This window comes from Diaphorina citri, unplaced genomic scaffold (genome assembly GCF_000475195.1).
Source record: "Diaphorina citri unplaced genomic scaffold, Diaci psyllid genome assembly version 1.1 scaffold55, whole genome shotgun sequence".
In the NCBI taxonomy this organism is placed as follows: domain Eukaryota; kingdom Metazoa; phylum Arthropoda; class Insecta; order Hemiptera; family Psyllidae; genus Diaphorina; species Diaphorina citri.
Window position 1 is genome coordinate 2,014 of NW_007377492.1, and position 72,089 is coordinate 74,102.

Below are 72,089 nucleotides of genomic sequence, written 5' to 3' on the forward strand. Positions count from 1 at the left end.
TAACGAAATGTTAATGAATACAAATTCAATGGTATAATCAATGTGAATGGTAAGGTGGCCACAAGGTGCGTAGTAACCCTGATTATCAATCACCTGACAGTAATTACTACAGTCGAAATGGGATGATTAGGTACGCTGGTTATGTGAGAATTTGTTTTGGAGTTCTTCATTTTTGTATCAAAAGGTCCTTTTGAAGCGGGTCTGTCTTGGAAGTAGGTCGCGGGTTTGATTATGGCTGGACTTGGACTCGATTCACCAATCTCCAGCTCCGAAATCCATTGAACTATACCAGCCAGCCTAGTTATGTAGCTTGGAGGGTAGTGTGTGTAGTGTGTACCTTGTAAGCGCAAGGTCGCCAATTCAATTTCCGGGGCGGATTTTATCCTAAGCAGCAGCAGATCCTAATGGGATAATTTTTGTTCTCGGATTGACTGGATTTCTCTTATCCTGTCTTCCTTCTCTCTTCGCTTTCGGGACGATAAGACCTTGGCAGTTACAGTTCCCTCTATCAAACGTCTTTAAAAAAGTGGTTTGACAGAGGGAACTCTAATAATTATTGTCCCGAAATCGGAGAGAGAAAGAAGAAGACAGGATAGGAAAAAGCCAGTTGTCCCGAGAACGAACCATGTCTGTTTCGGATAGGAGGAGATAAATAATAATATCAATAATTTCAATGCCATGACGTTCTCCTACCTATTTCTGCCAGAGCTCAAAGCGAATTCTTACAATTTTATCGACGGAACCTCGTAATTCGAAGTTTCCATTTTCAAATGAACACAATGATACAGGGTTCACAAAATGGGCCATAACTTGTCGTAGAAAAGGAATAGAAAGATGATTCTTTCACAGTCGTGTTCAGAAAAAATTTGCCATCCAAAAATGCAGACTCCCGAAAAAGGGCGTAAGTGATGTTACGCCCTTTTTCCAGATCACCCCTCAATTTCAATAATTTCAACGTTCTCCTATTTCTGCCAGAGCTCAAAGCGAATTCTTACATTGTATCGACGGAACCTCGTAAAAAAAATATGAAAAAGAACTTTGATGCTAGTATCGCAATTGCATAGTAAATAATAAGAAGTGCAATGAGCATGGCTGGACTTGGACTCGATTCACCAATCTCCAGCTCTGAAATCCATTGAACTATACCAGCCAGCCTAGTTAGCTTGGAGGTAGTGTGTGTACCTTGTAAGCGCAAGGTCGCCAGTTCATTTTCCGGGGCGGATTTTATCCTGAGGAGATTTTATCCTAAACAGCAGCAGATCCTAATGGGATAATTTTTGTTCTCGGATTGACTGGATTTCTCCTATCCTGTCTTCCTTCTCTCTTCGCTTCCGGGACGATAAGACCTTGGCAGTTACATCTCTCTCTCAAACGTCTTTAAAAAAGTGGTTTGACAGAGGGAACTCTAATACTTATTGTCCCGAAATCGAAGAGAGAAAGAAGAAGACAGGATAGGAAAAAGCCAGTTGTCCCGAGAACGAACCATGTCTGTTTCGCATAGGAGGAGATAAATTGAAGCGTGATCTGGAAGAAGGACATAACTGGAAAAACACAGTTTCGAGATAATCGCGTTCGAAGTTTCCATTTTCAAATGAACACAATGATACAGGGTTCACAAAATGGGCCATACATAACTTGTCGTAGAAAAGGAATAGAAAGATGATTCTTTCACAGTCGTGTTCAGAACAAAATTTGCCATCCAAAAATGCAGACTCCCGAAAAAGGGCGTAAGTGACCTTAGGCCCTTTTTCCAGATCACCCCTCAATTCCAATAATTTCAATGCCATGACGTTCTCCTACCTATTTCTGCCAGAGCTCAAAGCGAATTCTTACAATTTTATCGACGGAACCTCGTAAATTTCCGGGGCGGATTTTATCCTAAGCAGCAGCAGATCCTAATGGGATAATTTTCGTTCTCGGATTGACTGGATTTCTCCTATTCTGTCTTCCTTCTCTCTCCGCTTTCGGGACGATAAGACCTTGGCAGTTACCCTCTATCAAACGTCTTTAAAAAAGTGGTCTGACAGAGGGAACTCTAATAATTAGTGTCCCGAAATCGAATAGAGAAAAAAGAAGACAGGATAGGAAAAGGCCAGTTGTCTCGAGAACGAACCATGTCTGTTTCGGATAGGAGGAGATAAATAAAATTTCAATAATTTCAAAGTTCTCCTATTTCTGCCAGAGCTCAAAGCGAATTCTTACAATTTTATCGACGGAACCTCGTAAAAAAATATGAAAAAGAACTTTGATGCTAGTATCGCAATTGCATAGTAAATAATAAGAAGTGCAATGAGGACGACATAACAAATGATAAAATACCTACATCGAAATACATACAAGTGCGATTTTATGTCAATGATGAAAATTGAACCCGGCACCTCCTGCACGACAAGTAAGCAAAATTGTGAACCTTTGATTTCTTTAAATCGGATAGGACTAGTGCGCATATCAGGCAATCTCTAGATTAGCCTGAACTTTAGTATCCAATAATTCATACAAAGGTCTTCCCTCTAACCTCCCATCCTTGAGGACTGAACAGGTCTAATCATCTACCTGAAAGCCAGCCGTTCCGAGAACGAACCTGATCTGCTTAGGATAAAATCCGTCCCGGGCAGGAATCGAAACCCGCGACCTAGAGCTTACGAGGCAGAGGCGCTACCCTCAAAGCTAAGTAAGCGGGCTTTCCTTTTTGAAACTCGAACGTTCGGCACACTCGATTCGAGTTTATAGCTTCCCCTCTTCAAAATCTCAGCCAAAATAGTAAACAGATAGGTACTAACCTAGGTGCATACAATACATACTTTACTTTGGATAACATAAAGTAGTATCTCCTTCATAGAATGGGTGAAAAGGTATACCAATACCTTCCACTAAGAGTCAACAACACCAGAGCACCAAAAATCAACCCGTTGAAATATCAAATATCGAAATACCCACATCGAAATACATACATGTGCAATTTTATGTATGTCAATGATGAAAATTGAACCCGGTACCTCCTGCACGACAAGTAAGCAAAATTGTGAACCTTTGATTTCTTTAATTCGGGTAGGACTAGTGCGCATATCAGGCAATCTCTAGATCAGCCTGAACTTTAGTATCCAATAATTCATACAAAGGTCTTCCCTCTAACCTCCCATCCTTGAGGACTGAACAGGTCTAATCATCTACCTATGTGATCATGCAATTGTTTAAGTTGTGTTTTACTGCAACATGGACCTCTTAAGTTCTACCTTATCGTCCTTACCCCAGCAAACATAGGAACACCCAAGTCGTGGCTTCAAATCTTCAGAAAGTAGAGGGATCAGAAGATTAAATTTGCAGAAAAAAAACACATTTTAAAACGCAGGAAGAATTCAATAAAAAGCTGATTTGCTTGAAATTCCAAGACAGTAATCAATTGGACATTTGGAACACCCAAGTCGTGGCTTCAAATCTTCTGAAAGTAGAGGGATCAGAAGATTAAATTTGCACTTGCACACAAAAAAACACGTTTTAAAACGCAGGAAGAATTCAATAAAAAGCTGATTTGCTTGAAATTCCAAGACAGTAATCAATCGGACATTTGGGTTTGATCCAAGGCACCAAGGTATTAATTTGTTTAAGCCTAATTTATAATCCAAGGCACAATTTTTATAACGATATATACAAAACGATGCGACGCGGGGTGTTGTATAAAATATGATGATTTAAAAATTACCAACTTCACCAACTTGAATAGAGATTAAAGAGCCTCTCCACCTTTGTGCCGATTCCGGTATAGTGACATACTCACTGTCCAATATAGCCTCACAAGTAACTCTTCATGTTTCCAATCGCTGCTGGCTTTTCCAGCGAAAGCCCATTGAATGCGCCAATTTCCCAATGAATATGAAGAACACCCAAGTCGTGGCTTCAAATCTTCAGAAAGTAGAGGGATCAGAAGATTAAATTTGCAGAAAAAAAAAACACATTTTAAAACGCAGGAAGAATTCAATAAAAAGCTGATTTGCTTGAAATTCCAAGACAGTAATCAATTGGACATTTGGGTTTGATCCAAGGCACAAGGTGTTAATTTGTTTAAGCCTAATTTATAATCCAAGGCACAATATTTATAACGATATACAAAACGATGCGACGCGGGGTGTTGTACAAATGATGATTTAAAAATTACCAACTTCACCAACTTGAATAGAGATTAAAGAGCCTCTCCACCTATGTGCCGATTCCGGGCACAAGGTATTAATTTGTTTAAGCCTAATTTATAATCCAAGGCACAATATTTATAACGATATACAAAACGACGCGACGCGGGGTGTTGTATAAATGATGATTTAAAAATTACCAACTTCACCAACTTGAATAGAGATTAAAGAGCCTCTCCACCTATGTGCCGATTCCGGTATAGTGACATACTCACTGTCCAATATATCCTCACAAGTAACTCTTCATGTTTCCAATGCTGGCTTTTCCAGCGAAAGCCCGTTGAATGCGCCAATTTCCCAATGAATATGAATCACTGAAGTTAAGCTTGTTGTTCCCTTGTAAGCGCTAGGCCGCGGGTTCGATTCCCTAAAACGATGTGACGCGGGGTGTTGTATAAATGATGATTTAAAAATTACCAACTTCACCAACTTGAATAGAGATTAAAGAACCTCTCCACCTTTGTGCCGATTCCGGTATACTGCCACATACTCACTGTCCAATATATCCTCACAAGTAACTCTTCATGTTTCCAATCGCTGCTGGCTTTTCCAGCGAAAGCCCATTGAATGCGCCAATTTCCCAATGAATATGAATAACTGAAATTAAGCTTGTTGTTCCCTTGTAAGCGCTAGGCCGCGGGTTCGATTCCCGCCCGGGGCGGATTTTATCCTGATGGGACAATGTTCGTTCACGGAACGGCTGGCTTTCTCCTATCCTGTCTTCCTTCTCTCTTCCATTTTGGGACGATAAGACCATAACAGTTACAGTTCCCTCTGTCAAACCTCTTAAAAAAAAAGCTTGTTGTAGTTGTTGTTGTAGCGGTGTAGCTGCATCGAAGGGGGTTGATGGTCTCTAGCGAAAATTACTTGGCCCGTCCTGAACCGCAAGTAAAAAAATCCCTCCTCCCTTTAAGGAGAAGGGAGCCAGCCTAGTTAGCTTAGTTGGTAGTGCGTCTGCCTTGTAAACGCTAGGTCGCGGGTTCGATTCCCGCCCGGGGCGGATTTAATTCTGATGGGATAATGTTCGTTCTCGGAACGGCTGGCTTTCTCCTATCCTGTCTTCTTTCTCTCTTCCATTTCGGGACGATAAGACCATAGCAGTTACAGTTCCCTCGGTCAAACCTCTTAAAAAAAAGCTTGTTGTTCTTGTTGTAGTTGTTGTTGTTGTAGCGGTGTAGCTGCATCGAAGGGGGTTGATGGTCTCTAGTGAAAATTACTTGGCCCGTCCTGAACCGCAGTCAACTATCATGAGGACCTGTGCTTTTCCTTTAAAGCACGATAAAGCTTTTGTAACCTCCAGCTAGCCAGACTGTTTAGCATTTGGCTGTTCTAATCCTTATTTATAGTCCCACGGCAAGACACTGGTCTGCTCCCTGTTTGAGGTCCCGTAGTCAGGCTTTTCCCGGCCCCAATCAGGGATTCCGGTCACCTCCAGAGTATTAGACGCACCTTCAAATCTCTGTGTGTGTGAACGACTTGGACTTGATCTGAAGAGGCAGCCCGACAATTAGGTCAGGGTAGGAAAGCAATCCTTTCACATGATCTGGAAAATTAATTGACGAAAAAAAAAAAAAAAAAAAAAAAAAAAAAAAAACAAAAAAAATAAAGTGGGTTAGAGGGAAAGAATAGGGAGGATAGAGGGAAAGAATAAAGTGGGTTAGAGGGAAAGAATAGGGAGGATAGAGGGAAAGAATAAAGTGGGTTAGAGGGAAAGAATAGGGAGGATAGAGGGAAAGAATAAAGTGGGTTAGAGGGAAAGAATAGGGAGGATAGAGGGAAAGAATAAAGTGGGTTAGAGGGAAAGAATAGGGAGGATAGAGGGAAAGAATAAAGTGGGTTAGAGGGAAAGAATAGGGAGGATAGAGGGAAAGAATAAAGTGGGTTAGAGGGAAAGAATAGGGAGGATAGAGGGAAAGAATAAAGTGGGTTAGAGGGAAAGAATAGGGAGGATAGAGGGAAAGAATAAAGTGGGTTAGAGGGAAAGAATAGGGAGGATAGAGGGAAAGAATAAAGTGGGTTAGAGGGAAAGAATAGGGAGGATAGAGGGAAAGAATAAAGTGGGTTAGAGGGAAAGAATAGGGAGGATAGAGGGAAAGAATAAAGTGGGTTAGAGGGAAAGAATAGGGAGGATAGAGGGAAAGAATAAAGTGGGTTAGAGGGAAAGAATAGGGAGGATAGAGGGAAAGAATAAAGTGGGTTAGAGGGAAAGAATAGGGAGGATAGAGGGAAAGAATAAAGTGGGTTAGAGGGAAAGAATAGGGAGGATAGAGGGAAAGAATAAAGTGGGTTAGAGGGAAAGAATAGGGAGGATAGAGGGAAAGAATAAAGTGGGTTAGAGGGAAAGAATAGGGAGGATAGAGGGAAAGAATAAAGTGGGTTAGAGGGAAAGAATAGGGAGGATAGAGGGAAAGAATAAAGTGGGTTAGAGGGAAAGAATAGGGAGGATAGAGGGAAAGAATAAAGTGGGTTAGAGGGAAAGAATAGGGAGGATAGAGGGAAAGAATAAAGTGGGTTAGAGGGAAAGAATAGGGAGGATAGAGGGAAAGAATAAAGTGGGTTAGAGGGAAAGAATAGGGAGGATAGAGGGAAAGAATAAAGTGGGTTAGAGGGAAAGAATAGGGAGGATAGAGGGAAAGAATAAAGTGGGTTAGAGGGAAAGAATAGGGAGGATAGAGGGAAAGAATAAAGTGGGTTAGAGGGAAAGAATAGGGAGGATAGAGGGAAAGAATAAAGTGGGTTAGAGGGAAAGAATAGGGAGGATAGAGGGAAAGAATAAAGTGGGTTAGAGGGAAAGAATAGGGAGGATAGAGGGAAAGAATAAAGTGGGTTAGAGGGAAAGAATAGGGAGGATAGAGGGAAAGAATAAAGTGGGTTAGAGGGAAAGAATAGGGAGGATAGAGGGAAAGAATAAAGTGGGTTAGAGGGAAAGAATAGGGAGGATAGAGGGAAAGAATAAAGTGGGTTAGAGGGAAAGAATAGGGAGGATAGAGGGAAAGAATAAAGTGGGTTAGAGGGAAAGAATAGGGAGGATAGAGGGAAAGAATAAAGTGGGTTAGAGGGAAAGAAAATGGATAAAAAGAAAAGTGGGTTACACGGAGAGAAAAGAGAAAGTCTGGTGTGAAAATCACACGGCTTTCTATCACATACTAGAATAGAATAGACCTTATTTATCCTGCTCGAATGAGACTAAAAAGTCCCTTTACCCCAGGGATCTAAACAAGGTCTCGTTTATTTTATGGGTTTAATAACATACATACATACATACATACATACATACATACATACATACATACATACATACATACATACATACATACATACATACAACCTACTTGATCTTTTTTCCCATGTGATTAATTAACGTCACTCTTGATTAAACAGTTAGGTAAGGTTTTTTTAAGTCTGGATGGGGAACTTTAAACAGGGAGGATACCAGTCTGAAATTTCCCTTGATAAAGAAATAGCAAAGGTTGATTGCGAAGGGCACCCACACCCACCCATTGGTAAAATTTTTGTACCCAAAACTAAATGTCAGTCCAAAAGCAATCACCCTAGGGCTGTTTGTCAGGCTGACGAAAAACACTGACCCCGTCCGAAAACGGGAAATGGTGATTATTCTTATTATATATTTTATTATTGATGGTTGCGTGATGGAAGAGCTCCTGCCGAAAGTAGAAGAGTGTAATGGAAAATAAAAATTTGATAATAAAAAAAATAAAGAAAAATGGGTTACAGAGAGAAAAAAAAGGTCAGAGATTTGCTTTCTTCAAATTCTTCCCTGGCTCTTTTCATGTACAATGTAAATTCTTGAAGCAGGTAGGTAGGTACTAAGCATAAATCCATATGTTTTGCATGTTGGAGAGGAGGAAAAAATGCAAATTGCACTACAGAAATGCAAAACAGTTGGTAGTCGTTTGTTGTTGTTGTTGTTGTTGTTGTTGTTGAAATCTTAAAAAAATAGTGAGCTGCTCTAGAGATGGTGGTTCTCTGAATGTTTTAAAAATATTTCCTCCTTCTTTCTTCTTCTCCATGTTTTTCTCCTTTATCTCCTCCTCCTCCTCCTCCTCCTTATTTTACGTTCTTTTTTTTTTTTTTTTTTTTTTTTTTTTTTTCTTTTTTTCGGGGTTTTAACCCTTTATAAAAAAAAATTCCCTTTTAATTTACCTAATTTACGGGATCTAACCCATTATATAAACAAAATTCCCTATTTGTAATAAACCTACCTAATGAAATTAATCATAACAAATATAACAATAAAACGAACGAGTCATAATGATAAAGAGTTTATTGATTTTATTGATGCAGCGAGTCGAATTCATTAAGTTTTGATTTAAGTTGTTCAACTGACCCTACAAAAAAATCAATATTGTAAGGAGGATTACAAACGATGTTACTGAGATTAAGGATTCTGTTAATGGGACAATTAGCACCAATATTGGTTCGAAAGAATTTGGTTGAGAATAGGTCAGTATTTCTGGTTGTTCTCCCTCTAACTCTAAGGCCTATTTGTGAAACTAGATCGGGGCAATCAATTAAATTATTCAAGAGTTTAAACAGAAACACGGTATCAGCAATGTCCCTTCTATGTTTTAGACTCTTAAGACCACTTGTTCTTATGATTTCAGAATAATCATGATTTTCAATTTTTATTTTATGTTTGAAAGCAAGTAATCTTAAGAATTTTCTTTGAACTTTGTCAAGAAGTTGAATGTGTTCATTACAAAAAGGAGGCCAAAGAGATGAACAGTATTCCAGTGACGGACGAACCATAGAACAGTACAAGGCTTTTATTGTTTGAGGAGATTTGAATTCTCTTGAGTTACGTTGAATGAATCCCAAAGTTTTCATAGCTTTGTTTTTAATATTAGTATAGTGAGTATTAAACTTGAGATCATGATCAATCGTAACACCAAGATCTTTCACATTTTCAATACGGGATAACTGTTCGCCATCAATGGAGTACTGAATCATAAGGGGATTCTTTTTACGAGTGAATGTTATCATATGACATTTTTTAACATTAAGAACCATTCGATTCTCGCTGCACCAATCAGAAAGAAGGGAGAGAGTGTGCTGCAGATCCAAGCCATCCTCAATACTGTTAATACGTTTAGCCAGACGGAAATCATCGGCAAATAAAAGACCACAATTATCAGGTAATCTAAGAATCAAATCATTAATAAAGATATTGAATAGGAGGCCACTTAAATGTCCGCCTTGAGGACAGCCTGAACGAACTGGAATTGGATCGGAAAAACATTCGTTATACTTAACAATTTGGGTTCTGGTGGAAAGATAAGAATAGAACCATGATAACAGAGGATCGTTAATACCTAATGAACGAAGTTTAGAACATAAAATATTGACATTTACCTTATCAAATGCCTTGCTAAAATCAGTATAGCAGCAGTCAACCTGGCCACCATCTTCAATTGCAGATGTTAAAAATTGGTAAAAAGTTGTTAAATTGGTCAACGTTGATCGACCTTTGATGAAACCATGTTGGCTGCTTCGTTGGTTCACGTCCGATAATCATTTTCTATTGACTTTCCACATGTTTGAGCTTAATGCTCTGATAACGGTCCGTTCATGCGAGAACGCGGGAAATAAAATAGAAAAGAAGAAGAAAAACTGTGAAAAATAGACAAGAAGAAGAAAACTAAGGAGAAGAGGAAGAAGAAGACGAAGGAGAAGAAGAAAAAGAGAGAAAAAAAGGACGAAGAAGCAAAAGAAGAAGAAGAAGAAGAAGAAGAAGAAGAAGAAGAAGAAGAAGAAGAAGAAGAAGAAGAAAAGGTAGAAGAAGGAAGAGGAAGAGGAGAAGAAAAACTCTTCCAGCACATTGCACCAAAATTAAATTTTTAATACGCATCGGCCGACCTTTCTTTTTCCCTCCCATAGTTTTATTATTATTATTACCATCATTATTTCCCAAGGTTAATAATATACTTCAAAGGGTTAGGTAGTAGAGAACGCCTCCGGGGCCAACATTTTATTATTATTATTATTACCATCATTATTTCCCAAGGTTAATAATATACTTCAAAGGGTTAGGTAGTAGAGAACGCCTCCGGCGCCAACCTCAACTAATAGTTCCCTTCCCCAAGGTTCGATTCCCGCCCAGAGCCTACATTATCCTGAACAGGTTTTATCCCCAGGCGACCTTTATACTTAATCCTTTTATGGCTTTCTCCTGTCTTTTCCTCTTTTTCCCTTTCGATTTCAGCAAGATACAACCCATGAGAGCCGCGGCTACATTAAAGTCACACCAAACCCTTCTCTCTTTTTCGCCAATATCTCAGTCGCTCCACATCAGAGTGCATCGGGGATTTGTCTATTAGTTGGAAAACAAAATTTCCTACAATCTTCACTATTATATGTATCCTTTTATGGCTTTCTCCTGTCTTTTCCTCCTTCTCCCTTTCGATTTCAGCACGATACAACCCATGAGAACCGAGGCCTACATTAAAGTCACACCAAACTGGACCAAACCCTTCACTCTTTTTCGCCAATATCTCAGTCGCTCCACATCAGAGTGCATCGGGGATTTGTCTATTAGTTAGAAAACAAAATTTCCTACAATCTTCACTATTATATGACTTCAAAGTTCTTGTCACGGAACACCTCTATCCTGAAGCTTGATAATCTATCTCAAACTCTCAAAGTGATGCAGATGTACGTCAATTTGACAACAAAGGAGGAAGGGAGAGGGAAGAAGAAGAAGAAGAAGAAGAAGAAGAAGAAGAAAATGTTTGAGAGTGAGAGGAGGAAACAATTTGACAGAGGGAGGGAAGAGAAAGAGAGAGAGAGAAAGTGAGAGGGGGAGAAAAAAGGACAAAATTTGAGAAAGAGAAAGGAGGGAGAGAGGGAGAGAGAGAGAGAGAGATAGGAAGGGGTTGGAGAGAGGAATGAAGGAGGGAGGGAGATAGAGGGAGTAAGGAAGGAAGAGAAAGGGAGAGGGAAATAGAGAAAGGAGAAGAAGAAAATGATTGAGAGAAAGTGAGAGGGGTAGAGAGAAAGAGAGAGAAAATTTGAAAGAGAGAAAAAGGGATAGAGAGAAGGGGGAGAGAGAGAGAAAGGGGGAGGGGGAGAAGAAGAAAATGTTTGAGAGAAAGTGAGAGGGGTAGAGAGAAAGAGAGAGAAAAGGTAGGAAGGAAGAGAGAGAGAAGATCAGAAAGTTTTGTGAGCGCGTGTATGCGTGTGAGGAAGGGAGAGAAAAGAGAAGGAAGGGAAAGAGAAAAGGAGGGAGAGAGAGAAAGAGGTGAAGGGAGAGAGAAAAGGGAAGAAGGGAGATAGAAAAGGCACCTTCAAAGTAGGTTCAGAGGGTTACCGGGACCAGAAAATAATCCACTATTGTCAATTTTTTTATTTGTCGACTTGAACACCTGAACTAAAGGTGTGTCCACACACAGTCGACTGAACCGTCCACACTGCCTCGATATCTTTGATTCGGCTCGTCGATCGACGGCCTGTCGGCAATGTTTGGACACACCTCAAGAGAGCTTTTTTTTATTATTTGCGTGTGTACCCAAGTGGGATTCAGTCCTTATTCAAAATTAGTGGTTGGGTGGAAGAGCTCTCAATCAGCCCGAGGGTGATCGCTTTTGGACTGACATTGGGTTTTGGCCACAAATTTCAATTTAATAAGTTTCAAATTCCAATTTACCAGATTTTTATTTTATTATTGACTTTTATTGTTCTAGTGTGCCAATAAATATTTAAAAAAAGTAATAAATGCTGTACTTACCAGTCTAACTCACTTACCTGTGACAAAATTAACCCTTCGACCACACTCGGGCACCGAACGTTCACTCACCTGAACATTTTAACCCTTGGTGGGTCAGACCGTGAAGCATGGAACCACAGTGGTCGCAAAAGGTGGGCGTAATGAACGTGTACACCTCGAACTTGTGTTTGGCAGCTTCCGACTAGTGTGCGCATGCGTGGGATTCATGCGCAGAGACATGGTGAGTTGAGCGCATGCGTAGTAACGACCGAAGCGTGCCGTCGGACGAGTGGACGTTACGAGTCGTGTGCGCATGCGTGGGATTCATGCGCAGAGACATGGTGAGTTGAGCGCATGCGTAGTAACGACCGAAGCGTGCCGTCGGACGAGTGGGTTTTCAAAGCACACAGAGACAAGGCAATCCAGACGCGAGTGAGTTGAGCGCATGCGTTGTAACGTGCCGTCAGATGAGTGGTTCAAAGCAAACAGATATTCCAGACGCGGAGGGCATAACACACGGGGCAGGCGATAGAGAGAGGAGGGGGGTTGAAACCAGTGGTGTGGGCACAGGCAAGGTTAGGGGGAGAAGAGGCAGGCAGAAACGAACAAAACAGAAAACAAGAACGAACGATATAGAAAAGAGAAAAAACACAACACGTTGAGTGCACAAGAAGAGAAGAATAAACATTAGTAATGTTAATGAAATTGGGAGATGGGCGGAAGCGACTGTGTTAAGATTAGGCTATTAAGGTGTGTCCAAACATAGGTGTGCGTGGTGTGTGCGATCGATGGACGGCCGGTTGACTATGTGTGGACACACCTTTACCTATTACTCATTACACTCATAATATGGTCAATTACATACAGGGGTCTATAAATGTAAGCATAATCGTAATTAGTAAATTAAAATGGACAGCATTGAGCAGAAAGGAATGGACGGTTCTTTTTTGCTTAATGCTGTCTATGTGATGTCCATATATACATAAGTAATATGTGGTAGAAGTGACGGATAACGGTGCGTAAAGGGCGAGTTCCAAAAATGAGTTAATCGAAGATTTCACTAATGGATAATAGGAGATTTTTCAGTAGCAAAAAATGACGAGTCAAATATGTACTTCTAAGCTGGGTTTCACCAACCTACTTTTTAGCTCCTAATAAGCCTATACTAATCAAAAGGAACTTGACAGCCTGTTGAGGGCTGAAAAAATATTGGTGAAATCCACCCTAAATTTAGTATCTCTTTAATGATTCGTTTTTGGATGAATGAAAAATCTCTCATTAGTGAAATCTCCAATTCTGTGATATAGGTGAAACCCGCCATACATGTTTCATACAAATCATACATGTAACTAGCGTGTGGTGTGTGAAAGAAATGAAAACAATGCGTGGTTTTATGAGGCTCTGTGTCTGTGTTGAATGTTGAATGTAAACAATAGAAAAATAACAAACCACTGAAAATAAATCCATTAAATTACATTATGTAGAATTGTACATATTAGGGACTAAACATTAGAAAGAATTGACCTGGATTCATAACATAGATTCGTTTATAGTCATGGGATCAGATTCAATCATCAGGAGGAAAAAAAAAACAGCAACAAACAAACAATCAGAAAACAAAACAAGGAAAAACTCAGCATAAAGAACAACCGGAGAGAACGAGATTGAGAAAAGCAGAAAATGATGAATAATGCAAAAACCTTTGCTATTGTGTAAAGAAGAAGATAAACAAAGAGACGAAGAGAGGGAGCGAGATGGAGAGAAAGGAAAGGTAGGGAGGGAAAGAGAGAGTGAGAGAGAGAGAAAGAGAGAGAGAGAAAGAGAGAGAGAGAAAGAGAGAGAGAGAGAGAGAGAGAGAGAGAGAGAGAGAATACCAAATCCAGGTCTCTTGGGTCTAAATTGTTTCGTTGAAATAAGCCTGTTAGCACTGAGCAAAATAATGAAATTGAAAGTAAATTAAAGGATTTATTAAGTTAAACTCAAATTTCTTTGGCCTTTGCCAAAGAAATGTTCGTGTTCAAAATAACGTCACACTTTGAGTCTATTTTAAAGGTATTGACGTAATGGATTATGACGGACCATTTGAAAATGTCTTACCCCTATTGAAACTTTGGGTAAAATGCGATCGTTTGCTTGTTCATGGTAAGTGGACTGAGACTGCGGAGGCAAAGGGACTTTTCGTAGGTGATATACATAGTTAATTCATTGACGCAAACATTAGTTTTAAAAACCAAAGCTATATAGTCACAAATGATCTAACCAGATATCAGAGACATATTGCTTAAAATATATCCTAGTTTTACCAAAGTCGGTAATGAACTTTTTATTGATTGTTGTTGTTGGTAGTGGTGGTTGTTGTTGTTGTTGTTGTTGTTGTTGTTGTTGTTAGTGGTGGTGGTTATGGTTGTGTGTTAATCCCTCTCTTTTGTGTAGTTTAGTTGACATGGCTCTCAAGAAAAAGTAAAATATCTACAAAGCTAGGTACTTATTATTTATTAGTTTTTTTTTTTCAGTTTTACAGACGGAATGTTATTTGTGTCCAGACTACAAAACATCTCCCCGTTACAAGAACGCAATGAGGAAACAGACACTGGTCCAATACGAATTTCTTTTCAGTTCTCACCAGAGACGATTCAGCTCATTATAGATTTAGTCAGTGGCGTAGCTCCACGTAGGAAAGAGGGGGAGCTTCGTTTTCACATACTCATTGTGCCCAATTTTACGTCACTACATCAGCAATCCACTAAATCCACCCAACATCCCTTTCACTAAACGACTGACGAAAATGCTGATGATCTACACATGGCCATCTTGCTGAAAATTGTCCGAGGAAAGTCCTCATATATAAAGAACATTTTCCGAGCGGGCCTTCCATTTGTATGCAATCTCTTGGTCAGTGAACGTGTAGTGTCTCAACAGCAACGTCAATTTTCCGGCTTACAATGGTGCGTTCAGTTTGGTTATGTTTTACTACTTTTTCTAGATTCTTTTATTCTTTTAAGTCAAATTCTTTTAATAGTTTTTTTTTAAGTTTTAAAATTATCTAGCAATATCTACTAATAGTGGTTCATTTCATATACTCCCACAATGTGTATTCCTATTTTCAATGGTTTTTTCAATGTTAAAATCTGCTCGTTTAAAAATGTGTTCACCCTTTTACGTGCTTTGATATTTTCATAAAGCTTTTGTGTGATTTTAATCTGTCATTGGATTTGGATGAGTATATTTACATTACTTTTAGTAGAGCTTTTTCTGATTCGTCTTCAATCTTTTAATTCAAATTCTTTTAATAGTTTTTTTAAGTTTTAAAATTATCTAGCAATATCTACTAATAGTGGTTCATTTCATATACTCCCACAATGTGTATTTTTCCTATTTTCAATGGTTTTTCAATGTTAAAATCTGCTCGTTTTAAAATGTGTTCACCCTTTTACGTTCTTTGATATTTTCAAAAAGCTTTTGTGTGATTTTAATCTGTCATTGGATTTGGATGAGTATATTTACATTACTTTTAGTAGAGCTTTTTCTGATTTGTCTTCATTACTTTCTTTCAAAGCCACAACTAATGCTTCTATTTTTTTCTTTCCTCTACAATTTCTTCTTCTTCGTCATATCTTAGTAAATAGATATCTCTATCCTCTTTCTTTAAATTCTCATTATCATAATCTAAATCAGCTCCCAGGTATAACTTGAACATTGAACAGAATCCAGAATGGTTTACGAACTTGCCCTTTCTTGTACTCTTTAAAAGTAGCTTCAATTCTTTTGACTGTTGTCCCAAGCTTCTTCATTTCTTTACACTGTGAACATTCTACCTCATTACTATTCTGGTGATGGTCTCTAGTACGTTAGAAGTGTTAGTACACTTGTCCACTACAAATAGATAACGTCATCGGTCATATTATGAGAAGTGGTAGGGGAATTGGATGGTTCGTGACATAATAGAACCCATTTGTTGAAAGAAATAGAAATACTATCACTACTACTATCACATACAGCTAAATACCTACTTAACTTACTATCCGTGTCCGGCTAAACATGGTGGTTCCAAAAATTTTGCGGCATGAATGGCTTTGTTGTCTCCATGAAAAGGGCAGTTTCAGCATTTATTATTTGGAGTCTGTGTTTGGTTATTTGCTTGACCAGTTATGAAGAATCTACCGTTGAATATTAACTTTTCAAGTGCACCCAAGTGCGATTTTGTAACAATCTAAGGGGATAATTCGTTCACCCTTGGAGAGACATTGGTGAAAAATCACAATAATATCTCTTTGGAATATTTCATAGCTTCTCCAGTGACCTATAATAGGATACCTAAAATGTTAATACTTCGCTTGACCTTCAACAAGTGCTGGAATGTCGGAAAATAATGTGCTATCCAGGATCAAATTCCCTGGTTGGGTGGAAGAGCTCATCCAGCAGAACCCTGTCACTTAAAGCTAAAAGACGCTACAAAGAGTGAGTGAGTTGTAAAAAAGAACGACTATTTTTTTCAGGGAGTATTTACTCATTTAATGTCCTATAGGTCCTATAGGTCCTATAGGTAAAGGGAGTCAAAGAGTCAGCGTACATCTTTTAAAATCTGATTCAAAGAGTCGTTGACTGAAAAGAGTAGTTCATGTTTTTAAACTCACTCTTTATACAGATCTCTACCGATCACAATTTGCCACTTGTTCTTGTTGTTCTTCTTCTGGTTCTTGTTCTTCTTCTTCAACTCCTCCTCTCCCTCTCCTTCATCATTTTCTGTGTGATGTGTTAGTCTTTTTCTTGTCAGCTCAGTTTTGAATTTGCTCTCTGTTTAGTCTCTCCTCAGATCTTGATTTTTCTTCATTACTTTCTTTCAAAGCCACAACTAATGCTTCTATTTTTTTCTGTCCTCTACAATTTCTTCTTCTTCGTCATAAGTAAATAGATATCTCTACCCTTTTCTTTAAATCCTCATTATCATAATCTAAATCAGCTCCCAGGAATAACTTGAACATTGTACAGAATCCAGAATGGTTTACGCATTTGCCCTTTCTTGTACTCTTTAAAAGTAGCTTCAATCCTTTTGACTGTTGTTCCGAGCTTCTTCATTTCTTTGCACTGTGAACGTTCTACCTCATTACTATTCTGGTGATGGTCTTATGAGTGTGTTAGGCCGATATAATAACACACTGAGTTACATAAGTGACATTCCTTCTGGATTGGTTCACAAAGAGAAGAAGTGACCTTGGCCCATATTGGAAAATTCGATGGTAATCCATTCCGTGGAGAATATGATCCCAATTGATCACTGAAGTTAAGCAACGTTGAGCGTGGTTGGTATCCGGATCGGTGACCATCAATTTTTTTCTTTCCTCTACAATTTCTTCTTCTTCGTTATATCTTAGTAAATAGATATCTCTATCCTCTTTCTTTAAATTCTCATTATCGTAATCTAAATCAGCTCCCAGGAATAACTTGAACGTTGTACAGAATCCAGAATGGTTTACGAACTTGCCCTTTCTTGTACTCTTTAAAAGAAGCTTCAATCCTTTTGACTGTTGTTCCGAGCTTCTTCATTTCTTTGCACTGTGAACGTTCTACCTCATTACTATTCTGGTGATGGTCTAGTAAATAGATATCTCTATCCTCTTTCTTTAAATTCTCATTATCATAATCTAAATCAGCTCCCAGGAATAACTTGAACATTGAACAGAATCCAGAATGGTTTACGAACTTGCCCTTTCTTGTACTCTTTAGAAGTAGCTTCAATTCTTTTGACTGTTGTCCCAAGCTTCTTCATTTCTTTGCACTGTGAACGTTCTACCTCATTACTATTCTGGTGATGGTCTCTAGTACGTTAGAAGTGTTAGTACACTTTGTGCTTACATTAAACTATGTATGTAATGTGTGTAGAAACCCCAACAATCCAGTGTATACATTACTTTTCCATCCATCTCTTGGAGCTGATATATCCAATCCGAGGTATCCCAAACCGCTTCGGACAAGGGTATCTGAAATGTAGTACACTTGTCTACTACAATATACCATAGATAACGTCATCGGTCATATTATGAGAAGTGGTAGGGGTATTGGATGGTTCGTGACATAATAGAACCCATTTGTTGAAAGAAATAGAAATACTATCAGTAGATACTACTATCACATACAGCTAAATACCTACTTAACTTACTATCCGTGTCCGGCTAAACATGGTAGTTCCAAAAATTTTGCGGCATGAAATACTACTACTGTCACATACAGCTAAATACCTACTTAACTTACTAGCCGTGTCCGGCTAAGCATGGTAGTTCCAAAAATTTTGCGGCATGAATGGCTTTGTTATCTCCATGAAAAGGGCAGTTTCAGCATTTATAATTTGGAGTCTGTGTTTGGTTGTTTGTTTGACCAGTTATGAAGAATCTACCGTTGAATATTAACTTTCCAAGTGCACCCAAGTGCGATTTTGAAACAATCTAAGAGGATAATTCGTTCACCCTTGGAGAGACATTGGTGAAAAATCACAGTAATATCTCTTTGGAATATTTCATAGCTTCTCCAAGCACCATGGCTCGCATGGACACGATCACAAACATCATGGATCTCATGGTCATGAACACAAGCATCATGGTTCCCATGGACATGACCACAAACATGTTGCCCATGCCAAGCACGAGCATGGACATCATGGTCAAGCTGAACATCATCACAAACATGTTGGATCAGCAGCTCATGGCCACAAACATCATGGATCTCACGGACATCAACATAAACATGAAGGATCTCACGGGCACTCTCATCATCACTCAGGACAACATGATCATGGACACAAACATCATGGGTCACATGGACATGAACACAAGCACCATGGTACTGCAGGACATCATCATGAACATCACGGTACCGCAGGACATGCGCACAAACACATTGCACATGCTCAACATTCTCACGCACATGGTGGTCATGCAGATCATAACCATCATCATCATGCCAAGGCAGAACACTCACATGGACATCATGGAGAGTTTGGTCATGGACATAGTCACAGAGGTCAAGCAGGACATCACCATAGTCATCACGGACAGGCAGGACATGCACACAAACATCATGGACAAGCACATCATCAACATGATCATGGAGTAGATGGACATGGAGGTGGAGGTGGTGGAGGTCATGGTCATGGAGGTCATGGACATCATGGACACTTTGGAAAGTTTGTTGCTGCTGCAACCAATAATAATCCAGTTGGTGTAACACATCCTGCAACGCCTCTAGCTCAACCAAATTCATTACTTGTCAAGAGAAATGATCCAGAAAATGAAGTGGCTAAAAGTAAAGACACTATAGTTGCATATCTTGTAGGGGCAGATGGTAAGCAAGTACCAGTTGATTTCACCGAGGACGGTTTGCCAAAGTCTGAATTTGTCGACTATGGGAAATAGTGATGAACCATCATAATGTTTCATTGAGAATCGAATTTCGACATTCGAGTTTCGATTGGTAATTTGGTAACTTTCAGACAATAGAGAACTTACACGAACATATTATACAAAGAGTAAATATAGACAACAAAGTAATGAACATGAATTTTCGAATATATCACAATTTGTGTTATTATCACAGCATCACAAGACTTTCCTCTTCCTCATTTGTCAATTATATCACTTAACTTTACTCCTGTAATGCCAGAAATTTTGAACATTACATCATTTCTCACCTCAAGAGCCCTCTCTTATATTAATGACAAAATCAGTTCACTATACATAAACACTAATCAGTCTAATGGCAATCTCAAGTCACAAACTCCGTCACCTTACAAACTATTATTGAATAGAGACACGTTAGGGAACTGAGGGAAATTCGGGAATTCAGGAAACGGAGATTGGGAAAACATTGAAACATTGGTTGTAGGAACCGCAGCGGTTGTGCTAGGGGAAAATATGGACATTGCAGATGATAGTGGTGTTGTCTCCTCAACCACTTCATACGTTGGTGCTACCACAATGGGAGCCCAACTCGTGTTGGTGTTCAGTGAGTGAACCGTTGACACCGGAGTCAGGTGCTTGATATCGATGGAGCTCTCTTTGTCATCTAAATCCATCATGTCTGGCATTTCAGGGACATAGGGTATGAAAGGCACATAAGGAGGGTTCGGATATTCCGTGGCTGTCAGACGATCCAGGTTGGTTCCCGATTTCCAGTCGTCAAATTCGTTGAAGATTTCCCGAATTTAGGCTTTGTTATCTCCATGAAAAGGGCAGTTTCAGCATTTGTTATTTGGAGTCTGTATTTGGTTATTTGCTTGACCAGTTATGAAGAATCTACCGTTGAATATTAACTTTTCAAGTGCGCCCAAGTGTGATTTTGTAGCAATCTAAGAGGATAATCCGTTCACCCTTGGAGAGACATTGGTGAAAAATCACAGTAATATCTCTTTGGAATATTTCATAGCTTCTCCAGTGACCTATAATAGGATACCTATAATGTTAATACTTCGCTTGACCTTCAACAAGTGCTGTCGGAAAATAATGTGCTATCCAGGATCAAATTCCCTGGTTGGGTGGAAGAGCTCATCTAGCAGAACCCTGTCACTTAAAGCTAAAAGACGATACTTACAGTCCTAATACATGTGCCTTCACTCAGTATTATTACCTCAGAACCTATTGAAGAAGTCTTTGAATGGACCAACATCGCGGAACAGGTTTGGTTCGGGGAAGATCGTTTGTATGGATGAGTACTGTGAATGTTGGAAAATAATGTGCTATCCAGGATCAAATTCCCTGGTTGGGTGGAAGAGCTCATCCAGCAGAACCCTGTCACTTAAAGCTAAAAGACGATACTTACAGTCCTAATACATAGTTTATGCCTAATACATGTGCCTTCACTCAGTATTATAACGTCAGAACCTATTGAAGAAGTCTTTGAATGGACCAACATCGCGGAACAGGTTTGGTTCGGGGAAGATCGTTTGTATGGATGAGTACTGTAGATGCTTTCAAAAGGCTTTCTGCTGATACCTGAGATGCCCTCGTCAAATTGATTCACACAAGAGATAGGACAGGATTCCAAATCCTTCAAAAGCCACATTTGTCAAAGTGGATTCATCAAAATCTTCACTCAGTATGATGTTGAAGATGATACAAAGGCTTATGACCATCTATCCTTATTGAAGAAAGTAGTTGCATGTGTTTGTAATCATGACCCAACACCGTACCCGAACACAGTCCCAACACCGGACCAATGATACAAAGGCTTATGACTAAACATGATCAACACTATCCATTGAAGAAATCCATCTATCCTTATTGAAGAAAGTAGTTGCATGTGTTTGTAATCATGACCCAATACCGGACCAACACAGTTTCCGAACTTCATGCTGGGGAAATTGTTAGACAGACGAATTAAACGGTGCACCACAAGGCAAGTGTGTCAGCACCGGACCAACACAGTTTCCGAACTTCATGCTGGGGAAATTGTTAGACAGACGAATTAAACGGTGCACCACAAGGCAAGTGTGTCAGCCTTGACTGTTGATCATGTAAACGCACCGCTCGACCTCTGGCAGCAATTATCATGTATGACCATAGGTCCCCGATTACTCAGATTTCCTCACTCGGCGTGCAAGTTGTGAAAAATCACAATATAATAACATTGTCGGGTCTAATAACACTATGACCGACAGGTTACGCTTCAATGCTCCTGTCTAATAACATTGTCGGGTCTAATAACACTATGACCGACAGGTTACGCTTCAATGCTCCTGTCAGTATGACCATAGGTCCCCGATTACTCAGATTTCCTCACTCGGTTTTAATAGCGTGCAAGTTGTGAAAAATCACAATAACATTGTCGGGTCTAATAACACTATGACCGACAGGTTACGCTTCAATGCTCCTGTCATAAATCATATCATAAAACGGATTAACTCGAAATGCTTTCTTTGCTATCATTATGGAACCTTTCTCGATTCATTATTCCAATTAGTGGTAGTCATTAGGCTGAGTCAGGTGCATAAGTGGACTTGATTGAAAAAAGGAATTTTAATTGTGTTAAGCATACTTAAATGCTGGTCACAAATATTGATCCCCAGTCAATACACCTGGATAAATCTTATGATCTGACTTGAACTTGAATCATCAACCTCCAGATGCTGGTCACAAATATTGATCCCCAGTCAATACACCTGGATAAATCTTATGATCTGACTTGAACTTGAATCATCAACCTCGAGATTGATTGAAATGATTGAATACATAGTTTTATGAAACTTTTCGCGCGTTTTAAATGTAATTATAATTAATATTGATTGATTTTTATTATTAGTTGCTCATTATTTACTACATATTGTCCATCAATCGTTGTCTCAAGCTCTCATTGTATTTATAAATGTCTGTTTGGTTTTGTTTCAGCTAGTAGGCCTAGTGGTATGGACTCTTCTTATAGGATGTCTGCATGGCATCAATGTTGGGGCAGAAAATGAGTAAGCATATTTACTTCCTTGTATTTCATTTGGATACAGACATACCAAACCAAAACCAGTTAATAACCTGGGTACCCAAGGGTCATCCATATTTATGAACAAAATACTGACTCTCAAGCTGCACTGAAGCATTGATTCCAGGCATAATTATGATTGACCAAACTTTGTTTCAGTCTGACTTGAGAGGAAGAATTTTTGTTCATAAAATAGGCTGTGTCTTGAAATTTGTGAAGTCAAGTTACAGAACTTTTTAAGATCTCCGAGAAAGAAGTTTGTGAAATATTGGCTCTCAAGCTGCACTGAAGCATTGATTCCAGACATAATTATGATTGACCAAACTTTGTTTCAGTCTGACTTGAGAGGGAGAATTTTTGTTCATAAAATAGGGTGTGTCTTGAAATTTGTGAAGTCAAGTTACAGAACTTTTTAAGATCTCCGAGAAAGAAGTTTGTAATATACATACAAAAAATTCTACTAACAACACAAGCTTTCCTACACTTATTTTTCTAATCAAAAGCGGATCTTCCACTGTCATAATTACCAATGTTTGAGAATTCATTATTTGTCATACTTTCAAAGAATTTGGCATTTTAAATTTACCATGATTGTCATTAAACTTGCAATTAAACATGGAATAGGTATCTGTGGTGCATATGACCAAGAAGTTGACGACCACCACTTGAATATAATAGATGATAGATAGATAGAATAGGTATCTAACATCGATTTAGCTAAAGAAAACATATTTTATCTTATATTTAGGTACCTGATATTCTATTGTTTCTGACAACAGTGTAAGATCTGCTAAAGTGCTAACAATTTCTATTTTAACTATGGTAGATTTGGCGATAATAACTTTGCTATGACCGTTCCTAACCCATTAACAGTAACTTAAGGTGCACTTGTGTTTAACAGTGTAAAAATTTATAAAAATATCAAGACTCCGGGTTCGAAATAATTCTTCGAAATAATTCTAAAAATATCAAGACTCCGGGTTCGAAATAAGTATGCCACCCAAAGGGTTCCGTCAACTGGTAATGACTGGTAATAAAATAGGAAGGAACCCATTTTCCTGATAAGTCAAGTCACAAAAATTGTATCTTATATTTAGGTACCTGATATTCTATTGTTTCTGACGACAGTGTAAGATCTGCTAAAGTGCTAACAATTTCAATTTTAACTATGGTAGATTTGGCGATAATAACTTTGCTATGACCGTTCCTAACCCATTAACAGTAACTTAAGGTGCACTTGTGTTTAATATTTTAACTATGGTAGATTTGGCGATAATAACTTTGCTGTGACCGTTCCTAACCCATTAACAGTAACTTAAGGTGCACTTGTGTTTAATATAATTAACCCGAATTAACAATGAAATGCTTTCTTCACTAACTTTAGATACTAAACCTTTACTAACATCATTAACATTTCAGGTTGAATCATCAATGTTTAAAACTCTTTGAAACTATTCAGTTTGATCATCTCAACTCAATCCAGATTGAATTATTACTTTGTTAGAAACAATCTTCACCTTATTATTCTTAGGTAATCAGGTTTTGCCCGTTTGCCCCGGGGTACCATTTTAACCCATGTTCCCCTATGTACAAATTTATGTGATAATTTTCGGCTTTTTATCTTATCCTCTATGAACATAAATCCTTTTGTTCCATCCAATTATAATACATTCATTGGTTGCCTACATAATTATTATAGCCTTGGAATTATTCAGCCTAGACGGAAGTTCTATGAACTTCTATAAAATGACAAGTGTAAGGAATTTCCTTTTTGAAGAGTACTTGAGGTGAAGCATTCGGTTCCTAATCCATTACTTCCATCAGGACAATATTTTCTCGGCTAATTTCAAGTAATCTCTGATAATAACAGTCGAGTTATTTGATTAACATGCCACGGGTATAGCACACGGCACGTATACTCTACAGACAGAACTATTTAGCGTTTCGACACCACCTGCTCAATTATTCACACTTGATTTATTTGACCGGATATCTGAATCAGAACCTAATTACCAGGACATGATTGAATTCGATTCCTTGTTATTTATGCATTCCGAGGGATTTTCCAACTAATTTAAGATAGTCAACAAATTGGTCGCCTATCATCCCGTCATTTTCTTGACCGTGGAATTCTTCTGGTATTTGGTTTTACATCCACCTTTTCAATATCTAGCTTTATGAGCAGTCATATTGGTAGCTTTCGTCTTTATACCTTGTATATTTCACGTTGATGCGGTTCAACATTCATTTGATTCTGGTATGAAACACCTGAATCAAGTATAGCAACTGGAGTCCTGCTGAGATCTTTAGGAATTGGTCGCCTATCATCCCGTCATTTTCTTGACCGTGGAATTCTTCTGGTATTTGGTGTTACATCCACCTTTTCAATATCTAGCTTTATGAGCAATCATATTGGTAGCTTTCGTCTTTATAGGTACCTTGTATATTTCAAGTTGATGCGGTTCAACATTCATTTGATTCTGGTATGAAACACCTGAATCAAGTATAGCAACTGGAGTCCTGCTGAGATCTTTAGCATTTTTCTATATCTAGCTTTATGAGCAGTCATATTGGTAGCTTTCGTCTTTATAGGTACCTTGTATATATCACGTTGATGCGGTTCAACATTCATTTGATTCTGGTATGAAACACCTGAATCAAGTATAGCAACTGGAGTCCTGCTGAGATCTTTAGCACAGTAGCAACAATGTTAGATTATTACCTATCAATGGTAAGTATATCACCAGAATCTGTGTTAGTCATAATAATGGTTTGTTACCTCTACAATCCAGGTTAAATGTAAGAAAATTGGTATAACCAATTTTTAATAACATCATCTTATTGAAAGTACAAGATATCTAATAGTTCAACTGCAGGTTGCATAATAATATTATTGTTGTGTTATGCAAAAAATTGGGTGCCTTAACCTCATCGAAGTCTTGTGATTTTCCAATAGTTGCTGCAGGTTGCATAATAATATTATTGTTGTGTTATGCAAAAAATTGGGTGCCCTAACCTCGTCGAAGTCTTGTGATTTTCCAATAGTTTCATTCATCATCCTTTCACATGATATTTTGTTATCCCGTAGGTCTATTTGTATAAATATCACTAACCAACTTATTACCATATCATGAATGTCTGTACATACTGTATGCACTCCTCTAACCTCTAACCCATAAGTTGTCTAATCTTTCTCTATTCCATAAAGTAACCCCTATTGAAACTTCGGGTAAAATCAAAATGCGATCGTTTGCTTGTTCATGGTAAGTGGATTGAGACTGCGGAGGCAAAGGGACTTTTCAGTCTCATCCAGATATTAGGTATAAATGAGGTATACTCCTTTCGTACTTAAAAAGTTTCTTGCTAGGTGATATACATAGTTAATTCATTGACGCAAACATTGGTTTAAAAACCAAAGCTAGTCACAAATGATCTAACCAGATATCAGAGACATATTGCTTAAAATATATCCTGAACTAAGCCTGTTAGCACTGAGCAAAATAATGAAATTGGAAGTAAATTAAAGGATTTATTAAGTTCAACTCAAATTTTTTTGGCCTTTGCCAAAGAAATGTTCGTGTTTGCCAAAGAAAATAACGTCACACTTTGAGTCTATTTTAAAGGTGTTGACGTAATGGATTATGACGGACCATTTGAAAATGTTTTTCCCCTATTGAAACTTCGGGTAAAATGCGATCGTTTGCTTGTTCATGGTAAGTGGATTGAGACTGCGGAGGCAAAGGGACTTTTCAGTCGCATCCAGATATTAGGTATAAATGAGGTATACTCCTTTCGTACTTAAAAAGTTTCTTGGTATGTGATATACATAGTTATTTCATTGACGCAAACATTGGTTTAAAAACCAAAGCTAGTCACAAATGATCTAACCAGATATCAGAGACATATTGCTTAAAATATATCCTAGTTTTACCAAAGTCGGTAATGAACTTTTTATTAAGCAGTTAGCCAATCACATAAATGTGCCCAATTTTACGTCACTACTTCAGCAATCCACTAAATCCACCCAACATCCCTTTCACTAAACGACTGACGAAAATGCTGATGATCATCACATACGTGCCCAATTTTACGTCACTACTTCAGCAATCCACTAAATCCACCCAACATCCCTTTCACTAAACGACTGACGAAAATGCTGATGATCCTTATAGATTTGTATAAATATCACTAACCAACTTATCACCATATCATGAATGTCTGTACATACTGTATGCACTCCTCTAACCTCTAACCCATAAGTTGTCTAATCTTTCTCTATTCCATAAAGTAAAGCATTCATTGTGTTCGCGGTTTGTTTTCTCACCTAGGGACGGTCATATAGCAAATGGTATTATACCAGACATACCAGCGGGCAACGAGCACCAATCTCATGTTGATTTTCAATTGTTTAGCAAGGACAATCTTCCTGCTGGATTCACACATTCAGGTTATGTTCAGAATGTGGATGATGTATTTGCACCAAATAGTGGAGCAGAGGATATAAATCTAAACCAGATCAGTGCTGGATATCATCATGGTGGACATAGTAGTGGACATCATAAACATCATGGACATGGCGGAGGTGGTGGAGGAGGTGGCGGTGGAGGTGGTGGACATGGAGATCACAAACATTATGGAGAAGTCATCCATAGACATATCCACGAAGGTAAAGTAGATCACATTCACAAACACATTGGTAAGGCCGATCATGACCACAAGCACCATGGCTCGCATGGACACGATCACAAACATCATGGATCTCATGGTCATGAACACAAGCATCATGGTTCCCATGGACATGACCACAAACATGTTGCCCATGCCAAGCACGAGCATGGACATCATGGTCAAGCTGAACATCATCACAAACATGTTGGATCAGCAGCTCATGGCCACAAACATCATGGATCTCACGGACATCAACATAAACATGAAGGATCTCACGGGCACTCTCATCATCACTCAGGACAACATGATCATGGACACAAACATCATGGGTCACATGGACATGAACACAAGCACCATGGTACTGCAGGACATCATCATGAACATCACGGTACCGCAGGACATGCGCACAAACACATTGCACATGCTCAACATTCTCACGCACATGGTGGTCATGCAGATCATAACCATCATCATCATGCCAAGGCAGAACACTCACATGGACATCATGGAGAGTTTGGTCATGGACATAGTCACAGAGGTCAAGCAGGACATCACCATAGTCATCACGGACAGGCAGGACATGCACACAAACATCATGGACAAGCACATCATCAACATGATCATGGAGTAGATGGACATGGAGGTGGAGGTGGTGGAGGTCATGGTCATGGAGGTCATGGACATCATGGACACTTTGGAAAGTTTGTTGCTGCTGCAACCAATAATAATCCAGTTGGTGTAACACATCCTGCAACGCCTCTAGCTCAACCAAATTCATTACTTGTCAAGAGAAATGATCCAGAAAATGAAGTGGCTAAAAGTAAAGACACTATAGTTGCATATCTTGTAGGGGCAGATGGTAAGCAAGTACCAGTTGATTTCACCGAGGACGGTTTGCCAAAGTCTGAATTTGTCGACTATGGGAAATAGTGATGAACCATCATAATGTTTCATTGAGAATCGAATTTCGGTTCACTGTGATATCAAAGGACTTCGTCGTCTCTTTTTCGGGACTTGGGTAAATCAAGTAGGAAATTTATTTTCTTCCTCATTACTAAAAGTAACCCAAAATTTTGTCATTAATTTTCCGGTCATACTCCTCGCAATTATTAGGTAGGTAGCGAGTATTTGCTTTCTGAATATTGTGTGGAAGCTCAAAATGTTCTTCTGACCCTGCAAAAGGTGTATCGAACCAAAACAAATTCAGATCTCAATGGAACATGTATGTAAACAAATATCAAAATGGCCATAGATATACGAATCTTCTTGATGTATATCGTCTTAATTTCCCTTTTGTTTAGTTACAAGAAATCTTTCTCAATGCTAGGATTTTGATCTTCAAAATAAAGAACTGATAAATTTCCATGACAGTCTATTTGTCGTTCAGGTTCTAGTCAGTTCTTTGTATTAGGATCAGTGATACTTTGTATTTTCGTAATCATATTTTTATCTCTTCTTTGTTTGTGTTAATTTTATGTTAAGTTTGAACCATTACTCATTGTTTACCAATTTGTTAATTTTATTTAGTTGTTAGACAGTCCTAATACATGGTTTGTGCCTAATACATGTGCCTTCACTCAGTATTATTTACGTCAGAACCTATTGAAGAAGTCTTTGAATGGACCAACATCGCGGAACAGGTTTGGTTCGGGGAAGATGTAGATGCTTTCAAAAGGCTTTCTGCTGATACCTGAGATGCCCTCGTCAAATTGATTCACACAAAAGATAGGAGAGGATTCCAAATCCTTCAAAAGCCACATTTATCAAAGTGGAGGATTCATCAAAATCTTCACTCAGTATGATGTTGAAGAGGCTTATGACCAAACATGATCAACATTATCCATTGAAAAAATCCATCTATCCTTATTGAAGAAAGTAGTTGCATGTGTTTGTAATCATGACCCAACACCGTACCCGAACACAGTCCCAACACCGGACCAATTCGTCGTCTCTTTTTCGGGACTTGGGTAAATCAAGTAGGAAATTTATTTTCTTCCTCATTACTAAAAGTAACCCAAAATTTTGTCATTAATTTTCCGGTCATACTCCTCGCAATTATTAGGTAGGTAGCGAGTTTTTGCTTTCTGAATATTGTGTGGAAGCTCAAATGTTCTTCTGATCCCGCAAAAGGTGTATCGAACCAAAACAAATTCAGATCTCAATGGAACATGTATGTAAACAAATATCAAAATGGCCATAGATATACGAATCTTCTTGATGTATATCGTCTTAATTTCCCTTTCGTTTAGTTACAAGAAATTTTTCTCAATGCTAGGATTTTGATCTTCGAAATAAAGAACTGATAAATTTCCATGACAGTCTATTTGTCGGTCAGGTTCTAGTCAGTTCTTTGTATTAGGATCAGTGATACTTTGTATTTTCGTAATCATATTTATCTCTTCTTTGTTTGTGTTAATTTTATGTTAAGTTTGAACCATTACTCATTGTTTACCAATTTGTTAATTTTATTTAGTTGTTAAGAGTTTACATTATTTATTGTTTGGGATTATGTTGTAGTCAATCTACGTAGGTACCTACAACTGGGCGTACGAAGAGCTTTAGGGCCAAGCCTCAAGATTGGATTGTTTAATAGGAGCTCCTTGAAATAGAGCGAAACATTTCCAGGTAGTTTTGTGCAAATATAATATACAAATGCTCAATATGTGAATATTAGCTTTTGACATATTTTTTAGCAGTGGATTTTTGGGGAAAATATGTCAAAAACCGAAAATCAAACATTTCCAGGTAGTTTTGTGCAAATATATACAAATGCTCAATATGTGAATATTAGCTTTTGACATATTTTTTAGCAGTGGATTTTTGGGGAAAATATGTCAAAAACCGAAAATTCCACGAAGGGAAGTTTGCAAGAAACCTGTACAATGCTCAAAAAGATGTGACTCTTTATTTAGGTATGTGTATCAGACCAATTTCTATCGTACTTAGAATAAGTTGAAGTTTTACACACTTTAAATCGGTTATTTTTTGTTAGGTACCAAAGTTTAAGAATTCCATACCAAAGTTTTTTTTTAACATTTATTTAACGATGTATTTTACAGATTAATGTTTTTACAATACCAAAGTTTAATAAAGTTACCATAATCACTTCCATTTTTTATATCTTTATAAGTTTAATTAGTGTAAAATATCAAAATAAACTGATGATTTGTATAATTATTTGTGAGTTCATCTTTTCTTTGAGAACTTTACCAGTTCAAAATTTAATGTAGACGCATTTTCCAGCACCATACTGTCACATCTCATTGACTCACACCTCAGACAACCAAATACTTCTGTTGTATAACAGACCAATAGACCTGGCTACGACTAATCACACGACATTATCTGTTTATTTAGAATTAGGCACGCTCAATTTTTTCCATGTTGGTCTTGGTCACAATATTTGCTGGACTTGGACCTAATGGTGAGTGTCTAAACTGTTTCACCTACATATATCACGGATAATTAAATTACATAACAGATCAAATGTACGTGCGTTGTCTACATATGTTACCGCGGTGTCCACATATGTTATATTATTATAGGACGGTGTGTCTGTCTCCATAGAAGGACTTATCCAAACCTGGTCGACCTATATATCAAGGTCTTTTTACCAGGAACACGAAAGTGGTGGTGCAAATTTTGCCCAGGGTCGCACAACCGCGCGAAGCCCCAGGAGCGCGCAGCGCGACCGTAAACAAGGGAGCGCGAAGTGCGACCATATGCACAAAAAATTCTCGAAGGGACGGACCCAGCTTGTTAGAACTTTCCAGGAGCTGGCAAAATCAATTCTTTCTGCTGCAGCATGTGTATCCGGGGGGCTCGCTTCCGATTTATTTCGGGAGAGAGTCTCCTCGGATACGAGGATTGAGTATCCTGGTTTGGATGAAGAGTGGTTCCCGTTCGATCAAAGAAGAGATGAGGCTTTCGTTTGATCGAGACTGAATTTTTAATAAATCTTAATTACTGCTACCTAACTTGGTAGAGCACATTTTTGGTTTTTCATTCATCTGTCTATATAAGAAGCCAAATTTTTATGACAAAAAAACTGACTTCATTTGTATTGTGCCTTTCTGTCTCATTCAATTCAAAGAATCAAATTCGGGATTCGAAGGAATCAAGCATCTCTGTCTGTCCTTACCTCCCTTCTTTGGATTCATGGCAAAACAAGATTCCCAGGTAAGTTCTTCAAAAGTTAACGGTAAGTTATGTCCTACCAAATTCAACGATATTGTACATCAACTATCCATTTCTAAAACGATAAGAACAAAATTAGACAGTGGAAAAAAAATAGGTTTCGTGATAGGTAAGCCAATACCCTAGGTCTACAGTGTCCAAAATTTTGGAATTTTTGCGCAGATTCATGCAAATGCATAGGAACTAACATCGTGCTCAAATTTATAACATTGATGATGAAATTCCATACCTCGACCGAGATTGAACCCATGCCCTCTTGATTACCAGTCTTACCAGATGAGCTTCCAGAAGAGGAACATGATCTTTCAAAAGCTATAAACGCCGAGTTATTTTTGTGACTATGCAATACGCCAAACATTTGGGTGATTGGTCTGAAGTGTCTGAAATCTGGTTTTGCACTACCAGAATTTCGGATGACTAATATAAAAGCTTCCAGGTATTCCGGGCACAAGATAGCCATTCACAAAGTATGTATTTATAATTTTTGGAAAAATGGCAGTGTGGTCCTCAATGAAAGCCTTTTGGGTTTAAAAATGTGCCTTTCTGGAGATTTTTTGTGACTGTTTCAAACCAAATTTTGGTTTACAGAATCATAGGACGGTGTCTACATATGTTGGTACAGTGTCCACATATGTTGTCGGTGTACAAATATGTTAGTATATTGTCCACATATGTTGGTGCGATGTCCACATATATTATATTATTTTAGGACGGTGTCTACATATGTTGGTACAGTGTCCACATATGTTATCGGTGTACAAATATGTTAGTATATTGTCCACATATGTTGGTGCGATGTCCACATATATTATTATGCATTTTCTTTGTGTTATTATGTCACAACTTTGGTGCTCACTGCAGCATTGTAGGATTTTCCCACTATCTCAATAATCCTAAAATCCAATGTAATAGTAAATTGCGAAAGTATTGAATTTGAGATTCAGTTGTTCAACGCTCTTTCACTTTCACGATAACTGTTTCAAGTTGGTCTAGCAGTAGTTTTTCTATTACTTCTAGGTAACAATAGTAGGTACATAGTTATGGGTTAGTAACAATATATAGTTATGGGATTGTTAAAGATTGTGCAATATTCTTTCCATTCATTCATGTGTATCTATCGTAACCCAGTGGTCATCATCGTAGGTTAGATAATCCGGATTTGGTACAACCAAATTTAGCAGAGTTTGGCGGAGTTTCTACCATTTCCACCATATTTTGACAGTTCTCGTCTTTCCTGTGTGAATTATCATCATCAGCTTCTAAAGGCAGCGCCTTATCGTTGTAGCCAAATGAGTTGTTGATAGGACGAGCAGCCCATTTTCGCCTGGGTGTCTTGAAAACAGCTTACTCTAGGTCTGCCTCTGGTTCGCTTGAGAGTTCATTCAGAGTTTGGCAGAATTTCTATAATTTCCATCATGTTTCCATATTAGTTTGCCGTTTTCTTGGGTGTGAATTATGCTGAGGTTTATTTAGAGTCTGGGCAGAGATAGAATAATATTATTAGTTTTTTGGTTAGAATGGTCAAGATGCGTGTCTACATAAGTTTTCTTTTCGCCACATTTGGTGGGAATTGAGGTTTATCGGACAGTGAGTTCGATTGTCTAGTTTTCATCCCGAGGTCGATACTGAGAGGTCCCATGTCCAGACTCGTTGGTACTTGACCTAACTGTCCGACAGTATTACCTGTTGGTCCCACATTACCTAGTTGTCTCTCATTACCCAACTGTCTCGTGATCTCACCACAAAGCTAGTGTCGAGTCTTATTTGGATTCGGATATAAAATATTTACATCATCCGTTTAGTGGTTATTATAGTCAGGCTTTCACACACATATTTACTAGGTAGAAACACATTACTATCACGTCACGTGACGTGATTGCATACCTTATTTGAAAAGACACTTTCGCGCTCTGTGCTTCTATAGCAGCTATCGAAAGTATTACATAGCTTTGAAAGTTTACATCCTAACATTCCTAACTCACCTTTGAAAGTTTGTACATTTGGATATTATCAAATGTTTTTGAGGTACGTTTTCACTTTATTGATTGTGGCTCCCGTTTTTGACATATTTTGTCTTTAAAAAGTACTTTTTACTCGTAAGCCTCTTCTGGAGGTCTACTTGAAGGAAAACCAAAATCCATAATGTGGAGAGGTAGGTATCATGCACATGCACATTATTTTACAACTTATATATATAAAAAAAAAACACTCACCCGCCACATGAATGTCGTCTTAAAGGGTTAGATTTGGGTCTTTGGGACGGGACGATTAGTTCTATAGGACAATGGCGTTTATCATAAGGGTGACAAATAGTGACAATGCCTTTGTTACAACGGGGAATCGCAACGCGGCCGATCCCGTTGGAAAAGAAGAGATGAAGAAGAAAGACGAGGAGGAGGAGGAGAGCGATACTCGACAGGTGGCCATATACATATCTCAGCACACCATGCTTTAGAAGTCTGGACAAAAATGTATAATAGTTTGGTAAACTTGAGCAGAAAAACGACATACTCTAGCAACGAAAAGTTGGCCAGAAAACTCCACTCCAAGGAGGATACGAACCCGCAACCTCCAGATCAAGAGTCAATACAGTTTTTGGCTAGACCCTAGCTTGGATCATTTTGTTGGACTAACTTCATTGGATCCTGTATCTGTCTAGCTGTATAAGTGGAAGACAATTTAGAGATAATTGTACACATTCGTAATGATACTGTGGACATCACAGATTTGACTTGTACACCAGAAGTATTATAGGATTCCGTCTGATTCTACTTCAGACAGCCGCAGCAGGACGAGCGGTTTCAACCTTTCAACCAATATAATAGTCAAGGAAATTCAGATTAAAAGATAAATGAAAATAATATTGTTGAAATGTTATCAGTTTTCTCGAACTTTTAATCTTTTACATGATAAAATCATAATTATTGTCTACAACTCTACATATTTACTTTTTCCTTGTTTTCATTTATCTATCTCTGTATTTCGATGCAAGTTGTTTCTTCTTATTAGTATGTACATATATTGGTAAAAGAAGGGCCGTCGGCTGTTTGAGCCTTATGTCACTGCGACCATTTCCCCTTTATTTTTCTAAAAGAGCTTCCATAAAGGATTTGGTTTCCAGTATACAAATACTCCGGTTTATTTCCATCTACTTATAATTTACCCAGATGTTCTCGTTTAGAGGAATGAGATATATGGTATCTTTACTTAATTCTGTTTGTCGTCTGCTTAGAGGATTTGTCAGTGTGGTGTGGGTGATCAGCTACCAGAACCAGATCTTCAATATCCATCAGTGAAATATGCTCAGCACATTGCTTCATTCGAAGATTTTCCTCCTGGACAAAGGTAGGTTTGATTGGTTTGCCAAATTCTAATTCCCATGCAAATAGATAAAGAAACAGATACGAATCTGAATCATTATAAACCATTTCCTCGTATGTGGGCACACTGCACACTCTAAAGTGCGTGGGAGACATGGCTCATCTTTCAAAAGACACTCCTAACACGATTGCTCAAGATATTCCGTGCAAAGTGGCCATTTATGGTTCTTGACCCTGGTGGGTTTGCAAAAGGAGAAGAAGGAGGAGGAGTAGGTGCTTCTCCTGTACTTGAAACTGTTGAACCATAAAAACAGTAGATATCATTTTAGACACAATTATTACCCGTGTAATCAACTGGATGGTTATTAAATTATACACCCCTGTAAAACCCGTGTTATGGCATGATCCAAAAGATGATCGTTTGCAACCTAACCTACTTCTAACTTATAGGCCGTCCACACACGGAGAAACTGAAAAGATTTTTTGGGAGATTATTATTGCTAGAGAGGCCTACTAGTAGGCTTGCCAAATATCCAAAATGTCGATTCGGGACGCGAATCCGCGAACATAATTGCCAAATCCGCGAACATAATCGCCAAATCCGCGAACAAAATCGCGAAATCCGCGAACATAATCGCGAAATCCGCGAACATAACCGCGAAATCCGCGACATAAAAAAAAAAACATTTCCAGAAAACATCACACTAGGGAACCCCTGCTCCATCTTCCAAGTTCGAACTTCTGGCCTTGTACCGGGTCCCTCGCAGCCTCAGGGACACTGCCCGTATAATCGCTATTTGGACCTTAGTTTTTATCCACCCTGATAACTGGCTGATGCACTTATTCCATTTTACACTTAGTGTTGAGGCTATTCTTTTCAGGAAGGATGTGAACTCAAGATGTAACGCACCATCAACCGAACAAATAAGTGGAGAAAAAGAGCCCCGAATATCTTCAACCGCCCTGTCATATTTAGTATGTTTCTCCGTGGCATGAGCTTTAGAAGTAGTTGTCCACTCTTGGGATTCGTAGGAAGGAGCGTCAGCGTTGATTACGCGATTATCAAAAAACGCAGCCTTTCCAGATTCCCAAATACCATTGACTTTGATATCAGTTATCAAAGCACCTACATTAGGACCAGCTTGGATAATGTTTGTGAATTCATTCGTTAGATTATGTATGTAATTCTCCAAGCTCTAGGCTGGCTCATGGAGCTTTAGCCAAATCTAGCTTGCAATACTATCGTCAGGATTTAGTTAGAAAGCACCAAAACCATCACGGTGGTTAGAGAAATCAGCGAATAGTAATTAAGTGAAGCGGAAATCTTGCATAATGCTGTCAATCCATCATCTAGTTCGATCCAGACTCTGCGACAGCAATCATGAGGTGGTGCCAGTCCGACGGGATTATATTTCGATATCTGGTAAGTACCATAAAGTGTGCCTAATTTGAAACTCTTCAATTTTGTCATAGCTATTTGATTTTCAAAGACTGATACAATACCAGTATTTCAATTTGAACAAATACCTTAAAAGGACTTGTGAATGTGCTTAAATTTGATATCGAGGTAAATTTTCAAAGTTTTTCACTTTATCAGATACCTAATTCATTTTTCAGTTTACTAGAAATTTAGTGATGCATTTTTGGACCTCTTTACTCTCTAGGTCTTTTTTATTTACCTTATTCTAAGTGAGGTTTTAAAGTTCAAATTCAATATACTTAAAATACATACATGGCTAAGTAAAATAGCTAGGTACCTATTCATACCAGATTTTTTATTTTCAAAATTTCAACCCTAGGCTCTAAATTCTAAAAAAAAGTCTAAAATATTAGAGCAGCACTCACTTGAGAATTCTACTGTGATGGTGTTCCGAATTTGTATGAATGCCTGAAAAAATTTTATGTATGCAATGTGCTACACATAAAATGTCGGCCTTAAACCTTTTTCTTTTTTTTATGTGCTCAATTCGAAAAATAATTCGTGTCTGGCTGGGGAAGTTAAACAGGGAGGACACCAGCCTGAGATGTCCCTTGCTAGAGAAATAGCAAAGGTTGAGTGTGAAGGACATCCACTCGTAACGTTTGTAGCCAAAACCAAATGTCAGCCCACAGCATTCACCCCAGGGCTGATTGAAAGGCTGTCAAAAAAAAAAAAAAAAAAAAAAAAAAAAAACCCCAAACCCGCCGTAACACGTTTTTTTTTTCCTATTGCATGTAGGATTGTAGGGTATAATTACATTCTGACTTACTCTGTAATAGATCGCTTCAGGGTGCTAATATAACTTCAGATCTACTATAATAATAGTACTACTTACTTACCTACCTAGGGATTATACTCTCATAAATCTCATAATTGTTATAGCTATTAAACTTTTAATATGTACTAGGTTACAAGTTACAAGAACTGGTTACCTATTTAATTATGTGTGGGATGCTCGACCAATTGAATGACCAACTAAATGAAATGAGACTAATTTAATTTGCTCGTTATAATATTTATCTGCTTTCAGATACCCTGGTACTTGGTTGCTATTTTTCTTCTAACTTCATTTAAGGAAACGGTGGCCCGGAAAAAGTAAGTTGTTCATTTTCTCTTATATACCTACCTACATGACTACCTACCTTTCCTTAATCTGCAAGTAAAGGTGTTAAAATTCATGTTTTTTTTTTAAAGAGGTTTTGACAGAGGGAACTGTAACTGCTATGGTCTTATCGTCCTGAAATCGAAGAGAGAAGGAAGACAGGATAGGGGAAAGCCAGCCGTTCCGAGATCGAACATTATCCCATCAGGATAAAATCCGCCCCGGGCGGGAATCGAACCCGCGGCCTAGCGCTTACAAGGCAGACGCACTACCAACTAAGCTAACTAGGCTGGCAATCAGTACTTAATACTGTTCACAAACTTATTTTTTTTTCACTGTAGTTTAACTCCTAAAGGTATTTAGTGACGGGTACATTCACTTTGAATGACCGTAAAACATCGGTGTCCAGAAAAAAAGATGTAATCGAACCCGGGTCATTAAGTTACAATCCAACTATCTACGACCGCACATGGTTCTTATTTATGTAGCCGCTTCTAATGTAATAAATAAATGGATGCCTTTTTTGGAATCTTGACAAAAATTCAATTGGTATGGACCAACTTTTAAAATACGACCGAGGAATTAATTTATTTAATTAAATACACACCGAATTTGAACCCACCAATGGAGACGAAACTTTCAAAAGATTTTTTTTTCTGCGAAAAGGGCTTTAATACATAGTAGGATTTTCACATACTGAGCTCTTCCACCCAACCGGAAAGTTTTGAGAACCGCTGCTATTGGCAACTGCTGAAAATAACACAAATATCACAAACCTGTTCGTTTTAATGTAAGCATAATCTTATCAAGATTCAAGAATGCAATCATCTGAAATCCTGAATTCATTAGAAGATTCTAGAGCTAGACCATGATTGTAGAAGTAGAAACATAGGGTCTACAGTGTCTACTCCATCTACTATAGGCCATGCCATCTACAGTATAATGTTACATGTTACGAAATAGTTGACAGGTCTGCTCAGCGTGTGAAGATGTCATTGCAGTCCATTTGGTCACTTTAGTGCATGAAAAATAGCAGATGTTTTCCAATTCCAAGACATGAAATTCTTGAATTCCCGACCCATCTACTAACGTATTGGCCTACATTTCAGACGAGAATGTACATATTATTCGGTCCCATTGTAGTATAGCTCTACACTAAACAGCTGAAAAAAGGCATCAGCTTTTGCAGAATTTCATCCCACTTCCCCGTTCGCCCTGTCCCTAACCCTTCGATTTGGTTGAAACTTGTCAAATATACATACCTACGTTCAGCACATATGAGAATCGGGTCCAAGAGATCCTTTGGGAGTATCACGGGACCCGTTTTTTTTAGTGCGTTCTACAATTCAATAAACCACAAGTGTCTATACCTATTAAGTTTGGTTTAGTTATGTTCGAAGCGTACCTACTCTTACGAGAACAGAAGTTTCATGTGATCGGGCATTTGACATTGTTTTCGAGCCAACAACCTGTGACAACAAACTCAACAAAGGTTTGATTGCCAGCCTAGTTAGCTTAGTTGGTAGCGCGTCTGCCTTGTAAGCGCTAGGCCGCGGGTTCGGTTCCCGCCCGGGGCGGATTTTATCCTGATGGGATAATGTTCGTTCTCGGAACGGCTGGCTTTCTCCTATCCTGTCTTTAAAAAAAAAAAAAACTCTCTCTTCGATTTCGGGACGATAAGACCATAGATGTTACAGTTCCCTCTGTCAAACCTCTTAAAAAAAATTGATTAGTTTGCCAAATTCTAATTGCCATGCAAATAGATAAAGAAACAGATACGAATCTGAATCATTATAAACCACTTACTCGTATGTGGGCACACTGCACACTCTAAAGTGCGTGGGAGACATGGCTCATCTTTCAAAAGACACTCCTAACACTCTATTGCTCAAGATATTCCGTGCAAAGTGGCCATTTATGGTTCTTGACCCTGGTGGATTTGCAAAAGAAGAAGAAGAAGAAGAAGAAGAAGAAGAAGAAGAAGAAGAAGAAGGAGGAGGAGGAGGAAGGTACTTTTGGAAACTAAACCCTTCATCTTCGATGGTTGGGAATGCGACATCTTGGATTTTCAACGGTTTAGTACACGCGCTACCACGCCACCTTGTGGTTAAGGTCCCGTTTTTTCCTTAAATGAGATCTTACCACCGAGTTTTCAGGCAAACCAGAGTTTAAGAAATACTGTGCCCTAAATCACCAAAGTATGGAAAAGTATTTACAATTCCATATTTCGATATGATTCGTCCAAATTCAAAATTCTGGTTTTCCATTGGCTATTACACTTGTAAGATACTTTTCCATACTTTGGTGATTTAGGGCACTGGCCTGTGTAAATCACCTCAGTGACGTCAAAGTAAACCCTTGACACTGTGTTAACTCTCAGGTTGTGGTTATGTACCGGGTTGAGATAGACAAGGTTGGTAAACTTGCCTTGTTTTTAAGTTACCACTCTACCTTTAAGTGTAGAAACAATATCCTGTCTCACCTAGTCCTGTCTCAACCCAACCTGGTACATAACCACAACCTCAGTGGTAAGATCGGCCATAAAAGAGGGGAAATGAGTTTCAAAAGAAGGAAAATACCACTCAAGTTGGGAGACATGTCGAAGCGGTAGGGGTAATTATTTAGAAGCCACGACAATGAAAAAGAAAATTCCTTTTTGCGTTTAACCTGACCCTATAATAACACTGGTCACTGCTCATTCGTAACAGCTCCTTTTTTTTAGCAATTTTCCATAGACGTGACTTCTGAACTAGTACCATCGTTTGTACTGGGTTCAAGGTCAAGAAATCTCAGCCAATCCCGTCACAGAACACCAAAGTTCGGGCGGCTCAATGGAGCTGGCCTGTGTAAATCACCTGGGTGACGTCAAAGGAAACCCTTGACACTGTGGTAACTCTCAGTGATAATGTCGGTCATAAAAGAGGGGGAAATGAGCTTCAGAAGAGGAGAAATCGTCTCACTGAAGGAAAATTCCCCTCGAGTTGGGAAACATGTCTTAGAGTTTGGGTAATTAATCAGAAGCCACGACAATGAAAAACAAAGCTCTTTTCTGCGTTTAACCTAACTCTATAATAACACCAATGCTCATTTGTGACAGCTCCTTTTGTAGCAAATTTCCATTGACGTGACGTCTGAGCTAGTACCATCGTTTGTACTGGGTTCAAGGTCAAGAAATCTCAGCCAATCCCGTCACAGAACACCAAAGTTCGGGCGGCTCAATGGAGGGGCGGGGCTTAGGTACCTTCGCACTTTAGTCCCTGGTGTATCAGTCCGTAGAGAAGAGAGCCACAGTGGTCGCAAAACGTCGGACTAGCGTACGTGTGGACTTTAAATTTATGTTGGGTTCGCGTCGACTGTGGAAAGAAAGGGACAGTGGAACGGACATGGGTTAATACGGAAAAGAAGTAGACATTATGGGGTGTCTGCAAACCCCTCATTAGACCCCTTCAGTTCAGGGGCCCCGAGCTAGCTCTCTGGCCTAGACACCTCTTGGTATCCTCTTAATGGGATAGTATATGGACTCACAGCTTTTCTCTAGAATAGAGGCAGGCAATTTCAAGCTTGAAAAAGGGCAACAAACTTGTAGAAAGTAGAAACATTTAAAGACACGAGAACGGACGTAACTTTTAAAATATATTTATGACATAAATTTTAGTTTGACAGTTAACAGTTAACATAGTTAAAATCAATTTTCAAGTTAAAATTATTAAAAACAGTTTTAAAAGTGACACAAAACTTGTAAAGATCATGGCAGGCAGTAAGAAAGTAGATACATCAAGAATTGAAGAGCACACAGAGCAATACAGCAAAAACGTTAGTGGTTGGAAGTCGACACAAGCAAAAGAGATGGAACATCAAACGTAATAAGGTAATAGAAAGTAATAAACGTGGAATGTGTTAGGTGACAAGCAGTAATTTGAAAGAAAAGAGCCGGAATTTTGGTGTTCTGTTGTTTTGTGACATGTCTGAAATTTGATTAAATGAAAAAAAATTCACGATTTCCTTTTGGAACCCTTGATCTTCGATGGTTGGGAATGCGCCCATCTTGGATTTTTAGCGGTTACAGGCGCTACCACGCCACCTTGTGTTTAAATTCCATTTTTTTTTTTTTTTTTTTTTTTTATCGAATAAAGTACGGGCTAAAAAATTCCCGGAGGGACGGGCCCAGCTTGTTCCCTCTATCTCCCCCTCTACTCCCTGGTTCTTTCTCCTCTCCCGTATCCCCTTCCACTTCTTTATTTTACCCCTACCTCCCCTTCATTTTCTCTTTTACCTCCCCTCCCTCCTAATCCATATTGATTCTACCAGAAGGAGATTCAGCAAACACAAAAATGCTATGCTAATATTTGCTCGTGTTCTAAGCGGGACCTTTAACACACCAACTGCCATTCGAATCTAGAAAAAAAAGGGGGGGGGAAAAAGAAAAGGCGACATTGAAAAATCGCAGCCTACCTATACCTAGTTACGAGTAGCTTGGAGGGTAGCGCCTTGTAAGCGCTAGGCCACGGGTTCGATTCCCACCCGGGGTGGATTTTATGCTTAACGCCTTAACAGATAAGGTTCGTTCTCGAAATGGTTGGGTTTCTCCTATCCTGTCTTTCTTCTCTCTTAGCTTTCGGGACGATAAGACCTTGGCAGTTACAGCTCCCTCTATTCAAGGTCTTTTGGCTATTTTTTTTTTACCCTAACAATAATGTATCCTACCTTGCGCAAATTATTACCTATTATCACTTTTACACTTGAAAACTTTAATTAATCCATAATACTTTCGTGAAACAGTCTACAGAGGTGGTTAAAAAAAAGTCCATGGGAGTCAACGCGACAGAATGGTACTGGGTTTTTCTCTATGCCGGCAGAATTGTGTCCCATGTATGTATGTGGGTGTATTGGTAATACTGAAACTCACTGTTGACATAGCCACTAAAAACTATTCATAATATATAGACCGGGAGCTGGCAATGAAAAAATTACCCCGTAAGGTACAACATTTTGTATGTGGGTGTATTGGTAATACTGAAACTCTCTGTTGACACAGCCACTAAAACTATGCATAATATAGACCGGGAGCTGGTAATGAAAAAATTACCCCGTAAGGTACAACATTTTGTATGTGGGTGTATTGGTAATAGTAATACTGAAACTCTCTGTTGACACAGTCACTAAAACTATGCATAATATAGACCGGGAGCTGGTAATGAAAAAATTACCCCGTAAGGTACAACATTTTGTTTGTGGGTGTATTGGTAATACTGAAACTCTCTGTTGACACAGTCACTAAAACTATGCATAATATAGACCGGGAGCTGGTAATGAAAAAATTACCCCGTAAGGTACAACATTTTGTATGTAGGTGTATTGGTAACACTGAAACTCTCTGTTGACATAGCCACTAAAAAGTATTCATAATATATAGACCGGGAGCTGGCAATAAAAAAATTACCCCGTAAGGTACAACATTTTGTATGTGGATATAAACCGGGAGCTAGTGATGAAAAAATTACATCGGGTACAAAATTTTTGTTGGACTTTACATAGGCATTTGACAGAATTGAGGCATTTTTTGGCAACTCGTTTGATAACCGGGTCCACGAACTGAGTTTAAATTCGGTTCAAGTCTGGATTATTATTATTTTTAAATCATGCAATGATGAGAGTTGAACTGAGATTAAATTCAGACTGTGGCCCCGGCCATCATTTCAGTAGCCCAGTTCCAAAAGTGGACAAATTTCTTAACGGTGCCAAAACTGGACATCTCTTAACTTTGACTTTAACAAACTAATGTCAACTTTCCCAGAAACACCCTATATGTATCTACCAACAGATTTCCTTGGATTTTAGCTTTTTCAAGACCAAAACTACAAAAATCGGCTGCACGTTTAAAAAAATATGAGTTTTTCGTGTTTTCCCTAAAAAAGTCCACTTTTTTCATGTCCACTTTTGGAACTGTACTACTTATTTGATGCTGCCGGCTGCCGGATTTGAGATTAGTTGATATAGAAGGACTACTTACGTCGGAGTCCGGGCCTTTGTCCGCGCCGGGGCAGGTGAAGGACACACACATGGGTTAATACGGAAAAGAAGTAGGCATTATGGGGTGTCTGGGGCGAGGGATAGTATTCTCTACAGGAGATCGGCTGAGTTAATAAACCTGGGGACCTGGGGATTAGGGTGTCTGGGGCGAGGGATAGTATTCTCTACAGGAGATCGGCTGAGTTAATAAACACTCTTTAGAGGTGCTGCAGGTGAATTTTAGAGAAACTGGGGAGGTTGAAATATACCAGTGAGGGTACTTCTAGGTTCCATCAAGGCCAGGGTATAGCAGCTTGAGCAGGGGAAAAAATACTGGTCACAATAGATCTACAGAGGTCGCAGTGTTAATTGCATACTCTCTTGGGAGAGGAGCAACCAGTCCCATAATAGATAATAGATAGATGGGGTGTCTGGGGGCGAGGGATAGTATTCCTCTACAGGAGATCGGCTGAGTTAATAAACCTGGGGACCTGGGGATGGAAGACAATGAAGGTATTGCTACCTTGTTCAGACGGCGAGACTTTACTAGTTAGGTCTGATTGAGAGGCTGACGAAAAACGCCGACCTCGTCTGTAGGTAAATGGGAAAAGGGGAAGAAAAAGAAGAAGGGGGAAAAAAGAAGTAAAGTAAAGGTGGCGTTCCGATCTTAGCTGCCGGGTCGCGCGACCAAGCTGTGCGACCGCTGCCTACTGCTTCCTACATGTGTATTCTATGAAGTACTTTCCGAACCAAGCTGCCTGGTCGCGCGACACGGCTGCTCTATTTGGGTCGCGCTGCCCAGTCGCTCTGAGAGCAGTGTGGTCGCCTGGTCGTGAGGTTTTCATGTGATTTAAAATACTATTTTTGTAATAATTTGTTCGACTGGAAGTTTATAATGGAAGTCGCGCGACCCGGCCGCTAGGATCGGAACGCCACCTTTATGGCGCGACCCGGCAGCTAGGATCGGAACGCCACCTTTTAGAAATTCGCTAAAGCTGGGTCCAAACTTATGTTGGAGATGTAAGACGATGATGTTGTACAAATGTCCCACTTTTTTCCCCCACTTATCCAGGTTTCCTAGTTACAAAATGTCCCACTTAGAGAGGTTGCCAAGTTGCCATTTTCCGATTTTTTTCCCCCACTTATCCAGGTTTTCCACTTAGACGGGTCCCACTTAGACAGGTTTGACTGTAATAATAATAAAATTTATATAAACGTCGAATTAACCCCGCTGGGTATATAAACGTCGAAACACGTGGCTGATGGTATCCAGCAGGAGCTGCAAAATTAAAATTTCAAATTAGTTGGAACGAAATAATTACACTGAGAAAGAATAAAGGAAGCATTTTGGCTTTAGCAGAGGAGAATTAAAAAGTGTTTCAAGTGAAATTAGCGAGGGATGAAAAGGCGAGGGTAAATATTATTAATAAGAAGAAGAAGGAGGAGGAGGAGGAGGAGGAGGAGGAGGAGGAGAAGAAGAAGAAGAAGAAGAAGAAGAAGGAGGAGGAGGAGGAGGAGAAGAAGAAGGAGAAGAAGAAGGAGGAGGAGGAGAAGAAGAAGAAGAAGGAGAAGTAGAAGGAGGAGGAGGAGAAGAAGAAGAAGAAGGAGAAGTAGAAGGAGGAGGAGGAGAAGAAGAAGAAGAAAGAAGAAAGAAGAAGAAGAAGGAGAAGAAGAAGAAGAAGAAGAAGAAGAAGAAGAAGAAGAAGAAATAATAGAAAGTAAAAAAATTAGCTTTTGATCTTTTGATGTGACGTTACGAGAGTAGATCGAAGGAATATAGGTACAGGATGTTCGTCAAATCAGTGCTCGGTGAGGGAAAAATGGATGTGCCTATGTATATTTTATTCCAAAAGGTAAAAGGTATATTGCATATACAGGGCAGGGTGTTCAGCTGTTCATGTTCATAGAGGAACTATATGGGTACCTACACATCAGGCCCGTATACAGGATTCAGCCAAAGGGGGAGGGGGGGCTCAAGAATCCGAACAGTGGAGGGAATTGGGCAGAGAGTTGCTCCAAATTATAGGTCAATACTTAAGGTATATTACAACATTTGGGAGCAGAAAAAACCTAGGAACCTGGCAGAAAAAACCTACCTACAAATACATACATCTTTAGGAATGTATGTAGGTAGTAGGTAGGTAGGTATCGAATGAAATAAAACAGCATCTGTTCCATTTCTACATGTGCTTTTTAAAAGTTATAAAGCTAAAAGTCTTCCCCTATCTCTCTCTCTCTTTCGCTCGTTCTCTCTTCTCTTCTCTTCCTTCTTCTTCTTCGCTTTCTCTTTCCTCTTCCTTTCTACTCTTCGATCATCCAGAAACCCGACTACCTATATTTGGAGGAAGGAAGAAGGAAGAAGAAAAACAAGTGGGGGAGGGAGAGAGAAAGAGAAATTAGAGGGAGAGAGAAATGGGGGGGAGGGAAAGAAAAAGACTTGGATATAGGAGAGAAATAGAGGAAAGGAAAAGAGAGAGAGAGAGAGAAAGAGAGAGAGAGAGAGAGAAGGAAGGGGTAGATATACGAGAGTAATAGAGGGGAGGAAGAGAGAGAGCTAGGGAGGGAGGGGAGGGGAGGGAGAGAGAGAGAGAGCAGAAAATAATACATTATCCAGTTTATAGCTCCCTTAGGAGAGTGAGAAAAACGGAGAGTTAGGAGAGAAGGAAGGAATGTGAGATTATAAAACTCTTGTAAAAAAAAAAAAAAAAAAAAAAAAACACATCCACCCTGTGAAAAGGCTCTGATTTACCACAAAGACATTAATGTTTTGATTGATTGATTGATTGATTGATTGATTGATTGTCTTTGATTGATTGATTGATTGTCTTTGATTGATTGATTGTAAATTTCCCAGGGAGACAGTTTGAGATTGAACACCCTGTATACGTGTTCAAAATACGTAATATATTCTCTCTCTCTCGCTCTCTCTCGCTCTCTCTCTCTCTCTCTCTTTATATACACCTATCTCCCTTTCTCCGCCCCTAAATCAATCATACTTCCCATTTTCTTCTTTCCTCTACTTAATACTTATTTTGTTATTCATATTGTTATTTATATTTATTATTATTTTTTACTTTTATTTTGTTATTCTTCTAGTGTCTAATGTAATAGGGTGTTGCCATTATACTTTGTCAATTATACCTGTATTGTATGCACTTTAAAATAAATAAATTCAAATTCAAATTCAAATTCAAATATATATTATGTAGTTGTACTTTTAGAAGCAAACGACCAAGTTTCAAGTTGGACACTAAGTTTACAACAAGTTTCAAGTACGGGGAGTTAGTTTCAAAAATGTTTTGATTGATTGATTGTCTTTGATTGATTGATTGATTGTAAATTTCCCAGGGAGACAGTTTGAGATTAAACACCCTGTATACTTGTTCAAAATACGTAATATATGTAGTTGTACTTTTAGAAGCAAACGACCAAGTTTCAAGTTGGACACTAAGTTTACAACAAGTTTCAAGTTGGACACTAAGTTTACAACAAGTTTCAAGTACGGGGAGTTAGTTTCAAAACATCAAAGTACAAAGTAGTGTAATTATTGCCACTTGCCAAAAGGTCAGACACAAGTTTAGTGTTATGTTTCAAAATTTTAAGTCAGAGAGGTACTTTAACCTCTAAGAGAGAGAAAGAGAGAGAAAGAGAGAGGGAGAGAGAGAGAGAAAGAGAGAGAGAAAACAGAGGCTAAAAACAGAGTGAAGAGCAAAGAGCATAGAATAGAGCATCGAGCAGGTATAGACAGAAGTTAAGACTACAGGGAAGCGAGGGATCGGGTTCGATTCCCACCCGGGGCGGATTTTATCCTCAACGGACAATATTCGTTATCGGAACGGCTGGCTTTCTCCTATCAAATTAAGGGAGAGAAAGAGAGGGAGAGGGGAGGAAAAAGGAAAGGATAGGAAGAGAAATGAAGGAGGAAGTAAGGAGGGGAGGAAGAAAGGAAGGGAGGAAAAAAGGAGGGGAGGAAGAAAAGATGAAGAGGGGGAGAAATGAGGGGAGGGAAAAAGGAAAGGATAGGGGGAAGGGGTTTAAAAATTGTATAATTGAGTAAGCTCGTAAGCTGTCTCTTCATAACATAAATTAATCACTCCACTTCAAGTAAGAGGCATTTATTCGCCCACCTAAAAAACATACGATTTATTGGGCCACCTGTGGGTCTACGCCACAAGTCTGAACTGGACGAACTTTTTCAAGATCCAATTTCATCAAAAGAAATGGCTTAAAGAATGCTATCAAACCAGTGCTATTCCAAAATTGTAGTCATAAAAACAAAAATTAGAAAAATAAATGTGGGTAGGTGGGCCAATAAATGGTATACGTTTTTTAGGTGGGCGCATAAATGGTACACTTACCCTACTTTAACCTCTCTGAGGCTAAAAACAGAGTGAAGAGCATAGAGTATAGAATAGAGCATCGAGCAGGTATAGATAGAAGTTAAGACTACAGGGAAGCGAGGGATCGGGTTCGATTCCCATCCGGGGCGGATTTTATCCTCAACGGATAATATTCGTTATCGGAACGGCTGGCTTTCTCCTATCAAATTAAGGGAGAGAAAGAGAGGGAGAGGGGAGGAAAAAGCAAAGGATAGGAAGAGAAATGAAGGAGGAGGAAAGGAGAGGAGGAAGAAAAGATGAAGAGGGGGAAAAATGAGGGGAGGGAAAAAGGAGGAGAGGAAGAAAAGATGAAGAGCGGGAGAAATGAGGGGAGGGAAAAAGGAGGAGAGGAAGAAAAGATGAAGAGGGAGAGAAATGAGGGGAGGAAGAAAAGATGAAGAGGGAGAGAAATGAGGGGAGGGAAAAAGGAGGGGAGGAAGAAAAGATGAAGAGGGGGAGATATGAGCCCTGGGTGGATTTTATGTTTAACGCCTTAACAGATAAGGTTCGTTCTCGGAACGGCTGGCTTTCTCCTATCCTGTCTTTCTTCGCTCTTCGATTTCGGGACGATAAGACCTTGGCAGTTACAGCTCCCTCTATTCAACGTCTTTTATTTTTACCCTAACAAAAGTATCCTACCTTGCGTAAATTATTACCTATTATCACTTTTACACTTGAAAACTTTAATTAATCCATACTTTCGTGAAACAGGCTACAGAGGTGGGTAAAGAAAGTCCATGGGAGTCAACGCGGCAAAATGGTACTGGGTTTTTCTCTATGGCGGCAGAATTGTGTCCCATGTATGTATGTGGGTGTATTGGTAATACTGAAACTCTCTGTTGACACAGTCACTAAAAACTATGCATAATATAGACCGGGAGCTGGCAATGAAAAAATTACCCCGTAAGGTACAACATTTTGTATGTGGGTGTATTGGTAATACTGAAACTCTCGGTTGACATAGCCACTAAAACTACGCATAATATAGACCGGGAGCTGGCAATGAAAAAATTACCCCGTAAGGTACAACATTTTGTATGTGGGTGTATTGGTAACACTGAAACTCACTGTGGACACAGCCACTAAAACTATGCATAATATAGACCGGGAGCTGGTAATGAAAAAATTACCCCCTAAGGTACAACATTTTGTATGTGGGTGTATTGGTAATACTGAAACTCACTGTTGACACAGTCACTAAAACTATGCATAATATAGACCGGGAGCTGGCAATGAAAAAATTACCCCGTAAGGTACCTACAACATTTTGTATGTGGATATAAACCGGGAGCTAGTGATGAAAAAATTACATCGGGTACAAAATTTTCGAGCGAACAAGGAAACTGGAACACGGTATTACTTACCCTGTTGTTTTATTTATTTATTCATACATGGATTTTTTTCTTCGTATTAATTAAAGTTTTCTGAGGACTGGGAACACAAGCTTAAGGTAAACTCTTTAATCTTCTAATTTCTATAATGCCCCACAGTATTTTTTTGTACACCCTGTATATCCGAACAAATTATACTTTCTAATATTCTTCCATCTTATACGTCATAATAACCAGAATGAGAAATGATAGGGGGGGAGAGGGAGTGGAAAGAATGAGAAAGATATTAGGGGGGAGGGAGAGAAGAGACGAGAAATGAGAGAGTAGAAGGGAGGAAAGAAATAGGGAGGAGAGAGAGAGAGAGAGATATAGCAAGAGGAGCAATAAGAAAGATAGATAGAGAAAGAGGGAGTGAAAGCGAGGAAGGAAATGATAGGGGGAGGAAAGAATGGGAAAGATAGAAAGAGAAGAGAGAGATGAAGGAATAATGAGGGAGGAAGATAGGGAGAGAGAGAGGAATAGGGAGGGGAGGAAGGAGGAGAACAAGAGAGAAGAGAAATGAGATATTGCAGGAAGGAAATAATAGAGCGACAAAGAGATTGAGAGAGAGTGAGTGAGAGTGAGAGAGTGAGAGTGAGTGAGAGAGTGAGAGAGAGAGAGAGAGGAGGGAGAGAAATGACAAATTGAATAAATAAGAGATGACATAGCAATGCGTATTTAAGTCAAAGAAATAAGAAATGGCACAAGGAGAAGAAGAAGAGAGAGAGGAGAGAGGGGGGGGAGAGAAAGAATAGAAGAGGGGAAGGAGAGAGAGATTGAAGGAAGGAAGAGAGGGAGAGAAACAGAGAATAGTCCAAGGAAATTAGAACGAGGAGAGACACAGAGAGAGAGAGAGAGAGAGAGAGAGAGAGAGAGAGAGAGAGAGAGAGAGAGAGAGAGAGAGAGAGAGATTACGTCAGTACATTGGGAACTAAATGGTGATACCATGTAGTAGTGGTAATAAATATGTGAATCCGTCATGAATAATAGTATACAGGGTGTTCAAACTGAAACCGCCTTACGGAAATTCAGGAGGGAGAGAGAGAGAGAGAGGGAATAATAAAGGGAAGTAGAAGGAGAGAAATAGAGCTAGGGGACAAAGGGGGGAGAGGGAGGGAGGGAGGGAAGGAGAGAGAAAGAGATATGGCTATCAGTACATTGAGAGAACATTCAACAGCATTCCATCTCGCTTTCTAAAAATGAAGGGTTGTAACAGAACCGTTTTTAAGAAGGGTTCCATGTCTCTGGTTCGTTTCCCGGCATTAACCGAGTGGCGACCAGTGACGGCATTAAGAGTATAAAAATATGACTGAAAAATGGGAATCGTTTGAAAAGGCTCTTAGTAAAAACTGAATGTGCTGAATGGGTTGTAAAAACTTTTCACATTTTTTTTTTTTTTTTTAATATTATTATTTAATAATAGAAGGTACAACGTTAGGTAAAACTAAAACATACATAGGTACATACATAATTGAAGACTTTTAATTAAAAAGGACCTTGCAGTAGTTTCTTTGTGTTATTATGTCACAACTTTGGTGCTCACTGCAGCATTGTAGGATTTTTCCCAATATCTCAATAATCCTAAAATCCAATGTTTACCTAGCATGCTGGCACCGGTCGCTATGCGCATTTATATGTCATAGCTACTCATTTTCCTCACGAGGTGTCGTGAATGATGATGATTGACAGTGGAAGCGTTTTAAGATTTGACACAACATAAAAATGAAACGAAGACAGTGGTTTTTTTCTTCAATTGAATCAGTCACGGAATCAATCATTTGCATGATACAAATTTGACCCCGCCGGGAATCGAACTCGGGTCTCCCGCGTGCAAGGCGAGCGCAGTGACCACTACGCCATTGGAGCTGACATTAAAAAGGACCTTACCCACACTCAGGCCTTTTTAGTTTTTGAGTAAAATAGCTTGTCTAATGCGGAATATTAATTGGAATCAGTCCCAAAAAGAATCATGTTGATATCTCAATTATTCATCAAGAGACATGAGTTTTTGTAAAAATTTTGCCTATACTTTTCAACAGAAATCAAAAAATTCAAAGCTGTTTTACTCAAAACTCGATATTTGTATTTAAATTTTTTAGAGCATTCTTGAATAAAATTCTTCAATCATAATCGTACAAATAGAGAGCACATAGCAAAAACAGAAGGTTGAGGGCTGCAATGAAAAGATTAAAATGTTTATTTAAACCACAAATGATTAAGCTCGAGCTTTGACCTGGAAAAGGTACAAAACACCATTTTAGTATTTAAACAACATTTCAACATTTTTAAACCTGTATGGAAATATTGTTGGACTTTACATAGGCATTTGACAGATGGAAGACAGTGAGGGTATTGCTACCTTGTTCAGACGGTGAGACTTTACTAGTTAGGTCTGATTGAGAGGCTGGCGAAAAACGCCGACCCCGTCTGTAGGTAAATGGGAAAAGGCGAAGAAAAAGACGATGGGGGAAAAAGAAGTAAAGCAACTCTACTCTCTAGCAAAGGACTGAAAAGTCCCTTTACTCTCGCAGTCTAAACAAGGTCTCTGAGTCAACAAAATAAACTTCAAATACAATTAGAAAAAAAAAGTAAAAATTAGCAAGAACACACAGAACATAATAGTTACTGAAAATAATAACACAGTCGAACCTGTCGAAGTGGGAATCAAAGGACCGGCCGGCATCGGCAATTTTTCCCCACTTATCCAGGTTTCCTAGTTACAAAATGTCGGGGGAGGAGGAGGAGGAGGAGGAGGGAGAGAGAGATGGAGGCATGGAGAGAGGGAGGGAAAGAGAGAGATGGAGGAATAGGGAGCGAGAGAGATAGAGAGAGAAAGAAATAGGGAGGAGAGAGAGATATAGCAAGAGGAGTAATAAGAAAGATAGATAGAGAAAGAGGGAGTGAAAGCGAGGAAGGAAATGATAGGGGGAGGAAAGAATGGGAAAGGTAGAAAGAGAAGAGAGAGATGAAGGAATAATGAGGGAGGAAGATAGGGGGAGAGAGAGAGGAATAGGGAGGGGAGGAAGGAGGAGAACAAGAGAGAAGAGAAATGAGATATTGCAGGAAGGAAATAATAGAGCGACAAAGAGATTGAGAGAGAGAGAGAGAGAGAGAGAGAGAGAGAGAAATGACAAATTGAATAAATAAGAGATGACATATTAGCAATGCGTATTTAAGTCAAAGAAATAAGAAATGGCACAAGGAGAAGAAGAGAGAGGGGAGAGAAAGAATAGAAAAGGGGAAGGAGAGAGAGATTGAAGGAAGAGAGGGAGAGAAACAGAGAATAGTCCAAGGAAATTAGAACGAGGAGAGACAGAGAGAGAGAGAGAGGAAGTACTAGGAGAGAGAAAAATTGGAGGGAGAGGGAGGGAGAGAGAGAGAAACAAATGGGAATTTCAGGAATTAAAGGAAGGATGAGAGGGAACGAAACAGAGAATAGTCCAAGGAAATTAGAACGAGGAGAGACAGAGAGAGAGAGAGAGAGAGAGAGGAAGTACTAGGAGAGAGAAAAATTGGAGGGAGAGGGAGGGAGAGAGAGAGAAACAAATGGGAATTTCAGGAATTGCTTTCAATGAAATGAAAAACCGTGTACAATAGAGACAGCTATTTTTCATTCGAAGGGAGAGAGAGAGAGAAAGAGAGGGAATAATAAAGGGAAGTAGAAGGAGAGAAATAGAGCTAGGGGACAAAGGGGGGGGGAGGGAGGGAGGGAGAGAGACAAAGAGATATGGCTATCAGTGCATTGAGAGAACATTCAACAGCATTCCATCTCGCTTTCTAAAAATGAAGGGTTGTATCAGAACCGTTTTTAAGAAGGGTTCCATGTCTCTGGTTCGATTCCCGGCATTGATCGAGTGGCGACCAGTGACGGCATTAAGAGTATAAAAAGATGACTGAAAAATGGGAATCATTTGAAAAGGCTCTTAGTAAAAACTGAATGTGCTGAATGGGTTGTAAAAACTTTTCACATTTTTTTAAATTAATATTATCGTTTTTTTTTCCATTATTAATATCATTACTGTTATTTGTTGGAATGTATGATTTATTTATGTAAATAAATGAAAAGTATTATTTATATCAAAAAAAAAAGTAATGCTGTGGCATCCACTAAAGTCGTGAAAAGGCTCTGATTTACCACAAAGACATTAATGTTTTGATTGATTGATTGATTGATTGATTGATTGTAAATTTCCCAGGGAGACAGTTTGAGTTTGAACACCCTGTATACTTGTTCAAAATACGTAATATATGTAGAATAGAATAGAATAGAATATACCTTGTTTATCCTGCCCGAATAGGACTGAAAAGTCCCTTTACCCCCGCAGTCTAAACAAGGTCTCTCTGTCTCTCTTAGGCCAGCCACTCACTATCAGGTAGACATGACGACCGGTACACCAAATCAGGTCCACCTGATAGTGTGTGTGCTTATCAGGTGTCAGGTCCACCTGATAGTGTGTGAGCTCATCAGGTGTCAGGTATACCTGATAGTGTGTGAGCTCATCAGGTGTTAGGTATACCTGATAGTGAGTGTGCCCATCAGGTGTTAGGTATACCTGATAGTGTGTGAGCTCATCAGGTGTCAGGTATACCTGATAGTGAGTGGCTGGTGTAACAATTTTTTTGGTTGAGTAATTGTTCGCCTTACGATATTTTGTACGTTATATCGCAAGTCCAACAATTACCCAACCACCGATGTTGTTAGGGTACTCTTTTTTTCTTTTTCTCTCTTGTTCTTCTTGAGACCTATCCATTTTCTCTTTCTTAGTCCTCACAAAGTACATATTGTAATTATTCTCTCTCTCTCTCTCTCTCTCTCTCTCTCTCCCTCTTTCTTTTGCACTTTTGCAGTCCTGAATATTTGAACTCTCTCCCACTCTCTCTCTCTCTTTTGTAGTCCTGAATATTTGAACTCTATCTCTCCCTCCTACTCTCTCCCACTCTCTCTTGCAGACCTGCAGGCATATTGTTCTCAAATTTCTTTCTCCCACTCAAAAAAAAAAAAAAACAAAAAAAAACAAAAAAAACAAGCCAGTCCTTTGTTTTCAATGTTGCTACTTCAAACCTACGCTACGCCATCTTTTTTTTTGTACTTGTTTCTTTGTCTTCCATTTTTTATACATCTTATTTCCCTCTCCTTCTCCTAGACTTCTTTTATCCTTTATTTTTGACGAGAGAGAGAGGAGAGAGATAGAAATAAAGAGAGAAGAGAGATAGAGATAAAGACAGAGAGAGAGGAGAGATAGAGGGAGAAATGGGGAGAAAGGAGAGGGAGAGATAGAGGGAGAAATGGGGAGAAAGGAGAGGGAGAGATAGAGGGAGAAATGGGGAGAAAGGAGAGGGAGAGATAGAGGGAGAAATGGGGAGAAAGGAGAGGGAGAGATAGAGGGAGAAATGGGGAGAAAGGAGAGGGAGAGATAGAGGGAGAAATGGGGAGAAAGGAGAGGGAGAGATAGAGGGAGAAATGGGGAGAAAGGAGAGGGAGAGATAGAGGGAGAAATGGGGAGAAAGGAGAGGGAGAGAGAGCGAGGGGAAGGAAAAAGGGAAAAGACAGATTTTTTGTCCCTCTAATATTTGCACTCTTTTCTTTCAGTGAAAGCTTTTCCCTTTTATTATCTCTTTCTATCCCTCCTACCTCCCTCTCTCTTCTTTATATTGTGTACAGTCTTTTGTTTCTATCCCTGTCTCTTTTTACACGTAGGACATCCTGAATGTAAGAGGAGGACAAAGGTATGGTGTACGTGCTATTTCTATTTTGATATGCAAAGGTAATATTCATGATAAATCTAGTAATCTATTTTTTGTTGTCTATGTACGGTATGGGATCCTCAACTCACCTCAATTACATTTACCTATCGTACGTGAAGTCATCAAAGTTCAAATTGATTTGGAAAAAGCTCACACCGAAAAATGAGTCTTCTTGCAGACAATTTATGTATTGATGGTGAACTGAAAAACAATATCCGTGGTTATGTAAGTTTCACAATAGGTTTGCACAACGGAGATCCCGGATTCGATTCAAAGAAGCTTCGAAAATTTACTTGTCTGTCCTTGAAATACGAGGTTCACTGAACTCATCCCCACAAGTTCAATAACTCATTATTTATTTATTTTTGTTCATTATTATTATTAATATTTTTTTTATTTTACTTAGATTTTAGAGAACTGTTCAAACTCGACAGTTTGTTTCAACTTTAACAAAGAACAATACTTATTATTTTGCTGTAGGTACATTGTACATATCTATTTAAATTGGTTATTGATATTTTTCCAACCAGCAGAGCTCCTCTGAAGTTTTTTTCGCAATTTCTCTCCGTAGATATTCCGAGGGCAATCCTTTTATTCCACTCTGAATAACTCAGGTATCAAAGTCTGCAACTATTACTCCCTCCCTAACTCCCTACCTTAATATATACCGTCAGCATAATACTCATAATCTTTATTGATTTTGAAAAACAAAAAATATAGGTAGGTAAAAATATACCTAGGTATAGTGTGTCCAGATCAATGTGACAGCAAAAAAAATGGGCATTGTTGCCAAACATGTCACATGTGCAATGGTAGAGAATCTTTAAAAGGGGAAGGTATATTGCACAGTGCTTCCTCCGACAGTGAAACAAAGTCAGGTAAGGCGATATCCACCTTACCTGTTCTGGAATCCAACCTCTGAACTTAGAGCTACCTCTGCATTTTAAAAGAGAGAGTTTATCAAAAATAGACCTTTACCTGAATTGCAACAATGTAAGGATTTCCTGCAATCTGATTGGTTCCTTCATTTTGGGTTGATGACTCATTGCTGCCACATTGATCTGGATGAACTATAAGCTAACCGCATCTTAGAGTCAGTCAGTCAGTCTCGTTAGCTTGGAGGGTAAAGCGTCTGCCTCGTAAGCGCTAGGTCGCGGGTTCGAATTCCCCCTGGGCCAGATTTTACCCTAAAAAGATAACGTTCGTTGTCGGAACGGCTGGATTTTTACCATCCTGTCTTCCTTATCGCTTCTCTTTCGGGACGATAAGACCTTAGCAGTTACAAGGGTGCAATAGTCCTCCATACTGGACTCCGCACACAGGAATTTCATCAGAAAAGATCCCCATTTCAATGTAATGTAATGTAGCAGTTACAAGTTCTCTCTGTCAAACCTCTGGGTTTTAAAGATGTTTGATAGAGAGGAAACTGTAACAGCGGAGCTCTTATAAAAGAACGAACCTTATTTGTTTTTGTTTAGGATAAAGTTCGGCAACGGACGGGGATCGACCCCCCGAACTAACGCTCACAAGGCAGGCGTGCTACCTTCCAAGCTAACTAGACTGGCAAAATAATTTTGAAGACAGCGAAAAACTCTCCTGTAAAATCCAAATTTTGTGCCATTTCGTTTCTGCAGTGACGATATTCCGGATTACGTCAGTGCATTGGGAACTAAATGGTGATACATGGAATGAGAGAGAAAGTTAATACTGAAAGGAAGAGAGAGAGAGAGAGAGAGAGAGAGAGAGAGCACATCATGATTTACATTTTGTGATAAATTAAAATTTCCGTTTTCAAAAATTCAAAATGGAGAATTGGAAAGAAGGGGAGAGAGAGGAGAAAAGGAGAGTTGGAGAAGGATTTGACAAGAATTTCAAGGTGGATTGCGGTAAGAAGAAAGAGAAAGAGGAGAAGAAGGAGGAGGAGAAGGATAAAAAGACCAAGTAGGAAAAGAAGTCGAAAAATCAGAAGGCGGAGGAGGAGGAGGAAAAGGAGTTCAATTGGAAAAGGGAAGAAGAAGAAGAAGAAGGAGATAAAAAGTAATGATGGTAAAGGGGAGATAAAATGAGTAATTTGGCAACGTCACATCAAAATAACTGTGAATTGGAGGAGTGTTGCTCTCAAGATTAAATAAATAAAAATAAATGAGGTAAATAGGGCTGAAAGGTAAATATAAAAGTCATACCTAGAGGCTAGAGTGGATTGAGGTAAAAAATTGTAAAAATAAAAATGTAAATGATAATAAATAAATAAAAATAAAATCGCAACACAACATATAGGGTTCATAACATGTAGGTAAACGGAGCTATTCAGCTATTTAGAACAAACTGCAAACAAAGGGCACAAAGGCTGTTAAGGCTGAAAATTAAACTTTTCTGGTATTATACCTATTCAATTATTATGATAATGAACGAAAACAAAATATAAAATTCCTAGAAAAATGTTCTCGTGGGAGTCCACTAGCTGCTATTCGACGAGAGAGAGAGGAGAGAGATAGAAATAAAGAGAGAAGAGAGATAGAGATAAAGACAGAGAGAGAGGAGAGATAGAGGGAGAAATGGGGAGAAAGGAGAGGGAGAGAGAGAGCGAGGGGAAGGAAAAAGGGAAAAGACAGATTTTTTTGTCCCTCTAATATTTGCACTCTTTTCTTTTAGTGAAAGCTTTTCCCTTTTATTATCTCTTTCTATCCCTCCTCCCTCCCTCTCTCTTCTTTATATTGTGTACAGTCTTTTGTTTCTATCCCTGTCTCTTTTTACACGTAGGACATCCTGAATGTAAGAGGAGGACAAAGGTATGGTGTACAAAAAAAGTGTTGATCTTTTTTTTTCTATTTTTCTCCGTTTTTTTCTCTCTCCCTCCCCCTCCCTTACTCTCGCTCTTTCTCTTTCTTTTTCTCCCTCTTTTTCTCTTTCTTTCTTTCTCTCTCTCTCTCTCTCTCTCTCTTTCTCTCTCTCTCTCTCCCTCCCTCTTTTTCTCTTTCTTTCTTTCTTTCTCTCTCTCTTTCTCTCCCTATTTCCATTTTTTTCTACGCAGGTACGTATCTAAATTCAGTGGTCCTCAAAGGTTAATATGTTAAGGGAAAACTGAGGAGAAAACAAGTCTGGGTCAACACGAGAACACCAGAAAGTAACCCGTTGAAATATTTACAATCAAAAATTGAGTACTAATTTTTGTCGATGGCGGGGATCGAACCCGGGACCTTCTGCATGGCAAGCCAGCGCTTTACCACTAACGGTGCCCCAATATGATTACCTCATTCGTCTAATAGACAAGGTTCCAGTCATAAAATGAACCTATTAAGGCCATTAGGAAAACTTTACAACACGATGCATTTTCCAAGCTATTAAATCGTCGCTGTAGAAGCGAACAGCCGTAACCCGGTAAAAACTTACATCAGCCAGTCTAGTTCGTAGATTCGTATAAGCTTAAGACATCTTTTAGGGCTGTTTGCCCCTACACCTAAGCCTCAATGTGCGCTTTTTACCTTTTTGTGTACAGAGTTATAGTGTGTCCAGATCAATGTGATCGCTGTAGAGGCGAACAGCCGTAACCCGGTAAAAACTTACATCAGCCAGTTTAGTTCGTAGATTCGTGTAAGCTTAACCCATCCTTTAGGGCTGTTTGCCCCTACACCTAAGCCTCAATGTGCGCTTTTTACCTTTTTGTGTACAGAGTTATAGTGTGTCCAGATCAATGTGACAGCAAAAAAACGGGCATTGTTGCCAAACATGTCACATGTGCAATGGTAGAGAATCTTTAAAAGGGGAAGGTATATTGCACAGTGCTTCCTCCGACAGTGCCCATCAATGGTAATAATGGTAATAAATATGTGAATCCGTCATGAATATTATACAGGGTGTTCAAACTCAAACCGCTTTAAGGAAATTCACCTGTAAAATCCAAATTTTGTGCCATTTCGTTTCTGCAGTGACGATATTCCGGATTACGTCAGTGTATTGGGAACTAAATGGTGATACCATGTAGAAATGGTAATAAATATGTGAATCCGTCATGAATANNNAAATAGACCTTTACCTGAATTGCAACAATGTAAGGATTTCCTGCAATCTGATTGGTTCCTTCATAATGTAAGGATTTACTGCAATCTGATTGGTTCCTTCATTTTGGGTTGATGACTCATTCCTGTCACATTGATTTGGATGAACTATAGTTCACCTACCTCCTACTCACTTGGTTAGTTGATTAGGGTAGTTGTTACCCTGAGGTAGTGTCAATTTGTATGATCGCCGTAAATCTTTTTAAATTATGCAATGTGCTACGTATAAATATGATCATAGGTTATTTGGTTACATCCACTAAAATCTCATATTCTTGGTTCACATCAAAATTTTTGTAAGTTCAACACACATTCCTGAGTGGGAAAATTCTCTTGACTGTTGAGCCCAAAGTGGCCTTTGAGAGCCCCTTGCGGACAATTTTCCAAGCTCTTACTCATGGACATTTTTTTCAAAAATATCCCCCCCCCTCCCCCTAGGAGGTAGGTATACAACTTATTTTTCCGAATCAAGAATGAAGAATTTTCATTCAAATAACCTTTTTCTTTTCCCGGAAACTTTCAAATTTCAATAGGTTACCTACCTCCTTTTATGCCCAACCAACATCACTCGAAAATTCTTCGAATGTTTTTATTTTTTTACCCAAAATACATACTCGTATAGGGTAAGTGTACCATTTATTCGCCCACTTAAAAAACGTACCATTTATTGGCCCACCTGCCCACATTTATTTTTCTAATTTTTCTATGTACATATGTAGACAGGAAGGTACTCCTTTCATTGCGACTAAAACTTTTCAGCTACATAAACATACATTTGAATACATACACGTTACAGACGTTACTCATAGGTACATAAATATACAGACTACGCAATCCTACGCATATCTACAAGCAAAAGTCCTTCCCCCTTCTCCACATTTGTAGCTCCCAGTCCTTCATAGGAGAAGGAAGAGGAGAGGAAGGAGAAACAAGAAAATCAAGGAGGTGGGAGGAGAGGTGAAAAGGGAAGAGAACAGGAGAAAGAGGAAAAGTAAGAAGAGGATGATTAACGAGATAAGACAAGAGAAGGAGGAGAAAAAGAAGACGTAAGATGAAAGAGAAGAAAGCAATAGGAGGAAAGGAAGAGAACGAAGAGAGAAAGGAGATGCAGGAAATTGAGAAGAAGGAGGAGAAATAGGAAAAGAAGAGGAGGAGAAGGAAGTCGAAAAGGAAGCAGAAGAGACAGTAAAGTTATTGGCCTTTCATTGCCCAAACCACCAGAAAGTTGAAAACTTTTTACACCTTGGCCGAAATTCAATTGGGAGGGGGGGGAGTGCAGTGTTCTGTGGAGGTGTGATGTGCTTGTTCCTGTAGCATTACTTTATCATTTACTTCCTCTGATGGCGAGACATAATAGAACATTGTAATTTTTCGACAATGACCTAATAATACCTTAGGTAGGTATGTGTTGAAAAAAAGGGTTTAAAAAAATCATTACCTACCTACCTACCTACCTACATCTGAAACCACTTTTTCTTACCTAAACTACTATACGACTTTCCCAGGGTAATTATTATTAGGGTAAAGGTACTTATTAACCTGGTTGAAAAAACAAGGAAAAGGAGACAGATGAAAAAGGAAAGAGGGGAATAGAGAAGAGATGCGAAAAAATAGAATGATAGAAATGGAAAGAGAAAAAGTAAAACAAGTTTTGCTCTCTCTCCCTATTATTATTTCAACTTGGGAACTAAAAAACTGAAAAAAAAACTATTATTTTCATTTTATGCTATAAGAATATAAAAATCGAGTTAATTGTCGTGACCTAGATTATTTTCTGCTCATGACAGTTTGCTCTCGAAATCTCCAGTCTCAATTTTAAATATGTTTGTGGATAATTTGACAGTCAACTGTGTAGAGGAGATAGAGTCAACTCTAGAATGCACAGAGTCAACTTTAGATGATAATAAAGTCACCAGAGAGGTTCTCTGAGTGGTGCGGAGTCTACACTGTAAAAGGGCAGACTCTGGACTGGAAAGTCTTTAGGACAAGGCGACCTGTGTGGTGTAGCCTTCAGACTGAAACTTTCCATGGGCCTTCGATTTGGAAGTATCATTCCCCCGGACTCGGGCTGCCGAAATGGTTATACCTGGCTTGACTTTTTCTTAAGCAACAGATTGGATTGCTTGTCCTGAAAATGTCCTACTAATCCTGAGGAGAAAAAGAAGAAGAAGACGGGAGAAGAAGGAGGAGGAGGAGGATAAGGAGAAGAAGGCTATAAAAGAGGAGGTGATGGAGATAAAAATTTCAAATAAAGACCATACACCAAGAGATAAGTCATCTACTTACTGAAATGTATACGTACTTTATTCTTTGTTTAAATTAAAGGATTCTTATAGATACCTACCTACTCTTATAATCATATTACTTCTCTTATCAGTATCACTAAGAATTCCTATCAGTACGTAATAGGAACATATTTCTTCGTTTCATCACAAGCAATGCTTCCGTGTACATCCACCTTCCGTCTGTCAATCACTTTGTCTGTTTTCTACTTACTGAAATGTATACGTGCTTTATTCTTTGTTTAAAGGATTCTTATAGATACCTACCTACTCTTATAATCATATATTATTACTTCTCTTATCAGTATCACTAAGAATTCCTATCATACGTAATAGGAACATATTTCTTCGTTTCATCACAAGCAATGCTTCCGTGTACATCCACCTTCCGTCTGTCAATCACTTTGTCTGTTTGATTGACTGGAAATGTTCTTCTGTTCATTCTTGCTATCTTGTATCTTTAGACTGAGTATGTTGCTATTATAGCTGTCTTATGTTGCTATTTGCTTTCTATTATTGCTGAGTGTCTTATGTTGCTATCTATTATTGCTGACTGTGTTATGTTATTATCAGCATCGTTCAGTGTATTGTATGTGCTTATAAGAAGTAGAGAACAGAAAAGACAGCACAATGCTTCATAGATAGCCAACAAATTTAGATAGGTATTCTAATAAGAAATCTTCGTATAAAGGGGTAGTTATTAGCTAGAAAATGAAAAGTCCATGTGCCTTAGAAAGTAACTACCTAGGTATTATATATGAGGGATGGCCGTTTTCTTTTACGAGGTTTAACGGGCAACTGAACAGAAGGCCAAAGGCCTGTTCGGAATTAAACACGTGTGTCAGCCTCAAAGACACAAAAGACAAAATTTTACTTTCGAAAATTCTACAAAAAAAAGGGCAAGTCGAATTGATAGTTTTATCTTCGCTAACAGACGTTGCTAACATTTATTTCTCTTCTGCTTCCTCTTTGTCCTCCTTCTCCTTCTTCTTCATTTCTCGTCTTCTCTTCTTCATCTTCCATTACAAAGTAATACAGGTCTTTCTTCATTTATTCTCTTCCTTTCCTTCTTCTTCTTCCTCTTCTTAGCATTCCAAGTTTCTCTCTCCCTTTCTCCTTGTTCTATACTTCTCTTTTTAAGTTACTTCGTATTCTCTTTCTTCTTTTCCTCCTCCTCCTTCTTGTTTCTTTCTTCATTTCTCGTCTTCTCTTCTTCATCTTCCATTACAAAGTAACACAGGTCTTTCTTCATTTATTCTCTTCCTTTCCTTCTTCTTCTTCCTCTTCTTAGCATTCCAAGTTTCTCCCTCCCTTTCTCCTTGTTCTATACTTCTCTTTTTAAGTTACTTCGTATTCTCTTTCTTCTTTTGCTCCTCCTCCTCCTTCTTCTTCTTTCTTTCTTTCTCGGTCTCTCCTGTTTTCCCTTTTTCTCGCCCTCCTCCTTTACCTTCTTCTCCTTCACATTTAAAGTCACTCCTTCCTCTACCTTTTCATTCTCCTTTTTTCTCTCGCCTTTCTGATTTCTTGTTTCTTTCTTTCTCGGTCTCTCCTGTTTTCCCTTTTTCTCGTCCTCCTCCTTTACCTTCTTCTCCTTCACATTTAAAGTCACTCCTTCCTCTACCTTTTCATTCTCCTTTTTTCTCTCGCCTTTCTGATTATTTCTCGTCTTCTCTTCTTCATCTTCCATTACAAAGTAAGACAGGTCTTTCTTCATTTATTCTCTTCCTTTCCTTCTTCTTCGCATTCCAAGTTTCTCTCTCCATTTCTCCTTGTTCTATACTTCTCTTTTTAAGTTACTCCGTATTCTCTTTCTTCTTCTCCTTCTCTAGCTCCTCCTCCTTCTTCTTCTTTCTCTCCTTCTCGGTCTCTCCTGTTTTCCCTTTTTCTCGTCCTCCTCCTTTACCTTCTTCACCTTCACATTTAAAGTCACTCCATTTCTCTAACTTTTATATTCTCCTTTTTTCTCTCACCCTTCTGATTCTCCTCCTCATTCTCTCTCCTTTTCTTCCTCCTTCACACTTCAAGTCATTCCTTCTTCTTTATTTCTTCTTTTCCTTCATCTTCTCCTCCTCTTTCTTCTTCTTATCCACCTTATTCTTATTCTTTTTCTTCTTCCTCGTCTTCTTCTTTTTCTTCGTCGTCTTCTTCTTCTTCTTCCTCGTCTTCTGTTTTTTCTTAGTCTTTTTCTTTTTCTTCGTCTTCTTCTTTTTCTTCCTACTTACATTTCATTGTTTCGACAAGTCTCTGATTGGCAGTTCCACTAAGTGAACTCTATAATCGTGTCAGTAACGCTTCAGTTGAAACTCATTGATCTTCTTGCTGAAAGGTGAAATGAAACAGTTGCACTTTTGTTATCACTTATCAGCCAACGCACTTCTTTGAGTACCACCTACCTTTACTGTTTTTTTTTTTCTTCTTTCTCTTCATCCTTTCTCAGATTGAAATACCTTTACTGTTTTTTTTTCTTCTTTTTCATCCTTTCTCAGATTGAAATACTCATAGGTAGATAGGTACCTAATACTTACAAGACTTACAAGGTTTTATTTAACCTACCAGGTTTACTTTTTGAATTATTACATTTTTACCTACTTTGGCTTTTTCCGAAGAAAAAAGTTATAGTGTGTCCAGATCAATGTGACAGCAAAAAAAATAGGCATTGTTGCCAAACATGTCCCATGTGCAATGGTAGAGAATCTTTAAAAGGGGAAGGTATATTGCACAGTGCTTCCTCCGACAGTGAAACAAAGTCAGGTGGGCGATATCCACCTTGCCTGCTCTGGAATCAAACCTCTGAACTTAGAGCTACCTCTGCATTTTAAGAGAGAGTTTATCAAAAATAGACCTTTACCTCAATTGCAACAATGTAAGAATTTACTGCAATCTGATTGATTCCTTCATTTTGGGTTGATGACTCATTCCTGTCACATTGATCTGGATAAACTATAGATAGTATAGATGATTAGGGTAGTTGTTGCTCTGAGGTAGTGTCAATTTGTATGATCGCCGTAAATCTTTTTAAATTATGCAATGTGCTACGTATAAATATGATCATAGGTTATTTATTTTGGTCACATCCACTAAAATCTCATACCTACTCTTGGTTCACATCAAAATTTTTGTAAGTTCAACACACATTCCTGAGTGGGAAAATTCTCTTGACTATTGGGCCCAAAGTGGCCTTTGAGAGCCCCTTGCGGACAATTTTCCAAGCTCTTACTCAGGGACATTTTTTTCAAAAATATTCCCCTCCCCCTCGTAGGTAGGTATACAACTTATTTTTCCGAATCAAGAATGAAGAATTTTCAATCAAAAAACCTTTTTCTTTTCCCGGAAACTTTCAAATTTCAATAGGTTACCTACCTCCTTTTATGCCCAACCAACATCACTCGAAAATTCTTCGAATGTTTTTATTTTTTTACCCAAAATACATACCTACTCGTATATTACCTATATTTTGTGTTTTCAAAGCAGTTTCGGTCTCCTCATTTATCATGAAATTTCCCGGTTTCTCCTATTCGGAAAGTTGCTTTCTATTTTTTCTACATAAATAAACACAAAAAAGCGAAAGCAATATAACGAAGAATTTGCTACATTTGAATTTTCTATTTAAACGGGATATTGGAAATGTTTTTGAATGGGTATCAATTTTTTTTTCTCCTTCTTCTTCTTTGTAATTTTTTTAAATTAAATTTTTTTCTCATGTTGGTAATGTTCGCAATGTACGTTAACTCCCTCTCTTTTTTTTCTCCCCCTCCTCCACCTCTCTCTCTTCCTCTCTCTCTCTCTCTCTCTCTCTTTCTCGAGTTCTCTCTTTCCTTCCTTTTTTGTTCCTTGCTTTCCTCCTGTAGGTACCCCTGTAACTTTCTCGAGTTCTCTCTTTCCTTCCTTTTTTGTTCCTTGCTTTCCTCCTGTAGGTACCCCTGTAATATGTAGTTGTAGAGTATTGTGGGTATACATGGGGGATTGGAACAACATACCGGGAGTATCACAAAAAGCTCATTATTTACTACCTTCTTCAGAAACGGTTCGACCTTTCTTTTGATGCTAGAGGTCTCAAACTTTCGCAAACACAAAACGTGTTTTGACACTAAAAACTGACCATCGAAAATTTGATCCGATTACATTATTTTCCTTCCTATAGGATAAGGAAAGTAAAAAGGTCTCAAACTTTCAGTAGTGTCAAAACGTGTTTTGACACTAAAAACTGACCATCGAAAATTTGATCCGATTACATTATTTTCCTTCCTATAGGATAAGGAAAGTAAAAAAAAGGAAACTTTCAACTTTACCTAAACCTGTACCTATTTCAAATGTAGGTACAATAAATTACATTATAAAATATCATCACTCCATTCTTTCCGTCTCATCTTTATGCGTATGATAAATAGGTATGCTGAAATTAACATACCTATTATGTATTTCAAGAGTGAGAATGAAAAAGGGCTCACTAAATAATATCCGTAAAAAAAGTATAATACGTACGAGTATTATACGTCCCCCTCCTTTTTTTCCTTTCATGCGTATCCTCAAAAGTCCCTCATGTTGGATACATGAACATTATTTTATGTTGATACATACACATAAACATTATTTTAAATTGGGTGTAAATCAAGATAATGTAAACACACACGTAATTGGCACATAATTACCCAATTAACAGCCTTTTTTTCGAGTAAATAATTTATTATCATCAATATACAAGACTGTTGGACGAGTGTTAACAAAAGTAAATTTTAACTTTCCAGACAGTCTGGTGATAATGGTGATCCCATTCCAAAGTTCATCGATACCTTCGAAAAGTATACACTATAAGAAAGGTATGGATTTAAGCAGGCCCGTATCCAGAGGGGGGGCTCCCTCTGGATTTACAGAGAGGGGCTCCCTCTGGATTTACAGAGAGGGGCTCCCTCTGGATTTACAGAGAGGGGCTCCCTCTGGATTTACAGAGAGGGGCTCCCAAAGAATCTGAGCAGTGGCATAAGGGGAGGCTGTATGCTCCAACATTATAGGCCAATACTTTCAGTATATTGCTACATTTAGGAGCGAAAACGCCGCCCGAGGTGAGGGGGAGGAGGTGGGTAAAACAATCTAGAGGTACAAAAAACCTAGTGATAGGTACAAATGACTTATAGTTATAGGTCCCTTAAAGAAATAACAAACTAGGTAAGCTACCTACTTCAAGAAAGAACAAGCTAAGGTGGGTAGATAACTAGGTACTTCAAGATAGGACGGTTGCGCTTCGGCAAACTCTTGTAGTTTCTTTTCTTCAAGAAAATCTGTTTTTATCCTATTTTCCAACTGTTCATATATAAGGGGAGGGTGTATGCTCCAACATTATAGGCCAATACTTTCAGTATATTGCTACATTTTGGAGCAAAAACGCCACCCGAGGGGAGGGGGAGGAGGTGGGTAAAACAACTTAGTTATAGGTTATAGGTACCTTACCTTAAAGAAGAAAATTAGTAAAGAAGGTACCTTAAAGAAATAACAAACTAGGTAGCTACCTACTTCAAGAAAGAACAAGCTAGGTGGGTAGATAACTAGGTAATTCAAGATAGGACGGTTGCGCTTCGGCAAATCCTTGTAGTTTCTTTTCTTCAAGAAAATCTGTTTTTATCCTATTTTCAAAATGTTCAATATAGGATTTATGCCAGAAAGTTTGCATTGAAGAAAGAACAGGGATGCGACACTTGAGAGCAGAGAATTCGGGACCATTTGCATGTCCATTCCTTTACTCTGACAGCCTTTTATGAATGTTTTGGACCGATTTTTTCTAAAAGTTTTTTTTTCCAGCGCATACATACATATATGTAGTTAGATTGGAGCATTGCTAGGTCGCGGGTTCCTTTTTCGCACGGGGTGAACTTTATCCTAAACAGATAGAATAGAATAGAATAGAATAGAATATACATAGCTTGTTTATCCTGCCATGATGAGGTTCTTTCTCAAAGTAGCTGATGGCTTTCTTATATCCTGTGAGTGCACCTTCTCTCCCATTTGAAGGCGAAATTAACGCCATTTTTTTTTTTACACAATTTATTAAAAGTCCATGTTGTTTTCTTCAAGATACCGTCTTTTTTCTAGATGGCTCTATTGACTATTCTCAATGGAAATACCTACGATGAAAAAAAAATTCCCAAGTCTCCATTTTTTGCACGTGAATGTATAATAGGAAGAGGAGGAGGCAAATCTCTAAACATAACAATGCAGTACCGAGTGGATTGGACGAACAGGATGTTTGCAAAGTTCTGAAACACAGGACAAAAACAATTCTGGGAAACCTGTTCTGAAAGAAAGTTCTTCAGGATAGAATGTGCCCGTCGATTCTTGCATATTTTTTCTGGAAGACAGTTGACTCTGGCAGTCTTAAACTCCAGTTGATCAAATTTGCATTTCGCATTATTTCCTAATACTCATAGCAAACAAATAATATAATGGTTGCACCTTGTAGACAAGGAGGATTCAGCTCTAAGTTTGTGTTTGTTATGCTGTTGAGATGGATTATTATAAAGAAATAAAAATATAAATATCTACAGAAAACACAACCCCGACCCAAAGTTGTGACTTTTGCCAAAAAATGATTCCCTAAAGAGAATTCAGCCAAAAAGTCGTCAGAGTTCCGGTAATTTCTAGCCACCCTGCAATTCATATTATCAGGCGGCATTATAAGGAGTAGAAAAAAAAAAGGAATAATAATAAAGGTACACACAGAATTTATAGGAAAGATAGGGTACTGGATATCTTCTTTCCATTGTACTCACGGGATCTTGAGTCCATTGAAGGAAGAAAGCAGTAAAGGAACTAAGGAACCAGAAAGAGGAGGAGAAGAAGAAGAAGGAGGAAATTGAGAAGGATAAGAAGAAAAGAAGGAGGAGAGGAAGAATAAGAACAAGACGAAAGTAGATAGGAAGGATGATGAGAAGGAGGAGGAGGAAGAGAAATAATAAAAAGAGGAGGAAAATGGGAAGTAAAGGATCTAAGGAACTCAAAGGAGGAGGAAGACGAGGAGAATGAGGAGTAGAAGAGGACCGTGAGGATGAGCAGAAGAAGAAGAAGAAGAAGAAGAAGATAAGAAGAAGGAATATGTTATCAGATAGGACTATAGGAGGAAGGGGCAAAATTGCATTTCTAGCCCATTATATTTCGCTTCCTTTGAGAAAGCCCCGTACTCGGGAACGCTCCGTTATCCCAGACAATAATAACATAAGAGGACTTATCCCTTTTTCTTCCTTTTGTCATCCCACAATAATAGACCTGGCCAATAAGAAAAGAACCATAAGATCTGCTGAGATTGCAGGACAATTGGGACTATTCGTAGGTGCATTTCTGAACAAAGAAGGAGAGGAAATAGATAGAAAGGATAGAATAAATAGACTGAGATTTGGAGAAAGTTCTGAACTGAAAAGTGGAAAAAGAAATGTTTAAAAAATCTCATTGGACATGATGTACCTACATACATACCTATACATAATGATATAATGTACCCAATTGGGGACAAAAAAGGAGAAGAAATAGATGGAAATGATAGAATAGACTCAGAGAAAGTTCTGAAAAGTGGAAAAACAAATTTATAAAAAATCTTATTGGATATGGATACTGGTATATAATATAAATACCTATTATGTACCTACCTAGGTACCTATTGAAAACCCATAAACGAAATCTAGTTTTTGTGAGGACTTTATTGAGCATCATTCTTTGGACAATTTGCTGTTTACTGCAATTTTGCCTTCAAGATATATTCGATTGTTACTAGAGAAAGAAAGGTATTTTTAGTCTTTTTTTTTTTTTTTTTTTTTTAAAAAAGAACACAAAAATCCATTTTTTTTTTCGAACAAAGGAAAAATATTACTCATAAGGAAGTAAACAAGCGAAAGTATTTGTGATTTTTTCCCCTCTCCTTTTCCTTCCCCTCCAATCTCTCCCTCCTATTCCTTTTTTTTATCCCTCCATTCTCCCCCCTCCCTCTGTCTTTTTTCTCTCGAATGATAACAAAATGGAGAGTACAAAGGGATTTTCTTCTCGTCCTTCTGTTGTCGAAATGAACAGAACACAATTTTCTTTTACAGCAAACAAATTGAAAGAGATTCCCTCTCCTTTTCCTTTCCCTCCAATCTCTCCCTCCTATTCCTTTTTATCCCTCCATTCTCCCCCTCCCCTGTCTTTTTTCTCTCGAATGATAACAAAATAGAGAGTACAAAGGGATTTTCTTCTCGTCCTTCTGTTGTCGAAATGAACAGAACACAATTTTCTTTTACAGCAAACAAATTGAAAGAGAGAGGAGAAAAAAATCTGGACACCATTCATCCGAAAAAGAGGGGGGAATTCTTCATTTTTCCCCTTTTATCTTCATTTTTACCCTTTCTTCCTGGGGTGAGAATTGATCTTTTGTTAGATCTAATCATGGAATATACAAGGGTGCGTGGGACCCAAGTGCTTTCTTGTGATTGCCTGAAATTGACTTGTAATTTTGTGTAATAAACTTGCAAAATCCAATATGCACTTGTAATGTTCGAAATGAACGGAACACAATTTTCTTTTACAGCAGACAAATTGAAAGAGAGAGAGAGAAAAAATCTGGACACCATTCATCCGAAAAAGAGGGAGGAATTCTTCTTTTTTTCCCTTTCTCCCTGGGGTGAGAATTGATCTTTTGTTAGATCTAATCATGGAATATACAAGGGCGCTTTGGACCCAAGTGCTTTCTTGTGATTGCCTGAAATTGACTTGTAATTTTGTGTAATAAACTTGCAAAATCCAATATGCACTTGTAATGAAGAGGGGGGAAATCTTCATTTTTCCCCTTTTTATCTTCATTTTTTCCCTTTCTTCCTGGGGTGAGAATTGATCTTTTGTTAGATCTAATCATGGAATATACAAGGGTGCGTTGGACCCAAGTGCTTTCTTGTGATTGCCTGAAATTGACTTGTAATTTTGTGTAATAAACTTGCAAAATCCAATATGCACTTGTAATGTTTGTGGTAAATAAATGTTGTTTTTTGTGTTTACTGTAACTCTTGAACTAATGGACTACATAAGTCCATAACCTGTTTTGATTGGCCACGACCCTACTTCACAAACCAGGGCCAGACTTCGCAAATTTGGAGCATCTAATCTCCCCCTACATTACTGTTTAAACTCTCGGGTTCCCCCTTGACAGAATCCTGGATTCGCCCCTAACACAAACAACTCTCCTTGTCTGCTTTGGGTGTAAATCAAGGTAATGTAAACACACACGTAATTGGCACAAAATTACCCAATTTACAGCCTTTACAGCCTTTTTTCGAGTAAATAATTTATTACCATCAATATACAAGATTGTAGGACGAGTGTAAACAAAAGTAAATTTTAACTTCCCAGACAGTCTGGTGATAATGGTGATCCCATTCCAAAGTTCATCGATACCTTCGAAAAGTATACTTTATAAGAAAGGTGTGGATATAAGCAGGCCCGTTACCAGGTTTACAGAGAGGGGCTCCCAAAGAATCTGAGCAGTGGCTATAAGGGGAGGGTGTATGCTCCAACATTATAGGCCAATACTTTCAGTATATTGCTACATTTTGGAGCAAAAACGCCGCCCGAGGGGAGGGGGAGGAGGTGGGTAAAACAACCTAGTTATAGGTACAAACAACTTAGTTATAGGTAGGTACCTTAAAGAAATAACAAACTAGGTAGCTACCTACTTCAAGAAAGAACAAGCTAGGTGGGTAGATAACTAGGTAATTCAAGATACTTTTTCCTCCTCTCTTTTTTATTTCTTCATTCCTCTTTTTTTTTGATCCTCTTTTTTTTTTCTCTCTCGCGATATTTTCACAAGATTGATTTTAATAACTTTTTTTTTATTGTCTTCCAAATATCCTTCCCTCCCACTTTGTCTCTCTCGCTTTCTTTTCTCAATTATAAGGCTCTTTATATTTGCATGCCAGCAAGGAAGAAAGCTAATAGCATTTTGATTTGAAAAAAATATTTATATATTGATTTTAATAACTTTATTTTTTATTGTCTTCCAAATATCCTTCCCTCCCACTTTGTCTCTCTCTCTCTCTCTCTTTCGCTTCTTTTCTCAATTATAAGGCTCTTTATATTTGCATGCCAGCAAGGAAGAAAGCTAATAGCATTTTGATTTGAAAAAAATATTTATATGCGCGAAATACAGGGTGGATGTGTCTTCTTGTCAGTTAGGTCCTTGGATATTTAGAAAAAAAAGGAAGGCATTAGAAACACTCAATTTTGAGCGATATATTTATCCAGACGTCACTGGTTCGAGTTCAAGTCGAGTCATTAAAATTAGATTGATATAATTTCTACACTACAAAATATTATATGCATAGCCCTAAGGAGGTATAAGGAAACGCTATTTCCGACAAGGATGCATTCACATTTTTTATGACTTGATGACGTTTCGATGATGGTTGTTTATTCAATCAAATTTCCCCCCCTGTATCTTGAAAATTGTTCACCATATCCTTCCTTTGAACCATCCTGTATGTCTATTTCATATATTATTAGCTTCTTTTCATTATTTACCATTCGCACCCTGTATGCTCCCTATATTATATTATTTTATTAGAATTACTCCTCTAAGGAGCACGTTCCTAAAGAAATAAATTGACTCGTGTTACTACAACGCCTTTTCTCACTCTACTTTAGATTCTTTTGTTTTCTTTCCTAGTTTCTTTATCTTTTACTTTTGTTCTTTCATTTGCGCCCGCTATTCCTCCACTTGTAGAATTTCTTATTGCTCCTTTCATCTCGATTCTTTTGCTCTTAACGTCTTTTTTTTTCTCTTTTCATTTCCTCTGTCACTCTTTCTGCTTTGTAATCTTTCTCTCCTTTGTGTCTTCATTTCATACGCCTTTTCCTCTGTCACTCTTTCTGCTTTGTAATCTTTCTCTCCTTTGTGTCTTCATTTCATACGCCTTTTCCTACTTGTAGAATTTCTTATTGCTCCTTTCATCTCGATTCTTTTGCTCTTAACGTCTTTTTTTTTACTTTCTATTATTCTCTTTTCATTTCCTATGTCACTCTTTCTGCTTTGTAATCTTTCTCTCCTTTGTGTCTTCATTTCATACGCCTTTTCCTTCCTCTCTCGTTCTTCAAATGCTTTTCCTTCCTCG

At 38.5% G+C, this 72,089-nt stretch overlaps 1 protein-coding gene and 1 long non-coding RNA gene across 2 annotated transcripts; both read left to right on the forward strand.

Annotated features, from left to right (window-relative positions):
* The first annotated feature begins 12,120 nt into the window (after positions 1 to 12,120).
* Positions 12,121 to 28,124, forward strand: LOC103517489 (filaggrin-2). The gene is made up of 5 exons (XM_008482528.2): positions 12,121 to 12,248; positions 18,425 to 19,312; positions 20,761 to 20,818; positions 22,281 to 22,351; positions 26,694 to 28,124. The coding sequence occupies exons 1-5, from the start codon at positions 12,121 to 12,123 to the stop codon at positions 27,961 to 27,963; spliced, it is 2,415 nt and encodes an 804-aa protein (XP_008480750.1). The 3' UTR covers positions 27,964 to 28,124.
* An 865-nt stretch (positions 28,125 to 28,989) lies between these two features.
* On the forward strand, positions 28,990 to 30,212 carry LOC113470711. Its single transcript, XR_003393671.1, has 2 exons — positions 28,990 to 29,658; positions 29,779 to 30,212. It is a non-coding gene; the product is annotated as an uncharacterized LOC113470711 (long non-coding RNA).
* The last annotated feature ends 41,877 nt before the right edge of the window (positions 30,213 to 72,089 follow it).

Excerpts from the sequence above, each read along its gene's own strand:
- LOC103517489 (XM_008482528.2), top strand. The coding sequence starts at position 12,121 with ATGCGTGGGATTCATGCGCAGAGACATGGTGAGTTGAGCGCATGCGTA. Across the intron at positions 19,313-20,760 it reads TTTGTCGACTATGGGAAATA|TATTATAACGTCAGAACCTA; the intron begins GTGATGAACCAT and ends GCCTTCACTCAG. Across the intron at positions 22,352-26,693 it reads AATGTTGGGGCAGAAAATGA|GGACGGTCATATAGCAAATG; the intron begins GTAAGCATATTT and ends TTTCTCACCTAG.